The sequence below is a fragment of the Malus sylvestris genome, chromosome 3 (genome assembly GCF_916048215.2).
Source record: "Malus sylvestris chromosome 3, drMalSylv7.2, whole genome shotgun sequence".
NCBI classification, from domain to species: domain Eukaryota; kingdom Viridiplantae; phylum Streptophyta; class Magnoliopsida; order Rosales; family Rosaceae; genus Malus; species Malus sylvestris.
In genome coordinates this window covers 1,761,851-1,825,105 of record NC_062262.1, presented here as the reverse complement: position 1 = coordinate 1,825,105, position 63,255 = coordinate 1,761,851, and the positions used below count along the sequence as shown (strand labels likewise).

Below are 63,255 nucleotides of genomic sequence, written 5' to 3'. Positions count from 1 at the left end.
GGCATCAAAGCATGTTCAGAATCAACTCTTCAACAAAACCAGATTCCGAAAAAGTTCAAGCTGAAAGTCAGTCACTTTGTTACACTCCTGCCACTGCAACAGGCTTTACAAACCAATACTACTAATTACTTAGCAATTTCAGATATAACAAATGCAATGTACCTCGTATCGCAGGTGCTTCATCCGGTCACTGATCAGTCGACCTTCATCTCTTAAAGCTAAGCTAACTGCAGGGTGAAGCCACTGGGAATTGCTGAGCCATGCTTCAACTGTGGGGTGGCCTGCAGAGACATGGCACCACAAATGGGCCCTGCCGGAAACTCCCAATACGGAGCTGCTAAATCTGCAACAGTGAAGTCATCTTCACCATCCATCCCAAACTGCTGAGAGGCCCAACAAGTCCAATTTGGCCTAGAAAGGCTCCAATTTGTCCCAAACTCGCCGAAAACCCTATACATGTGTGGCCTCGAATTGTCACCTCCGGTGCTCCGCCGTCCCTACAGTTGTTTGGGCTTTGTTCTAGGCCTCAAGGGAAGTCTAATTGTGGTGAAGTTGGAGGTAGTTAGCTTTGGATTTGATAGTCTCGAACACACACCTGCCGCACCCCCACTGTGCGGATTCTCCCATTTTCAAGTCCCAATCCCTTGATTTTTTTTTTTTGGGTATAATAGGAAGAGGGAAGGCCATGGAGGGTTTTTCAAGTGCTATTTTGGTGTAATTCGCCGGAAAATGGGCTAAAACCCGTCGGACGTCGGAAATGGCAAGCAAAACCGACCGGGTCGGGTTGCTACTCGCGGATTAAGGATCCCCCGCACCCCCTTCTCTCATGTCCCCTCCTTTTTTTCTCTCCCATTGGCCACCCCCTTCTCTCCTTCTTCCTTTTCCTCATTTCTATTCTCTTCTTTCAATCTCAGTTGTCCATCATTTATTTTACATTCATCATAGCCACACATGTGGCACAACATATTGCTCTAGATTTCTGGAGTCTTCTAAATGAATTTAAAATTACCAAAATATCCTTGACTTTAAATGTTAATAACTTCTTCGTTATAACTCCGTTTCACGAACGGTTTGCGCCTACGCGTTCGTGAGATCGAACTCTAATAAAAAATATAAATTGCAACCTCGAAAGGTCTATGGATTTTAAATAATTACTTTCCAAACTTCAAACTTTGTAAGCAGTTTGTTGATGCACAAAATTAGTGAGGACTTTGGTACAACAGAAAGTGTCAAGTTTGTGACCTTGGCTAGATTGCTCCGATCAGTAGTATGGATGAGTATGTAAATGGATAGAGACAGGGAAGCAAACACAAGATGTACGTGGTTCACCTAGATTGGCTACATCCACGGAGTAGAGGAGTTCTCATTAATTGTGAAGGGTTTACACAAGTACATAGGTTCAAGCTCTCATTTAGTGAGTACTAGTGAATGATTTAGTACAAATGACATTAGGAAATATTGTGGGAGAATGATCTCCTTTTATAGAGTTTCTAGCTTTGTTCTGACATTGACACGTGTCATGTTGTGATTGGCTTCTGATGTTGACACGTGTCGCGCTATGATTGGCTTCTGATGTCAACATGTGTCGCACTGTGATTAGCCTCCTGGTTGGAGGGAAACTCTTCTCGGTCCTTGACGGTATAACGTTGACCGGTGCTCAGTAGTTTCGGGATTGGTCAAGTATGGTACAAACATAGTTTAATTTAAAACTAATTCAAATAACTTAATATAAATTCTCATAACTAAGATAAAATCTCAATCATGAAAATACTTAAATTTTAATAATTTCCGAAAACCAAAACTTAAAAGTTCTCAATTAATGTCTCCATAACCATAAATCGATTCATTTCCACTTTTCTCCACATTTCATAATTATGAATATAAAATTCATATATTTAAATTTTCAAGGTATTATAGGTCGACCCGTGGGATTAAAACTAAATTTTACCACCTATAAATGCCCTACTCCTGGCACCAATAGTTCGTATGGGCAACAATGGTTAACCTGTGTGATTAAAACTAAACCCCACCCCATAGAGATAACAGCTTATATGCTCTACCCCTGAGACCAATGCTTCTTGTGGGCACCAATAGTTGACCCATACGCCAAGCCCGCCTCATTTTGCCTATGCCGGTTCCGCCATACTTCCATGCACGAGCCTGCCTCTCGTTTTGCATGTCACATTTTCTGTGCGCCTAGCTGGTCTTAGTTTGCGCAACGTATCTTGCCTCGTTTTTCGTGCATTTGGGTTGGACTTGTTCTACTTGCATTAAGTCCATCATGTTTTGCTTGCCTCACTTTTCGTGCAAGGAGTCCGTCTTGTTTTGCGTGCCAGAAGCTTGCCATGATTTTGTATCCACGACCCCGCCCCGGTTTATACGACGAGTCTCGCCTCGTTTTGGGTGCACCAACCCGCTTGAAAACCCATGTTTTTTTAATAAACAAATGCAATTTTTTTTTTTTCACAAAATATTTTCCGTGAGGAAAATGTTACAAGGCATTTGGAAGAGGTTTTATGGTTTTTTTTTATTTATTTTTTTTGTTTTTTGAAAAACCGATGTCATTTACACTAAGGGTGAGGAGATGGACTTAGCCTCATAATGGGCTAGAAATAATGTGGTTCAAATTCACCTTTGACGAAAATCGAAACAATGAAGGGAAGCATCGAATTGTACCAACGTTCGTAGCCTTTCCACGTCCCTCTGTTTTTTCTTAGAGTTCAAGTTTTTCTCTCCTGCATAAATCAAACAAAGGCATTGCCTTGGTGGAGCTTAGGTTTTTCAACACTCTGCCTTCTTTCCTGGGTAAGCTCCTCCTCCTCTCATTTCATTTCCTCCTAATTAACAGTAATAGAAATATTCTGTTATTCGTACAAGAACCCATAATTTACCATTTAAATTCATCATTTTTCTCCCCCTCTAAATTTTCAGGAACAATTTTCTCTCTATCCCACTTGATTTTTATATGTTGGGTATTTTTTAATTGTTTTTCCTGGGTCATGTTCTTATTCGGTTGTTTATATGGGTAGAGTTTATTTGCTTGATTGCTACTTCTTTTGTTTTATTGTTTTGTTTGTTAACTTGGAGGTTGCAGTGTCTGTAAACTTTTTATACTCTCGGAGATGGAAGTTTGAATCTTTTCCCAATTTATGAGTGCAAACTGCAATCCATGGACTGAAATTCTAATTTAATTATAGTCAGGTTTTGATAATTTTTCTAAACATTGCAGTATTTAGCTGTGATCAAGATTGCAGCTTAATCCTGTCTCTGAGAATTGCAACTTCCATGGTTTAGCTGTGCATTGATGGAACACAACAACAGTAGAGTGGGGGAGAACAGTTCTTCCCATTGCAATAACACGAAGAACCCGGATAGCCATAGAATTTGTTCTAGTAGAGATCCCATGCCTGGGACTGGGAGCGACCTTTGGAAAAATGGGCTTATTTGTGCTTTTGAGTTTATCCGAAGCCGGAAGAAAATAATTAGTTCAAAAAACCTGACTAAACAACAAATAGATGGTGAGCAAGAGAGGGTGCGTGTTCCTTCTTACGGATTTTCTGATTCTCCATCCCAAATGGAAGATAGGAGCCAGCAATCAGGCCAAGTTCAGGATATGGAAAGGTTTGAGGGTGGTCATTGGGTCCCAATTGGGTGGGATAGGATTTCGGAAATTGTACAAACTGTGCAAGCTGTTTCTTGCTTCCATTTCGATGTGCAAGATCTGTACATTAGTATATCACTCAGTCACTCACACAGCCACACCCCAATGGCTCGTAGAAGCCATTTGTCTTACGAGATTTGGGATTCAACAGCTCATAGAAGCCATTGTCTTACTAAAAGTTCAGGTTGTTCATCTTTGGTTTATCCTTTCAACAAGAATAAACGTAGATAAGTTTTCTATTATTATTTCTATTATTATTTCGATATTGTCTGCAAAATCATTATGTTTTCATCATTTATTTAATATTTAATATTTTATTGTTATTATATTATGATATTTGTTACAAGTGTCGGCCACTTTCGTTTAAAATAAACATAACTTTAATCATTTCTGAATACTTTATTCATTATTTAAAATGTTGGAATGAACTTTAGTGACTCAGGGCACACTACACAATGCAAGTATACAGATGTATGTTTATTCAAAGATTTTATTATGATGATAATCTTTTGTCACATCATTACTACTATGCCAACACAGGCTGCTGATACCACATAACCTGTGCGTCTATGCTTGTCATCATAATACGATTTTATCATGATTGTTCCCAAAGTAGGAAGTGTGACCACATCACATATTGTCACTTTTCATTATTAGGGCACGGTCCACACTCCATAATACAAAGTTACATATATATACACATATACTTTATCCCTATAGTCATCATGTGTAAGACTATTATCCGGATTTTGTTTTCCATTATTTGTCGCTAGTGACATATATTTAACCCAAGTACCTGTGCAATGTTTATTCATTGCCTAGTGATATTGTGATTGCCCTTAAACTATGTTGGCCACCCCCTCGACTCTGATATTCCCCGAATACCAGTGACATATATTTAACCCAAGTACGTGTGCAATGTTTATTCATTGCCTAGTGATATTGTGATTGCCCTTAAACTATGTTGACCCCCCCCCCGACTCTGATATTCTCCGAATACCAGGATAGACACGTGCTGGCCGACACCCAAGGGTGACGAAAACCATTAATTGATACAAAAGCTAAGAATAAGAAGTAAATAAGGGTTATGAATTTAAAATTCAAAGAATTAACAATTTAGGAACGTGTTCAGAGCATACAACTAACTAGAGCTTTAAAAGAATTAATATAAAATTGAATAAATAAAAGGATGTGGGTCCTACACCGAGAGGACTCGAATATGCCAATGCGAAAGAGTTGACGTCGGGATCGTATGCCTCGATTCTAAATCCTGAAAAGGGGCGCAAAACAAGGGTGAGTGGACCAAGTTCATATATATACATAATATGAAAACAGTTGTGAACATACTAACCCCCAAGTTTTAATAATGAAAACTACTAGCATAATAAGTGATGGATTTAATCAAAATCTTAGCATGCCAAAAATATCTCAAAAGTCATATCGCAGAATAACATTGCGGAAATCAAAACAATAAACGTATCATAAATCGTCTCGTAAACGCGGTGTGCTGCTAGAAAGATCACTGAATAAATATAACTCACGGCCCAATGCCTGCTCCATGGTCTCTGCGCCCGTAGCCAGATATTACCAACTCCCGGCCCAATGCCTGCTCCATGTCCCTCAGCCCGTAACTAGGGATTATTTCTCCCGGCCTAAATGCCAACACCAGATCCTCGCCCCAGGCGGCATAGTGTCTACTAGGTATGCACAAATAGTTACGCCTCTAAAAAATAACCACTTCATAGTATAAAGTCATCCATTGTCTATACTATAAAGAGGGGTTTCTAAAACATGTTCTTACATCCTATCGTCATCCATCGGATAGTCTACCAGTTCATGATTTTTATAGAAAATACGATATATTAAAATATAGCTCAAAATAGGCTAATAATTAATTCCTCACCAAAAACACGAGACGAAATCAATAAATTTAGTAAACAGGCTTAACATAATTCGAATCATAAATTCGTAGGCATGCTAATCATTTATGCAATTAAATTATAAAATCATGTAATTTTAGAAAGGGTCCACTCACAGTACTTCGCCGTCGAAAAGTCACGCAGCTAGCGAAGATAGAAACGCCACTATAATTGCCCATAAGCACATAAAGAGTCCAATAAATAAAACTATATAATAGCAATTGAATTTGGGAAAATAGACATTGGAAACGGATTCAGAACGTCAAATTACCCTAAGAAGGATCCCAGACGAAAACCCGAAAAGTCAACCCTAAAGTCAACGTTGACTGGGGTCAACGGTCAAATTAGGTCTAACGGGTTTTAGGCTTGAAATCCGGATTAGGGTTTAGGTTAAATAAGATTAGGATCTATTGGGTTTTGTGTTTAGGGTCCTAAGATTTTTGGGTTAAAAGGGTATAGGGTGAAGAAATGTGGTTTGGGCTTAAGCCCAAACACACACACATCACCTAAGCACACACACATGCACGGCATGCACATGCATGCATGACATGCATATACACACACGCATGCACTACACTCACACACACACGGACGTACACCCACACACACACGTACACAACATAACACACACACACAGCCCATACACACCCTCAAGGCACGGCCTGCAGGCCTAATTACCAACAACCGGGCTTTAAGCCCTAAATAAAAAGAAAATGCCCTAAGGCCCAGTGGGTCAAAAAAATAAATAAAGGAAATAAAATTTATAATTGGGCTGGGTTTTGGTGTTTCTGGGCTGGTCCAAACACGGGTCTAAGGCCCGGGGTGCTTTGGGTGGCCTGAAGGGCCTGCGTGGTGATCGGAGGAGAAAGCCGGAGCTGCTACAGCTCTGGCCGGCGGTTTTCTAGCAAACTAGGGTTCAAACTATACATCAAAATGAAGAGGGAAGAGAGTAGAGTATTTCCATACCCTTTCTTCGCTGTGAAACGGCCGTGAGTGTTCGAAAAAATCCCTCGAAGGACACGGGTCCGCTGGGAAGTTGGGTGTGCTTCCCTGTGTTATTTCTGTTGCCAAACCTTGAACAAAAAGGGTGTAAGAAGGATCACATCATGACCATCATCATCCACAATGCTTAAAAAGGAAAGATTTAGGTCTCACCTAACCTGAAAAATAGAAGGGACTCGCCGGAGATCCTTCTTGGGTTCGTCGACCTCGCAAAGACGAGAGGGAGAGCACGAATTGATGATGATGATGATGATTACGCCGTTAACGTCGAAAATGGTGGTGTGGTGATGGGTATGTAAGTGCGTGAGTGTGGGTGTGCTCACGGGAGGACGAGAATGAGAGAGATGAGGGAGAGATAGCTCAAGTGAGAGGAAGAGAGTAACTGGGAAGTTTACAAAGAAAAACATGGTGGGCCCCACGGGCTCACCAATTAAGGCCTTAAAACAATTTTTAAGTAAAAGTGGGGTTGGGGTGTTTCATATGTCACTTATACAACATGTGATCGACCACACAACTAAATAAGTTATTTATTTATAGAAGGCACATAGTACAATATTTTGCCTTGACAAACTTTGTCAATTTGATTTATTCATTATACAGTCATACTTATACTGTCATTTATTGTCAGGAATTATTGAGCAACTAGATCCACTGATCAACATTGTTGCTGATTAAATAAGTCTACCAACTTATAGACTGATGAGCCACGTGCTCATGGTGACAAAGATTCAGTCCGAACGGTGATCTCTTGTCTGACTGGACACCCACTTGCTCGGACACTCGCTTATTTGGACACCTATGTGCCTGGACGCAACTCAAAGACCCTACAGATAGCCCCGACTCGATGACCCTACGTATGGCCCCAACTCAAAGACCCGACTTGCGGACCTGATCCACGGATCCGACACATAGACCCAATATGCGAACCCGACAAGCGGACCCGAATCATGTTGAGAATCAACTCATACTGAGTGCACATTGACATAAAGTAATGAGGAACACCACGAGCCGAGCTGCCTCACAGCGAGCATAACCTCTAGCCGAGCAGCCTCGCAAAGAGTATCGCCTCCAGCCGAGCAGTCTCGCAACGTGTGATACCTCTAACCGAGTATTGCTTTATGTTGAGCATTGCCTTGTGTTGAGTACTGGTTCAGGACAATATCTAGTCACTTCGGCCCACACATGGATTGGATTTGAAGTCTCCAGCCAAAAGACTCTCTTGACTGAAAACTTGGGGGACTCGAAATGTTGATGCACAAAATCTGGAGGATCTTGGACCAACGTAAATCCGACCGTGAATCACACAAACGCACAAGAACACAAAGATGTATCGTGGTTCACCCCAATGTTTGGGCTACGTCCACACTGATGTTGATTCCATTTCACTGTATGAATGTATGGATTACAATAGATTGGCAAGGGAGCTCTCTGTGGATGCAGCCCTTGCCATTTTGCTCTCTGTTTGGCTGAGAGGGTATTGCCCTCTATTGTTGTGAGGGATGTGTTTCTTCTCCTCTTAGTGAAGGTGATGCCCCCTTTTATAGAATAAGGGTTCCCTCCCCTTTTACATAAATCATGGGCTTAGGGATGAGGCCCAAAGACGAGGCCCAATATATGGTACCAACAATTATTATTATTAATATTTATAAACTTTGGTCCGCTCACACTTTTGTTGTAACATCCCACATCGGCCAAGGGAGTGAATCATGTAAGCATTATATATATATATATATATATATATATATATATATATATATATATATTCCCATCTCTACCTAGCACGAGGCATTTTGGAAGCTCACTAGCTTCGGGTTCCATCAGAACTCCGAAGTTAAGCAAGTTTGTGCGAGAGCAATCCCAGGATGGGTGACCCACTGGGAAGTTCTCGTGTGAGTTCCCAGAAACAAAACCGTGAGGGCGTGGTCGGGGCCCAAAGCGGACAATATCGTGCTACGGCGGAGTCGAGCCCAGGATGTGGTGGGGGCCCGGGCCGGGATGTGACATTTGTTTTACGCCCCTTCAGGATTAGAATCGAGGCGTACAATCCCGGCGTTGAGGCATCCCCGTATCGGTATCTTTGAATCCTGTCGGTGTAGGATCCCTTTCTTTGTAATCGTACATTTTTATAATATTCTTTTTGCAGTATTTCTGATTAGTTGTATGCTCTGAACATGTTTCCGCGTTTGCATATTTCTTTAGTGGCAAGTTACATACCAATCATGACGGGCTTAGCACAAATTTCCACCTTCAATGTCGTTGTATGCAAAATCTGACTGTATTTTTTAAGGATTTTTCTCACAAATAGTTCTTAAAATTAACACATCACATCAAAATGGTTTATAAAATTAAAAATCGATCAATATAGTCTTTGAAAATAGGTGTTGTAAATCAATGTCGTTATACTTTTGTAAAAAATTATGCTATGTGTTGATATGATACATAACTAGGTTCACAAATTTAATTAAATATTATCATGTGGATTAAAAAAAATTTAATAATGAAAAAAATTTATTTTCTATATAATGAAAAACTTAAAAAAAAAAAAAAAAAAAAAAAGACGATGAAGATGAACAGTTCATGTATGTTCTTCTTTCCCTCCCACCTAGTAGGCTAGTACAACCACGACTGCAGAAACGATGTGTCATGCAGATCGGCGAAGAATACACAGCAGACGTTAACGAAATCAGTGACTCAAATCTCGAGCTTACGAACCATCAGAGCCTCGAGTCTCTGGCTCTGCTTCTCCAGAAATCCCAAAGCTGAGTCCCATGCCGCCGCCGCCGGGGAAGCCGAAAATCCCAACCGTACCCACTTCCCGGAGAGCTTCGTTTTCCAAGTCAGCGTTCTGGAAGCCCATGTCGAGGTACTGTTTATTTTAATAAAAAAAGACATTTTTAATCTAAAATGTCACTTTTGGTATTATTCACTTACAACAATTTTTTGTTCTTTTAATTAAAATTCAAAATTTTTAAGTTGTTTTAATTAGTTTTCCTAATAAAATATCACCAGGATAAGCGGGTCCCTATTATATAAGCAACTAGAAAACATTGACAAGATGGAGGAGTTTGCTAATTAGATACTTCACCCAAATTGCAAGATAATCCAAACAGGCAAATTTGTCATCAAACCAAATTTATTTCTCAATAAATATACCAAAATTTCACAAGATCGTATCTATTTTAAGCGTATAAAATAATGTTTCCAGGCCTTCGGAAGGCTATGGATATTTAACTAAATACGATATGAAATTTTGGTGATTTTTTTGAAGTATATGAACTGTTATAAAATTTTGGTGCATTCAAGGGGATCCATCACAACGACCGACCACGAAGAATGTCATGCAGATGCTTGAAGGAACTGTTGAAGTCCCCGCCCCACCAAATCCTTCATAATTATATGCTCAACCAAAGTGATAGCATATATCATTTGTTTTCCTAGATATCGAAACATTTTTTGTCAGCCAGATAGTTCATAGCGTGTCGGCAAAAGACTTGTAAATTCTTCTCCGTTTTTTCTTTTTCTGTTTCCGTTCTATAAACAAGTCTTTGAAGCAAAACTGCCAAAAATTGATAGAATCTTTCATAGTGAGTGCTGGTGATGAATTTCCTAAGAACTGAGGGCTGATTTTATACGGATATGTAGTTAATAATATCATAGCCCTTACATAATTTGCACAAACTAAACTGAATTTGAAAAGTTTCAAATTCAAGATTGAACCTGGATTTTTTATGTTAATTGAAATTTTATGCTTCCCCATATTTTAAAATCATTTATATGCGGCATTGATTAAAACAAGCATAAACACCCGCGCTTTGCTGCAGGTTTTAAAAACACCATTTAAGAAAATACTATTTAACATAAAATAAGTTTTATATATCAATATTTACATATCTGTTGTTTGAGAAAGTAAATTAGTAACATATTACCACGATCAAAAGATTAACAGCATTAAACTGCTCATTATTCAAAATATTTAGATAGACTATGAACATGTTACTGAATCTAGATTTTCCTACTTCATTGTTTCCAGCTCATCTTCATCTTCATTATGTTAAGGTTTAAGGTTTCAGCTAGTTCCTACAAATTTTGGAAAAAAAAGGAGTTGTTAGTTTCGTACATATAAGAAAACAAAAGGGGGACATATAAGTAAAACTGAGATAGAGTTCATTTGTGATCCTGAAGGTGCAAATGAGATTTTTGTTTCCCTCTATTTTCATCTGCTCTATCAGATGCAAAAAGACTAAAATGAGTGCATTCAAACCAACACATTTTTCGCACTTCAGTCCTATATCAAATATATGTCAGTGATACTAATTAGACAGAGTAGGAGAGTTCAAATAAATCACTATAGCAAAAAAAAAAAACAATCAAAAAACAAATGTCTAAGTAGAAATTAAAATAGTAAAGAAGGTATCGTTATGACGAAGATGTAATAATCTGCTGTGATTAATTTCACAAAGAAACCATATATAAAGGAATCTTGTGCAAACAATGCAACATTAGAGTGTTAAAAAGCGAATGAGGATTATATGAAGTCTGAGAGCAACAACATACAAATGAGTAACATGTAAAGTTAACATAGAGAAGACATTGATGTACAATGTTGTACTCATACATATGTAGAGTAATATATAAAGTAAGCTGGAAATGGAATTTGCTATTCTAGAAAAAATGGATTTTTCAATTTTCTCTTATGGATTTTCTCTGTATGGAGCTCTTAGTGTGGATGGTATGTTAAATTTAACTCAAAACAGTAGAACATATAAGTAAACAAATGGGGGACACATAACCAAAAGCTAAGACAGTTCTCTTATGATAGTGAGGGAGCATATACAATCCGTTTTTCGCTCTTTTTTCATCTGCTCTATCAGATACAATGTGTAACAAATAGAGTCCATTTAAATTAGAAAGAGTTGCGTTCGGCATAATTGGACAAAGGAAAGCTCTGTATAGCAACAAAAACGTAAAACTGCTTTATAATTGGACAAAGAATGAGGAAGATAAGAAGAAACAAAGAAAAGGCCCTTAAAATTTTGGTAGAGACATTTTCAGCAAGTGAACAAAAAAAAAAAAAAAACAGAGGCATTTCCAAACAGAACTCAATATCAATATGCAGCAAAAAGAAAATAATGCATGAGCAAGGAAAGAAAAAAAAAATTATAAACCTGAGTAGCGACGTAGAATTCATAAGAATGCAATACTTTCCCTTCAAATGAAAACCTGTAGGAAAATAAAAAACCAAATGAAATGGCATGGCAGAAAAATTGAGGGGGAAAATAAATTAAAAATAAATAACCAAAGAGGACAAATGACGTTGTCCATGTACTTAATTTCTCTCGAGTATAATGACAGCTAATATATTTCTTGACCATATGAGATCAGTAGTTGATATAATTAGTCCAACCGCAAAGGAACCCAGTTCAACGCTTAAGCCTACCTTATCATTGCATTGAAATGAAAAAGAAAATTCATATTATATCCATCCCTTCAGTCATTCATTAGATAGATGTGTTTGAATGCCACTGACACCAATGATAAATTTCATTACTCTGCACATATAAATTGTTCAGCCAAAACTATTGTTCATAAAAAATTAAAGCATCCAAGTGCATTAAATGAAGATATATCTATATGAGGAAGGCTTGTATATTATACCCATGTCGATATGGATTTGGGAAAAATGAAATTTCAAAAGCTAATCATCAAAATTTTTTACTTCCTATGTTCTTGGGGATCATTACAATTTTTCTTGTCCTGAATTTGAACACCCTTGAAACTGAATTTCAAAACTACAAACTTAAATCAAAGCTCTTAGTTTTAATCCAAAAATACTTAACAACAAAATAAAATCACACCTCAAGCTGCAAGTTGAATCAAACCTGTGGAATGCCAAAAGCACCCACCTCAAACACAGAGGTCTTCGCAGGCTTCAAAGAAAAGTCACAAATTCGAAAAATCCGATCTCCTGAAACCGAAAACAAAACCAAATTAACCATCATTAGCCAGAATCCGAAGCTACAAACAAAATCCCCAAAATCACAACCAAAAAATTTGAACAAAAAACCCATTTATAAATCCAAATTTACACTCCCAAGCACATAACATTCAAACCAGAGAATTACTCATTTAGAAATCCTATCTCATATGTATTAAAACGATTAACAATTCTTAGTGAATCGTCACAAAATAGGTATAAAAAACTAACCATGTTTCTGAATTTTAAAAATGGGAAACTTAGAGAAAGAGTACTAAGTTTTCAGTTCTTGCAACAACGAAAACTACCATATCTTTTCATTTTGAACTGGGATTGATTTCTGTCATCAGCATTAACAAAACCTGTAATTTTAGCATGTACTAATAAAATGATACACATCAGAGCAAAAGTTTGAAATCATAACCAAAATTTAAAACTAAAAACCTAAAAACACAAAATTCTTACCATTTCGTCAATGAATATACATTGAAGACCGCCAAACGTATTATCCTTTCCTATAACCTTAGGTCTCCAAATTCTGCATACACAGACTCTGATCTTCTTATTAAACTGAAAAGGTAATAAACTTCGGATAGGATCTGTTTGTACCATACTTGACCAATCCCGAAACTACCGAGCACCGGCCAACGCTATACTGTCAAGGACCCAGAAGAGTTCCCCTCCGACCAGGAGGCCAATCACTACTCGACACGTGTCAAGATTAGAAGCCAATCAGAGCGCAGCACGTGTCAACATCAAGAACCAATCATAACATGACACATGTCAATGTGACAAAGCTACAAGTTTTTCTATAAATAGGGGTCATTCCCCCACAATATTGCCTAATGCCATTTGTGTTAAATCATTCACAAGAACTCACTAAATTGAGAGCTTGATCCCTTGTACTTGTGTAAGCCCTTCACTACTAATAAGAACTCCTCTACTCCGTGGACGTAGCCAATCTGGGTGAACCACGTACATCCTGTGTTTGCTTCTCTGTCTCTATTCATTTACGTACTTATCCTCACTAGTGACCGAAGCAACCAAGCGAAGGTCACAAAACCTGACACTTTCTGTTGTACCAAAGTCTTCGCTGATTTTGTGCATCAACATTTGGCGCCGTCTGTGGGAACGACACTTATTCCTACTCTCTTCAGCTGTGTCAAGCTGGTTTCTATCATTCGCACACTTTCTTTTGACCAGGCATCCCTCTCCAACATGGGAAGCGAAGGAAGCCACAGCACACAGAATGACACCCCCCTTGCACATAGTGCGAAGCAACGAAAGAAGGAAGGAAAACGAGTTCTTCTTCAAGCTAAAGTCGATGAGTTGGAAGCTCAGAACAACAAGATAGCAATGAGGAATGAGGTCCTCCAGGAGCAATATGAGAAGCTCTTCGAGACACTCCACGAAGCTAGGCAAGCTCAGACACGCGAGCTTGTTGCCCCCGTGGAAGTCAACCATCAACTGGGTGCCCTCCAACATGGAGGGTCACATGCATTCGACATAGATATCCCTGATAGGGAACAGATTACCCCTCGACTTGATAATCAACATGAGGCTTCTCTTAACCCAGTTGCTTCGACCCGAACCATGAGAAGTGGAGGGAGACACCTCTTTGCTGAAGGGGCAGAAGGATCGAAAGCCGTCTTTCGCGATTGTCGGGATTTCCTGAAGCAACGTCGAGAGAATTCCATCCATATAAGCTCAAAGATCAATGACCCAAGGATTTCTGAGAAACTCGGTCCCCTGCCACGGCCCAAGCCGGCCACCAATTTGGGGAAGGGGCAACAAGTCCTAGAGAGACATGAGGGTACAGGGGACTCAGAGGTGTTCCGACAGACATACCCTGGAAGCCAGTACAGCGAGTCCAGGGAAAAATCACATGCCCTTGATCAAACCTTCCTAATTCCAATAGGAGATGGAGATTTACGAAAGAAAGCTCCAGTGACACATAACTCCGCTCAGGACCCCCTTGTCCTACAACTTCTTGAGGAAGTAAACAAGTTGAAGGCTGAACGTCAGACTGAAATACCTGACTGGAACCAACCCAGGCCTGGCCCTCTTACAAGGAGGATCCTCAACACCCCCCTTCAAGCAAAGACAAAGCAAAAGCTTGGCTTGCAACTTTATACTGGAAAAGAGGACTCGATTGAGCACCTTAACCTCTTTGAGTCCACCATGGCATACCGGATGCACACCGACGAAGAGCGATGTCTTCTCTTCCCCTCCACCCTCTCTAGTGGAGCTCTAAATTGGTATTGTCGTCTTACACCTGAGACGGTAGACTCATTTGAGGAATTGAGGAAACTATTTGTTTCCCAACACATTTTCCAAACCGATCGCTTGCACTCTGCAGATGACTTGTACACTATCCGCCAGAAGCCAGACGAGTCATTACGTATGTATGCTGGCCGCTTCAGCCATGAATACTCCCGGTGTGCCGAGGCAGACGACAAGACTGCCCTCAAAGCCTTCACGGCAGGCCTACGTGATTGTTTCTTTAAATACATGATCAATGCCAATACTTGGAAGACTTACTCTGAGGTGATGGCACAGGCTTATAACCATGCCTCCGCCGAGGCAAAGACATATCAGGAGAAACCCCCTACAACCATCCTTTATCAACAAGTGGGAGGTGGAAGCCAGACTCACCTAAATGAGAAGACCTCGACTTTCCAAACAGCAGTGGCACCTCCCCATGCCTTGCATAATGCTTCACCGAATCAACAGACATATCAATTTCAAGGCAAGAGGAAGGATTTCCATCCTCACCACTCTCATTTCAATAAAAAGAGTAAGGGACACTATCCCGATAACCAAGGGTATCGCCACAATAACGCTCGCCCCCAGGCAGTCAATGCAGTGGGTCAAACCCGCGTCAAGATACCCCCTACCCCAAGGTATGAGACATACACGCCCTTGAATGCCACATGCGCGGCCATTTACCCCAGCATAGCTCACTTGATACCAAAGCCAAAGCCGAGGCACCCAGATTACACGCCCCCGAATAACGCGGGCATGTTTTGTTGCTACCATGAGCATAACGGCCATGATAGCGAGAAATGTATCATCCTCCGTGATCGTATTGAAGCTTTGGCACGAGAAGGAAAAATTGATCAATTCCTCCTTCACCCTCAAAGGGATAACCGTAACCAACGCCAGGTGAATGTCATATATTTCATAAGCGGCGGCACACCCATATCTGAATCTTCCATTAGGGCCATGAAAAACAGTGAACGAATTCTGAGGCCTGGTCACCAAGTGTTTCACGTGGAAGACATCAGGGGAGGGAAGTATCAAAAGCCTAACTGGGATCCGATATGTTTCTACCCTGAGGAAGAAAGAGGCATCATCTACCCTCATAACGACCCATTGATCGTGGAGGCTCACATAGCCAACTTTGATGTTCGACGAATCCTCGTAGACACAGGGGCTTCGGTCAATATCATGTTTGCCGAAGCTTTCAGGGCACTCAGTGTAGCTGAACACTTGCTCGATCGCTCGATTTCTCCTCTGATAAGCTTCTCCGGTGATATCGTGCAACCCTTAGGGAGCATACATTTACCCTTTACTATTGGTACAGGCCCTTACACGGCTACCATTACCACTAACTTCCTAGTGGTTGACTGCCCAACGGCATACAATGTCATCTTTGGGCGCACAGGCATCAATGATCTCAAGGCTATGGTATCCACGCATATGCTGTTGATGAAATTTCCAACCCCCCATGGCAACGGCTACATCAGAGGAGATCAGCTTAGTGCACGATCATGTTACAACACTTCAGTTAAGCAACAACACTTGCCCGGACCCAAGGAAACCCTGTCTGTACATGACCAAGTCACAAAGACCAGCCTAGATGAAGCGAACTTGGATCTTCCTGATAGCAACAATCAACCCGATGATCCTCGAGATGACTCTTTCACCCAGCAAGCCCAACCTGCTGAAGAGTTGGAGAAGGTACCTATCTCAAGAGATTATCCAGATCGCATGGTGAAGATTGGCACCACATTGTCACCACCCCTTCGGTTAGCATTGATATCTTTTTTGAAAGAGAACACTGAAGTCTTCGCCTGGTCATACGAGGACATGCCAGGCATCTCTCCCGATGTCATCTGTCATCGTTTGAGTATTGACCCCAAGATCAAGCCGGTGAGACAGAAGCGAAGATCTTATGACGCTGAACGATACGAGGCAATGAAAGCAGAAGTTGAAAAACTCAAAGGCATAGGCTTTGTCCGCGAAGTCAATTACCCGACATGGGTAGCAAATGTGGTCCTTGTTAAGAAAAATCCGACCAAAGAAAGTCTTTTGCTTCAAAAGGTCTTGTGGAGAATGTGTGTTGACTACACCGACCTAAACAAAGGGTGTCCGAAAGATAGCTTCCCTCTTCCTCTTATTGACAGACTTATAGACTCTACGGCCGGGTGTGAACTCCTGAGCTTCATGGATGCTTACTCAGGATACAACCAAATCCTCATGAACCCTTCGGATCAAGAACACACAGCCTTCACTACCGACAGAGGACTATACTGCTATAAAGTCATGCCTTTCGGCCTAAAGAATGCAGGAGCGACTTATCAGAGACTAGTCAACTCAATGTTCGCCGAGCAGATTGGGAAGAGCATGGAAGTTTACGTTGATGATATGTTAGTCAAGAGCAAACATGCTGACCAACACATCACCAACCTATCTGAAACTTTCACTATTTTGAAGAGGTATCGAATGAGGTTAAACCCCAACAAATGTGCCTTCGGCGTAGGCTCTGGCAAATTCTTAGGTTTCATGATTAGCCAACGAGGCATTGAAGCTAATCCCGAGAAGATCAAAGCAATCCTCGACATGAAGGAACCGGTAACTTCAAAGGACATCCAGAGCCTTACTGGCAAGGTGGCAGCCTTAACCAGGTTCATTTCTAAGGCCACAGACAAATGTGCTCCCTTTTTTAAAGCACTTAAGGGAAGTAGGAAGTACATTACATGGACTGATGAATGTGCCGAGGCATTCAAAAACCTCAAGGAGTACATGAGTAAAGCCCCTCTACTCTCCAAGCCCGAGGTAGGAGACATTCTCATTATCTACCTATCGGTATCAGCTTCAGCCGTAAGTTCCGTTCTCATTCGAAAGGATGGGAATATTGAGCGACCTGTCTACTACGCTAGCAAAGCCTTACAAGATGCGGAGACACGGTACTCTAACATTGAGAAATTGGCTCTGGCATTGGTCATGTCTGCTCGAAAACTCCGCCCTTACTTCCAAGCGCATTCCATCATCGTGCTTACCAATTATCCTCTTCGACAGATACTCCAAAGTCCTGACACTTCAGGGCGAATGATCAAATGGGCAATAGCGTTGGGTGAGTTTGACATCTCCTACCAACCAAAGCCAGCTGAGAAGGGCCAAGCAGTGGCAGACTTCATTGCCGACTTCACATATCCGGTTGACATTGCTTCTACACCTGAAGCAGTGGCTTCATTACCCCCGGAAGCTCAGAAGATAGAACCAACAACCCCAGCATGGAGTCTGTATGTTGATGGCTCATCCAACCAACAGGGCTGTGGAGCGGGACTAGTCTTGACTACACCCGACAAAGTAGCAATGGAGTATGCTCTTCGTTTCAAATTCAAGGCATCAAATAATGAGGCCGAGTATGAAGCCCTTCTAGCAGGATTACGTTTGGCCAAACACCTCGGGGTTAAACAAATTGATATTTTCAGTGACTCCCAATTGGTGGTCAACCAGGTTACCAACAACTTTGATGCTAAGGACAGCTCCATGGCAGCATATCTTGCGCAAACACAACTTTTGCTCAAGCACTTCCACTACCAGATCACCCAAGTTCCTCGAACGGCAAACAGTCATGCAGACGCCCTGGCTCGCCTCGCCTCGGCTGTGGAAGACAAGATTGGAAGAAAAATTCATGTCGAACTGTTGGCAACACCAAGCACCATGGCCGCAGAAGTATGCAACTTACAACAGGGGGATAGTTGGATCACCCCGATCTATAATTTCCTTGCTCATGGCACCCTCCCAAATGATAAAGTCCAGGCTAAGCAAATTCGATACAAGTCTACCCGCTACCTGATCATCAATGATCAACTCTATAAGCGAGGTTTTAGCCTGCCATACTTAAGGTGTCTTACGCCTGCCGAGGCGGAAATCGTCCTTCGGGAAATACATGAGGGAGTCTGTGGAGATCATGCTGGATCTCGGTCCCTAGCACACAAGACTTTTCGCCAAGGATATTACTGGCCAACACTCCACCAGGATGCCATCAAAGTATCCCGCTCATGTGACAAATGTCAACGATATGCGGCTATTCCTCATTCCCCTCCAGAGCTTCTTACTCCTATGATCAGCCCTTGGCCCTTCGCCCAGTGGAGACTTGATTTGATCGGCCCAATGCCGGCAGGGAAGGGCAAAGTCTGTTACGCAGTCGTTGCAGTGGACTACTTCACAAAGTGGGCCGAAGTAGAACCCTTGGCAACCATTACTGAGGCAAAGATAGAAGACTTCGTGTGGAAGAACATCCTTTGTAGATTCGGCATTCCCAATGCGATAGTCACTGACAATGGGCGACAGTTCGACAACAAGAAGTTCAGGTTGTTCTGCTCTAAGTTCAACATCAACTTATGCTTTGCCTCTCCAGCTCATCCCCAGTCTAATGGACAAGTTGAGGCCATCAACAAAATAATCAAGCGCACTTTGAAAACCAGCTTAGACAAAGCTAAAGGCTGTTGGCCAGAATTTGTACCCCAAGTTCTTTGGTCATATCGCACTTCATATCGGACTTCAACAGGAGAAACTCCATTCTCACTTGCCTTTGGCACAGAGGCGGTTGTCCCTGTTGAGCTCGAGCAAGCAACATTCCGAGTCCAGAACTACATTCAAAGTGAAAATGACAAACAACTCACCCTCAACTTGGATTTAGTCGAGGAACACAGAAACCAAGCTCACTTGAGGAATGTCGCCTACAAGCAGCGCATCTCCAACTATTATGACTCTAGGGTCAAGCCTCGTTCTTTCAAAATAGGAGACTGGGTCTTAAAGAAAAGATTACTCTGCGACAGAGTCCCGAGTGAATGCACACTTAGTCCAAACTGGGATGGACCGTATGAAGTCATTGGCATCAGTCGCCCTGGCTCTTACACACTTAGAAGCTCCGATGGTAAGACCCTTGGCCATCCATGGAACGCTGATCACTTGAAGTACTACTACAAATAGACTCACGATGTACAAGTGTTGAGCTATAGCCGTTTGGCATCCTATGTAATGAAGGCCATTTGGCAATGAATTCAATAAAGAGGTAATTTAGCCAACTCAGCCCTCACTCTTTTACATTCATAGCAAGCGATGCCGGAACCCTTCTCAATCAGAAAGCAATCCGTCTTCCACAGTCACTACAAAACAAGCAAATGAAGACCGTGTCAAGCGCCAAAAAAAAAAAAAAAAAAAAAAAGCTTCATCCAAAAAGCTTCACCCGAAAAGCTTCACCTCCAAAGCTTCACCCACAAAGCTTCACCTAAAAAGCTTCACCCAAAAAGCTTCACCCGAAAAGCTTCACCTCCAAAGCTTCACCCACAAAGCTTCACCTAAAAAGCTTCACCCACAAAGCTTCACCCAAAAAACTTCACCCGAAAAGCTTCACTTAAAAAAGCTTCACCTAAAAAAGCTTCACCTAGAAAGCTCCCTCTACATACTTTCACCATCAAAGCTTCACCTAGAAAGCTTCAACACAAAACCTTGCTCCAAATAAACAAATTTTGTTCACACAACCCAAGATGCCCTTGAACTTGTACAAAAACACTTGGGTAAACATAAACATTTTTTGTTTTACACCCACAAGGGCCCAAAATTTTCCTTCTTATTTGTTCACTTATATATGTTCCCAAACATATTATGATAGATCAAATAATAATTCAAAGTCCAAAATTTAGTTATGGACAAAAATACAAGCAATTCACCAGTACTGAAGTTGCTACAAAAACTGGAATCTTCCCCAGCCTAGAAATCCAACAAAGCTTCGCCTCCTTTTCTCTATCAAATTTTTGCAGCTGCTGCTTTTCTCCAATGGAGCTGAATTTTGGACACCCTCTAGTTCTTGAGCAGATGAACAACTTTCAAGAAGGAACCATTTCTGTTTGAGCCACGGAAATTAAAGTGTTGAAGCTCCAAGCATGACAGTCGGATTCTTGCAGATTTCGAAGCTGCTGTGATGTTTCGAAGATCTGGAAATATTTAACCATTAGTTCATTCTGAATTTTTGATATGTTATGAAAGAGACGATGAGGAACAACTTCAATGAAGAAAGCATGCTGATCTGAACAATCGAAAATGGAGTTTCGAAGCTCACAACAAATCTGACGGGTTGACAGAAAAAGAATAACCAGTCATTCATCATACCTGAATTTCTTGAGTTATACAGCTCCGAGGGATCTCAATTTTGGATATGTTGTAGTTCACAAGTTAAGGAACAACTTCTATGAAGAAAGTATGTTGATCTAAGCAAGAGAAAATGGAGTTTTTGAAGCTCACAACAGGTCTGACGTGTTGACAGACAAATGATGAACAATCACTCGTCGTACCTGAATTTCTAGAGTTGTACTGATCTGATGGCTCTCAAATTTGGATATGTTGTAGTTAAGGAATTAAAGAACAACTTTCATGAAGACAACTTTGTGATTCGAGCTACAGATGATGGTCTTATATTGAAAACCAATTCAGGGTGTTAGGGGAAATGAAAAACAATTCCACCAAAGAAACATCATTATGATGTTTCATCATTATGGTGTTTTCATCATTATGATGCTTTCATCATTGTGATGCTTCCATCATCGTGATGCTTCCATTATGATTGTAATGCACCAATGGTTACACCCTCTATCATAGCAGTATGTGTGTGTATCTCCCTATAGTCATCCTGTGCAAGACTATCGTAGTCAGATGGCTTTCCATAAAACAGCTACCAACCGTTACACCTTCTGCAATTCCACTTATTCGGGCCTAGCAACCTTCATAAACAAAATATATGAAGAAAAAGTCCGGGGCTACCACTTAGAAAACAAAAGAATGAAGTTTTGGTACTTACGACATGGACTATTAGCAAGACACCTCATTCGTCCACTCCCTCGACTAGAGACTTGGGGGACTCCCACCATATGCTACTACGCCTTGGTACTCAAAAGTTCGTGACTACTCAGTGACTTGGATTTTTCAAGTCTCCAACCGAGAAGTTTTCCTCACTCGGGAAATTAAGGGAACACTACCTCAAACTACATGCTTCACTCACAAAGCTTCAACAATACAGGTTTCAACAAAAGCAAAAATTCAAAGAACTTTATGAAGAAGGCTTTGGTGTATTTAACACAATATGTTAAAATGAAGCAAAGCTTATTTATTAATATTTTCGATAAGCCACAAATATGTACATATACATGAGTCAAAATAAACAAACAAAAGGGAGCCTTCACAAAGGTTGCTTAGGGGAAGTCTCAGCAGTCGGTAGAGCCCCAGAAAGAGAAAGCACCGGAGGGTGGTTATCCGGAGCCTCAGTACTTGACAAAACCCCAGAAGGAGGAGGCATTGGAGGTTCATCATTTGAAGCTTCATTACCAGGTACAGCCCCAGAGGACGAAGGCAATAAATGCCTTTGGAACAAACCCACAAACCGCTGATGATCAAGTAAAACCTTACCATCAGATTCCTTCATCTGGTCAAGCTTCCTCTTCATGTTTGTAGCATAGTCATGGGCGAGCCGGTGCAACTGCTTATTCTCATGCTTGAGCCCTCTAATCTCCTGTTTGAGACTCATCACTTCAGCAGCCAATGATTCAACTTGGCGGGTTCTAGCAAATAGGCGTTGGGCCATATTAGACACAGAACCTGCACACTGAACACTAAGAGCCAGAGAGTCCTTAACAGCCAACTCATCAGACCGTTTGGAAAGTAGTCTGTTATCTTTGGGAGTGAGAAGGTTCCTGGCCACCACTGCAGCGGTCATATCATTCTTTATCACAGAATCCCCAACGGTAAGAGGACCAGTAGGGGATATGAAGGATGGGCGCCATATGTTGTCTGGAGAAGGCGTGGCTGTCTCTTCTCCAAGGTTCAAGTCAAAACGACGGTCGGAGGGTCCAGACATTTTCAAATATGTTGAAGAAGGAAGAGGTCAGACAAATCAAGATCTTAGAAGTGCAAGAAATGAGCTTCTACTGGTAGAGATTCAAGTGTGCTGTGGAACTTAATGCCAGCCTCTATAAAAATCTGCACTCGACGGAGCTTCAGAAATCGAAGAGGCGTTTGCTTTCTCAAAAGCTGGGCTGCTCAGAGACCACGAGGGCCGATCTCAGAAATCGAAGAGGCGTTTGCTTTCTCAAAAGCTGGGCTGCTCAGAGACCACGAGGGCCGATCTCAGAAATCGAAGAAGCACCTGCTTTTTCAGCCTCGTCAGCACCTGTCACATGCACACTCAGCTTTGCGGAAATTACGGGCAATCTGTCGAAGATTTCTGGTGAAGTAGAAAGCACGTGAATCTTACTGTTCAATCACCGCTCTCCATATGCACCATCAACTCCTCGGGTACCACATATAACTTTGTCAAAGATCTCTGACAAAGTTTAGGCACGAGAATTTCGAAGTTCCAGCTACCCTACTATTACCCATAAGGGTAAAGGAACAGCACCACTGCTTGACAACTGGAAAGTCCCTATGTGTGTCGACCTCCGTGTTTTGCGGCAAGACAGGTTGGCAAGAACGTCCAACCTTTACTCACATTCGAGAAAAGACTCCCAACATAATTACTTTCTCAAAAACCGGAGTAGCACCGCTTTCCGAATCTCGAGAGTCAGATCCTCGACGGGATTGCTTGTTCGAAAACCGAAGAGGCACAACTCTCAGAACTTCGAGAGCCAGATTTCCTTAGATAAAGCTTGTCTGTAATCTTCACACGTAACATCAGCTTTCCAGATACCACATACCACTTTTTCAAAGTGCTCTGACAAAATTAAAACACGTGAAGCTGGCAGCTCCCACTACATTGCTGTGACCAAGAAGGGTAAAGGAATAGCATTACTACTTGTTATTGGGAAATCCCTATATACATTGACCTCCCTCCTCAACGGACAGAAAAACCTGCAAAAATGATCAACCCTTTCTCGCATTCGAAAAGGCACCCTCAACATAACCTCTCGAAATACTCAGCTTTATTTCCCCCCGATAATACCTCAGCAAATAAGCCACACCAAGAACAAGAGTATCTCATATCATCAGGGTCGAAAGCAAGAGTATCCCATATCATGCTTTCTCCCTGTCTTTGTCTTTGTCCTTGTCCACACCTGCAGGACAAGGAGAAAGAGAGCAGTCAGTCGGAACCTGAAATCAAACCTCCAATTTGGAACTGACTGCCTGGAGCCTTTGCCTGGTTGCTTACTTAGCATTGCTCTCGAGTACTCATCCTCAACTGCTGTCAAGGTCACGAATTCCACCGGCAAATACCTCATGACAGTTGATCAGATATTGGCTCTTTACACTGAAGCTGCCAAGCGTGGATGAGTCACTATGAAGGAATGTTCTGAAGGACCATTTAAATGCAAAGGTTGCACACCACTTCTGCCATGCAAAAGATTGAAGCAGAAGGTTCAACGGTGAGCTGAAACAGATCACTACAGCACGACACCTTTCCATACCACATTCATTATTCCGTCAACAGCAAAAGTATCCCATATCATCAAGGTCGAACGTACTCTAGATTTGATGGACTTGTTTTGACCCTCAAATTTTTGAGTCGGCCTTATACTCTGAAGGGCACCAGAAAACCCTCCAGCACAGTTCAAGAATAAGCCTGTGGAAAGTTACTTATTCAAAAGCAAAAGTATCTCATATCATCTCTTATCCATTTGCTTCTCCTTATCCTGGCAGTTGAATGAGAGACAAGGAGAATGAGAACAATCAACCGGAAGCCGAAGTCAAACCTCTGATCCTGGGTTGCTTACTTGGAAGTTTGACTGCTTACCTTGTCTGTCACCTCTTTCGGTAGATCTCCTAGCTCGGCGACTTGGGGGACTCCTACTATAGGGTTTGTATCACACTTGACTAAGCCCGAAACTACAACTAAGCTTCAAGTGAAATTGATACATTACCTTGTGCGTCAACATCAGCTAAATACACCATTCCCGGATGGAGGAAAGGTACTTCCAGAGAAGGGCAGATGAAGATCAGACCACACTTCGGTACTTAGAAGTTTCGTGATTACTCAAGGGATTGGATCTTGCAAGTCCCCAACCGAGGAGTTTCCCTCACTCGGGAACTTAGGGGAGCACTGTTTGTACCATACTTGACCAATCCCGAAACTACCGAGCACCGGCCAACGCTATACTGTCAAGGACCCAGAAGAGTTCCCCTCCGACCAGGAGGCCAATCACTACTCGACACGTGTCAAGATTAGAAGCCAATCAGAGCGCAGCACGTGTCAACATCAAGAACCAATCATAACATGACACATGTCAATGTGACAAAGCTACAAGTTTTTCTATAAATAGGGGTCATTCCCCCACAATATTGCCTAATGCCATTTGTGTTAAATCATTCACAAGAACTCACTAAATTGAGAGCTTGATCCCTTGTACTTGTGTAAGCCCTTCACTACTAATAAGAACTCCTCTACTCCGTGGACGTAGCCAATCTGGGTGAACCACGTACATCCTGTGTTTGCTTCTCTGTCTCTATTCATTTACGTACTTATCCTCACTAGTGACCGAAGCAACCAAGCGAAGGTCACAAAACCTGACACTTTCTGTTGTACCAAAGTCTTCGCTGATTTTGTGCATCAACAGGATCTATCTTCATTCCGTTAGAAAAGTGCAAGTAAATTTACATGGCATTAGATGTCAGTTGCCCGGGGCGCTTGTTTTATTTTCTTGATCCCCTTTAAAATAAGATTTATAAATGCAGACATCTAAAATGATAATAAGCAGAAAGAATGAAACAGAGAAATTGAGGATGAAATTGAGCATGAAATAAGCAGAAAGAATGAAACAGCTAAGTTCTAAAATGATAATAATTACACAATAAACGAAATAGCGGAACGAATCAGCAAGCTATAACTTCAAGGACTACTAAAAGCAAACAGTCACTGTCCTATAGGACTTGTGTCTTTATTGAATATAAAATACTATTCATAACATACTCAATTTGTTTGCTTAAAATTTTGCTCTATTCATTACATATATGATCTGGTTTTGGTGTGTGTAGTTTCACAATAATCAAGTTTTTGAGAATGTTTAAAGTATTTTTTTCGCATAAAACATCATGCATTCTTGACATCCAAAACTTATAGACTGAGGGCAGGATCAAACCAACTAATTGACAATAATTACTCTATCATCATTCAGGAGCACATACTCAAATTAACATATGAGCGCAGATCGATCCAGTTGGACTTGACTATCCGAGGACTTCAAATCCTGCTGATCAAATATAAAGAACTAATCCATTTGTTAAGAGTTGTATATATATCTATTATATGAAACCATAAATTATAAATTGAGGACTTTTACTCTGTAATTTGTAGTATAATTAATTAGCTTGGAAAGATGGAGAAGAAGGTGAATGCTACCTTGTTTTGTTTTCTGGTGAAAGCTAGCTAGCTGCTTCATCTGCAACTGACTGTAATCAGTGAGATTGATGCACCAACACAAACCATACATTTGATTCCCAAACAAAACCCAGAATCTAAAATAGTAAAAATGGTAAGGAATATTGCGGATTAACGTCGACTTGCTCAATCGCCTTCACCAAGCTCGCGTGATTGTACAGATCACCCTGTAAATTAAAAAAAAAAAAAAACACACACACACATGAAACCAAAAATAATTTCAGGGAAATTGATAGATAATCAAATTTATTTGAAGAGATGAAGAGGGTAACCTACTTTACTACAATTTACCTCTACCAAGTTAAATGGAATATACTCTGATGGAGCAATATTTCTTCAATTAATCTACCTTGGTTGGGCAACTATGACTGAGTTTTGGGTTGCGGATTTAAGATTTGTCTTTCGGGGAAAGGAGGAGGATTCTAGGTTGGGGAAAGCAAGGAGCATGGAGAAAAAGGAGGGTGCCCAAAAAAGCAAAATGATTTCTAGGGTTTGATAGAGCCTGCAGCCAGTTGAAGGATGATTGAAGCGGTGGAAAGAAAGCAACGAAACCATGAGAGAAGAAAATTAAAAGGGAATGAAACCGTGAGAGCAAGATTGAAGCAGTGGAAAGGATGAACACTGAGTCGAAGAGAGAGAGGGAAGAAGCAGCGAAAACCCACGCGTCCCATTTTGTTCTCCGTTTGACAGCAAAGAAATAGGGGCAAAGTTGGAATCAAAGAAACTAACTGAGGGCATTTCCGCCCTTTCACTGTTGGTGAACAGTGCTCCTACTCACATGATGAACAGTGATTTTTTGCTGAGCTTTAGTATATATAAATGTGTGCAGAAAGTTCCAAAAAGTTCAGTGTATATATTACCCCCCAAACACTTTATTTTTTAAGACAGTTGAAGTAAAAATATACCAAACACATGTATTTGTACAATAGAACCTCGATAACTTTATACCCATTACATTGATAATTTCAATTAAATTATATTTTGGCTGGTCCCAACTTAGGGGTAACGTGTTAAATTCATAATTAGCCTAATTTACAAAGAATACATTATAAAAAATTCATTAGGTTTTAGTAACATATAAATTAGGGTAAACAGCCAATTTAGTCCCTGAATTATCACCTTAGTAAAAATTAGGTCTCTAAACTATTTTTTCAGAAAAATTAGTCCCTGAATTATAAAAATCTGCCAATTACATCCCTTATGTTATATTCGAAGTTACTATATTCAATTTTTCGTCAATTTAAGTCACGTTACTTGCATGTGATACACATTAGAGGGTAAATTGATAGTTTTTCATAAAGAAATAATGTATGGAGTTAACTTTGGAGGATAAATTGATAGTTTTTCATAAAGAAATAGTGTAAGTTAACTTTTGAGGGTAAATTAGACATTAAATTCACAACCTATATGAAATGTTAAGGGCTTATAGACAAGAAAATGATGGTATTACACTTTAAAGTGTGTCAAGTGACTTAAGTTGACGAAAAATTGGATAAAATAGCTTTGAATATAATAGTAGGGATGAAATTAGCAATTTGTAATGAATTTAGGGACTTATTTTACCGAAAAAAATAATTCAGGGACCTAATTTTCACCGAGGTGATAGTTCAGAGACTAAATCGGCACTTCACCCTATAAATTAATAATTTTATGATACATAATGGCCTTCCTAAAATATGACTTAATCATTGTTTGTTTAGACATCTTCTGGAGGCAAGGACTAAAAGCACCTCTAAGAAGAAGCATCAGAAAGAAAAATATTGTTAAGCTGCAAGTTTCTTGCCCACCACCACACATCCACATGTTTCCTATGGTGTATAAGTTATGCTTTTGTCTGCAATAACTTCAAAGTCGTCTTTATTTTTTTAATGTTTTAGTCTTTTGCATTTAGAAATGGCACTGAGAATAAAATAAGAAACAAGAGACCTTAATTATGAGGTACGTAGGACTAAAGTCATGGAACTTTGGAATTAATTGATCTGCCTTTACACTGTTTTACCTGGTTAAAGGGTTTATTCTGATTTCTTACAATGTCGTCAAACCTGAAGAAGAGAATTTTTCCAGGGGCAACGGAGACGTTAACGGCATGTTTACTTATGAGAAATGGGTATGTAAAGTGTGTTTACATTAACGACATTATTATTATTATTCTAACCTTTCATTTTTACCAACGCACAAGGAATGAAAAAGTAAAGTAGTCATCTTGAAAACTAGTTCATATACCTGAAAAGGTACGTACACACATTCCCTAAATTGATCTGGCAAAACTTCCTGGTTCTTGTGTAAGTCTTCATACAAGAATGCTAGCTAGTGTAGGAAGTTTATACGGACTGCAACTGAACTTACAAGTGATTATGCTCAAAAGTCTGAGTAGTCGATCCTGACAAAACCCTAAGTCATTGAATGGTAGAATTTTACGTATGACGTTAATTACATTGAAAACTCGTCTAATATGGTTTCTAATCCAAACTTTAGGAAAGTTAGATTGTTGGTATGCAGCAGCTATATGTGGATAATTAATATATCTTTTATTTCTCAAAGAAAAATACACTTGATTAGCACACAAAGTGATCTTTAACATTGGAGAGAAACTGAAAATATGCATATCGCCATGACCGGCTCAAAGCTAAAGGGCCACAAACTCTTAAAAATCCTACAATGAAACCAAGAGCCACAGAAATACGAAACCATGGAATTTCATTCCCATTTCCTTTTACATCTTCCATGTTCTCAGTTGTATTATTACTTGTATTCATCTGTCCGCACTCGTTTGGAAGCGGGGAGCCACAAAATCCAGGGTTACTCTCAAAGGCGGTGGCACCGAAGCCTTGGAGCTGCGTGCCGGTTGGTATCGATCCTTCTAGATTATTGTACGCAACACTAAATGAAGCCAAGAAATTAAGACTTGACAGTGATGCTGGGATTCCGCCAGATAGATGATTTCTTGAGAGGTCTAATGTCTCCAAGTTTTTGAGGTTTGATATTTGGTTTGGAATATTGCCGGAGAAGTTGTTGACGCTAAGATCCAATTTTTGAAGATATTGCAATTGGCCAATCTCAAAGGGTATATTGCCACTTAGACTGTTGTTCTTGAGGGAGATTGCTCTTGGCATGTTGGATGGATACTTGTACTGTGAAGAATGTAAAGATGAATTATCATCGCGTAGGAAGTAGATGGGAAACTCAAAATGATAACCCTGGGCTGTTTGATTTGGAGCATATTGCGATACCAATGCTTGTAGTCTGCAAAGCTCCTTCGGAAATTCACCTGAAATCAAGTTATTATTCAACCGTACAAAGAAAAGACTTGGAAGATTCCCCAACCAACCAGGTATTGAACCAGTGAGTCTGTTAAAAGACAAATCCAGGACTTCCAGTTTCTTGAGCTTCGAGATCCATGCAGGTACTTGACCTGTCAAGTGACAGCTATATAAACTGAAAACACAGAGATTATGTAACCCAGAATCAACAATGATATTCCTGTCCGGCATTTCTTCACCTTGAAAAGTTTTAGAAAGGAGGAGTACCCTTAGACTTTTGAAATGCTTCAGTATTTTCATTGCCCCCGTAACGTTGGTGAATCTGTTTTCAGAAAGCGAGAGGAAGGACAAGGATTTCAATGAAAGAATCTCAGGTTGTATTTGCCCTTCAAGATCATTTGTAGCCAGTCGAAGTGCTTTGAGGGATTTGCATGAGTAAAGGCTTATCGGAAAGATACCAGTGAACGTATTATATACAAAATCGAGTTTACTAAGTTCAGTAAGTTTCGAGAAATCAAGTGCAGAGATATTCCCACTAAAACGGTTGAAGCCCAGATTTAGTTCAATAAGGTTTGTGCAATTCAACAATGATAGGGGCAGCGGACCTTCTAGATTGTTGTAGTGAAGCAGCATGAGCTCTAATTTGGAGAGCTTCCCAATATGGAGGGGAAGTATGCCCCTCACCTGATTAAAGGAGAGGTCCATGATTCTGAGATTGGTAAGGTTTAGAATGTTTTCACCAATGGGGCCGGAAATCTTATTGTAAGGTAATGAAATTTCTTGAAGTGTTTGAGCATTGTAGATATCACTAGGAAGGAACCCGGAGAGAGTATTAAAGCCTGCACGAAAGACTTCCAATTTGGAACAATTTCCTAGTCCGAGAGGAATCGAACCCTTGAAATCATTGTCGGAGAAATCCAAGACTCGAACCAAAGAAGAATTAAAACAGATTGAGGAAGATATTTGGCCTGAGAGAAGGTTAAAACTCAAATCAAGGATCTCAAGATGAGTCAAGGCCAAAAAGAGCCCAGCATCCACAGGACCGGAAAGCAGATTGTGGGAGAGGTTGAGGTGCGAAAGATGCGTCAGGTTTTTTAGCGATGAGAGAAACATACCTCCTTTGAGGCCTTTGGATGGCAACTGCAATCGGATGATCCGACCTCCCTGATCACAAGTGATGCCTTCCCATTGGCAACAATCAACTGAAGCAGTCCAGTTTAATGGAGGGGAAGACTGAGTGATTGACAAGGAAGAGAGAGCGTTACGTTCGGCTAGATCGCATGCATGCTTTGTAAATATAATGGAAGAAAATAAGAGGATGAGAAGGAAGCCATGAGAAATTGGATGACCCATCTTAGATTTAGATTACTCACAGCTTTTTTCATCCAAGCGTATGTATGTAGACATATACAGCATACGCGTATTAAGAAGCTGCAAGCTTATTTACTCCACAACATGTTCCTATGGCGTACATATGTGTGTATACACATATTATGATTTTGTGTACAATATATTAATGGCTTCAAAGTCGTCTAAAGATTCTTTAATGTTTTAGTCTTGGATTTGACTTTAGGAGTAGATAACAAACAAAATAATACAACAGACATGGACTTCTAGGAATTAGAGGTTGCGTTTGTTAGCACTCGTTAGTCTTCACTGGACTAGACCGGGTTAAAAATCAGTATAGTTTCGTGTTTGTTATTCGCACGGGTTAGCTTTAATGAGATTAGCTAGGATTCACGTCGACCAAGGGCCTGGCTAGAAGGTCTTAGGCCATCTCCAATGGAGAGGGCTAAAAGTCCAAAAGTCAATGTTCAAAGGCTGGCATCGAAGATTGAGGTTCGAAGGTAAAAACGAATTGCAAAGTTCTATAGGAGAATTGGATTGATTTGGGTTTTTCGAAGCACAACTCTCTCTTTTGATCTTTGGAATCCAAGCAGTGAACTTTTCATCTGGGGATTTTCTAGTTTTCTAATTTCAACGATATGTTGTTGTGGTTGCAAAAAGTCCGAAAACTAGTAGAGTTTCTTTCACTCTGTGTCTTTGAGAGCTCAAAAGCCCCTATTTCTTTCCGACATTTATAGCTATTTCTTTATTTTGCTTCTTAGTTCGACACTGCACCAAATGTTTCACTAACTTAATACAACTTATTTTATTCTAAGGCAGTCCATCCTAGTCATTGAAATTAATCCAGTCTAAGATAGTGTAACGACCCGTCCTCAAATATTTCTTTTATTTATTTATTTTAATGTGTGAATTTACCAAAATGCCATCTGAGGCAAAAATGTTAACTTTTGTTGACCGCCTCGTGTCACGTAAGATTCGTTTCTTTGGCGTATCATTGTAGTACTCGTCGCTACAAACGCGTGGGCGCAAGCGGAACGTAATTCGAAATTATAACGAAGATTTTATGAAGCTTGAAATGACGAGGGTATTTTGGTCAATTTTCATTTGAAACACATGTTGTATTGGGGTTGTGTGCCACGTGGGACCCACAGATTGGTCCCTAATCTTCTGGAACTTTCTCCCTCTCATTTCTCTCCTGTGACTTTTCTCTCTCTACTCTCAAAGTTTTCTCTCTCTCTTATACATTTTCTTAGCTTTTTCATTCCTTTCTTTGCACCGCAGGCGAGCCACATCACCATCACCCCCAGTTTGTCCCATCTCTTTCCCCAAAACAAGAAATTTAAACTAAACCCTCATGCCCACACTTAAACCGGAGAAACAGATGATGGAGAACTCCAGCGAGTTCTCAAATCTTTCTGGCAGGGTAAGACTCGAAAATACCTTCGATCTTTTCCTCTTTGACATTTTGATTCGATTTTTGAGTTGTATACATGTTTTGGTGACAATCTAACGCATAAATCAACTCGGGAAGACCTCCCTCGGTTTTACGGCCACTGCCGTGATTTTTGCAATCGGTTATCAGCCCTTTTCGACCACCTATTTTACTTGGGTAAGGTAGATTCGACTCCCTCGTCTTTTCATCTTTATTTGGTTTAATTTTGGAGTGAAATGGTCAAAGATCGAGCTCTATCGAAGCTCGGGAATTTACCCCAGCCAAACCAGCTAGAAATCGACAACCAGACCTGCGATGGGGACCGGGTCAACCCGAACAGCAACCCAAAACCGACCCAACCCAGCTGATGGGCCCAATCCAATAACCTGGCCCAAACATTTGGGCCATGTAACCCAACCCATTAACCCAGTAACTTAAGCCCAACCCAGCAACCCAAAACCCGGATCCGACCCAACCCAACCCAGCAACGTGTGGAGCACACACGTCTCCACTGAAGGTCTTATGCTCCACCGCCATCCACGGCGCCGCCGGCGAATTTTCAAGCGACCTATCTCGGCCCTTGCAGTGGCGCGTGGTCGTCTGGGCCGCCGCCCCGTGGAGATGCGTGGGGGAACCCAAGGTCCCTCTTTAGGTTTTTCGATGTGCCGAGTCCAAATCCACTGTCCATTTTCCTAAATTCTATCGTTTTAGTAGAGTTTTATTAAATGGCCTCTATTTGTGTTTAGGTACGTCGGTGGGAAGTGACACTGTCCTCGCTAGTTCGAGTGGCTCCTCGACAATGGAATACTATGAGTGGAGCCCTTCTAAACTTGCATGTTTTTATAAAATATTAGGCTTGCATGCATTTCATATTTTATGACTTGATTACATTTTATGATATATTTTACAGATTTCTGGATTTATGCTTTATGAAGAATTCATGATTTATTAATATTGCTTTTATGCATTATTTATGATTTATCGAAATTAAGTTTTACCAAATATTATGAATTATTGGATTTTCGTCTCTGAAATTCATGGATTTACGAATATGATTTATTTATGCAGTTATGAGATGAGACTTTGAGCTTTTGAGCTCCAAATTTGATATGAGATTTTTTAGGTATGTTTTCGGTGCTTATCTAGTGGGTTATCATACAGCACATCCACACAACACGGGTATGTAGACGTTTATGGCCATAGAACACATTTGATGATATTTATGCTATACCCCCAGCTTCACTGGTGAAACCAGTGTCGAACAGCTACACTAGCCACGGCTAGTGTCGGTGTGTGATGTTATATGTATATGTTTCTTCTCTGGCATAACCCAGAGTCGTACAGCTTCACCTACTGGTGATAGGGCCTACCATGTTTCGTCACTGGCGTAACCCAGTGTCGTACAACTTCACCTTCGGATGATGGACATGTTATGCATTCGGGTGACTATGATACTCCTAGTGAGTACATCATTGATGAGATTTATGGATTTACCTTTGGGCGGCGATATCACCATTTTTTAGCATTGTTTTACACGTATATGTTTTATAAATGTTTTCATGGCATGTTATAGTTTTCAAAAAACCTACTATGTAGTACTATATATGTGTTTTCAAAACAAGGGGTTAGTATGTTAAAAAAGAAAATGATTTTCTTATTATTAATATTATTATTATAAATTTTGGTCCACTCACCCTTTTGTTTTGCGCCCCGCCCCCTTAGGAGTTAGAATCGAGGCACACGATCCCAGCGTCAGGGCACTTCTGCATAGGACACTTCTGTATAGGTATCTTCGAGTCTTCTCTGTGTAGGACCCATTCCTTGGTTTGTACCTTTTCATAATAAATTTTTCACATTATTCTTGATTAGTTGTATGTTCTGAACACGGTTCTGCATTAGTATATTTCTTTTTTGGGCAAAAGACTGTTTACTACCCTCATGTTTCGTGGTTTTCAACATTTAGTACATCAATTTTTTTTTGTCCCAGAGTCATACCTAAAATGTAAATTTTGGGACAGTCTTATACATCCGTTAGTCAAACTGTTAACTCTGCCGTTAAATGATGATGTGGCACCCACGCGGACAATGACTGGGCGCCACGTGTCATTAAAAAAAATAAACTATTAAAATAATTAATTAAATAAAAGTTATATATAAATTTTAAAAAAAATTCCCCAGATTCTCTCTTCTCCGCCCCGATCCCCCTCCCTTCTCCCTCTGCACCTCTGCACATCCTTCCCCCTGTGGACCTCCGCTCATCCATCCTTCCCCAGGTCCCTCTATACATTCATCTTTCCCAAAACCCCTTCGTCTTCCGCGACACACACACCCACAACCCTTCATCTTCCTCCACGGCTCCACCCCCTCCACAACCCCAGTGTGGGCTCGCCCTCCAGCCGCAGTGAGTAGACCATAGCAGAGAAATTGAATTAAAAACCCACTTTTACCAAAAATTGGATAATCCAAACAGTGGGGAAACAAATATGAGAATCATGATCTATCCATATATTTAAATTCCACACATTTAACCTCAAATCTAACAGATCTTATCCTCAACGATCAAAACGCACTCGAAGGATGATAAATCAATTCAATCTCTGAAAAATACTCAATCAATCACAAATTTTCACCAAAAAAAGATTAAGGTTTGATGCAATAACATCTTTAGATCCAAATATCATAGATTAATTAGGCATAATAAGAACAAAAGGGAAAGAGAGAAAGAGGGATCTGAGAACGAGACCATCGCCGTCCTTGTCGAATAGGCTGAACGCCTCCTAGAACACGGAGATCTGGTCGTCGATGAGCTGATCGGCCATCGTTGAGAACGTTTGGCTTCCGAGAAAATCACAGAGAAAGTGTCCAAATGAAAAGGAAAATATGTCTGTTGCGCCCTAATAAGACCTGAAGCAAAAAGAAAAAGGAGGGAAGGAAGTGACTGACCCAACGGCGCCTTGGGAGCTAGCGTCATCGCCGTGAACGTCGGGATGGTTCAATCGAAGAAAACTGTTGTCGCTGGCAGGCGTAGGCATGGTCTACTCACTGCGGCTGGAGGGCGAGCCCACGCTGGGGTTGTGGAAGGGGTAGAGCCATGGAGGAAGACGAGGAGAAGGTGGAGGGGTGGAGCCGTGGAGGAAAACGAAGGGTTGTGGGTGTGTGTGTCGCGGAAGACGAAGGGGTTCTGGGAAGGATAGAGGTGCAGAGGGACTTGGGGAATGATGGATGAGCAGAGGTCCATAGGGGGAAGGATGTGCAAAGGTGCAGAGGGAGAAGGGAGGGGGATCGGGTGGGGAAGAGAGAATCTAGGGAATTTTTTTTTAAATTTATTTATAACTTTTATTTAATTAATTATTTTAATAGTTTAATTATTTTTAATTTTTTTTAATGACACGTGGCGCCCAGTCATTGTCCACGTGGGCGCCACGTCATCATTTAATGGCAGAGTTAACAATTTGACTAACGGATGAATGAGACTGTCCCAAAATTTACACTTTAGGTATGACTCTGAAACGAAAAAAAATTGATGTACTAAATGTTGAAAACCACAAAACATAAGGGTAGTAAAAAGTATTTTGCCCTTCTTTTTTTATCACATATTTTAATTTGCATGCATGTTAAAATGGTTTCGTCACCCTCGGGTGTCAGTCAGCACTTGCATATCCTGATATTTGGAGATATCGAGATCGGGGCGTGTCAGATAGTCCGGTACAATAAACGCACCCATATAATTTTGCGCTTTGATTATGTACCGTGAGTATTGTTTTACATATGTTATTAGGTACCTAAAATTCAATTCAACAATCACCATCATCACACTAGGCGATACTCATGTAAAACAAATATTCATTGTCATTCAAACAATTAAGCAAAAAACAAACATAAAATTCAAATAATAGTCAAGACAATCCAGTTCTTGCAATTGTTCGTGGTTCGAGGAACCACCAGACATTATCAATGATATTCTATTTTCTGAATGTAATGCCTAAGCTCATGTTTGCTCCGGCTTCCCCTTTTGTACTGATCTTTTATCAATGAATCAATATCGTTGCTTTCATAAAAAAATAAAAAAATAAAATAAAAAGTCAAGACAATCCACGTCAAATTAATATCCAAGGTTTAAACCTAAAGCAATAATGATCTTGAGACTTGAAATTTTGAAGTAAAGAAAGGTGGGAGAAGACTGGAGAGGTTGACGACGTCACTGCTGTATGTGCTTTCATGCCTTCACGAAGTGAGACTATGAGATGAGAGCGACGAGTTTGACCTTTATAAAAACCTTGCCCAAAACAACATCATTTTAGGCCAAAGCCCAGACGACTCCTCGACAACTCCTCAAACGCACCTCAGGCTCATAGGTGCGCCTCACAAAGGCCTATGAGCATATAGCCCACTTCTGTTGTCAATTTAAAAAACGCAAAGTTCATGCTCTATGTTGCCAATTTAAAAAGGCGTGATAGAAATGGCACCGAATACACACTGGATTAAGGCTGCTTTAGATTCACACCATGATAAAGATGCTGCCTCATGGTCTTTGAATTTTATGTTTGGATGGCAAGTTGTATAGCAATTTATATATCAACTGAATTAACGTCTATTTATTTAAAAAAAAAATCTATTTATTAATTGGATAGCTAGCAGTATTTTATAAAGCTAATGAAAAAGGGCTTGAAAACTTTGAATTTTAATGATAAGGATAAAATAAAGAGTAAAGTGAATAGTACCAGAATTGACTTTTTAGTGTAAAAATGTGGTTTTTCGTTAAAGTGAACAGTACCAGGTGCTTTTAGTTAAAGTTCCCAAAAAAATATTAAATGATATCATGCTTGGAAATTCCCTGTTTTGTAGGTTTAAAGACCCATTGACGAGTGGTGACTATCCGAAAAGAATGCGTTCACTTGGTGGAGAACCATTACCAAAATTATGCCCTAATTGCTGGACCAAAACTAATTAGATAAAACAAGACTGCAGCCCTACATCAAGGAAGAGAAGTTGTTGACTACAACTTGAGTAAAGTAAGGTGGTGACCACAACTAATCTCACAACTAGAGATAAAGTGATGACTATGACCTAACCTATACTTATATTCCAACAGCGACCTATTCAACATGAATCAGTCAATAAATCCTTCAAGATTGTGAATTGCGTACGCACTACGTAGTATAAATTTGTAACAAGAAGGTCAAATGTGGAATTGGATCCCCTCCTGAGCAAATAGTGGGGATCCTCATGACCCACTAACATGGACCGTTGGATTTTGATTCAACGGCTACAAACAAGGGGTTCCTCTAAAGTTATAATAATTGTAGCCGTTAGATCAAAATTCAACGGTCCTTGTTAGTGGGTCATGAGGATCCCCACCATTTGCTCAGGAGGGGATCCAATTCCGTCAAATATGTATATATCTTAGGAATATAAATTATTGTAAAAAACATGCTCATCAAATTAAATATTTGTTAATTTGGTTTAACTCAAATTTTATATCATACGCACCTTACTTATCGCATGTGCACTTTGACATTTGGTTGAGTAAATTTGATAGTTAATATTATAATTTTATTCTTGACAAAATAGAGTAATATGATTTGTCACTCTGCACAGTACATCAAATAACCAAATTTGGTCATCTGCACTTTGCAAAATAGACTAATATGATTTGATAGTTCATATATTTTTACCTCTCTCGATAGGAACATTACGTTGAGAATGAATCTCATCTGAATGCAAGAAGGGACCTTGTATAGACTAATAATTAAGTTGGTTCTCACATTGCCAATTAGTTTTATAGTGGAACCTCAATTTTCTTCATGGTATCATAACAGGTTGTCTAACGTGTGAAGCGCAACGACCTCACGCGCTCCACGTCTTCATGTTTGTGTTGTCTACGTGATTGGCTTTAAAATTTGCCACACGTGAGAGAGTGTATTGAGAATGAATCCACATTCTTGATGAGAAAAGAGACATTACATGAACTTATATGCAAGTTGAGTTACTCCTCCAATTGATAATTGGTTGTTTTATATGTAAGTTTGGCTTATAAGTAAGTTGATTTCTTCAAATCCGTAACAATTTTCATTTGAAAAGTTTTATTAGTGTCTTGAACTTTCATCAATGCATCACGGAATACTCAGAAAACTAAATTATCTTACACGCTATGCAGAAATTGAACGAAGTACATAAAGTTTGAAAGAGTCAAAAGACAGTTTCCAAGTAATGCCCGTGAAGAATCCAAAAAAAGACTTGGAATCAGAGTCAATTGAACCATTGACGAAAATGAGCTCATTGTTGACTTTGTTGCGGTTTGACCCTCTAATTTAAGCACAAGAAATCACATCATCGTCCATCATCCAAGTTTTTTATTTCATACTTGAAGAAGATGAAACAAAAAATTGCAAGTGATTGACGCAGAAAATATAGTTTATTTGAAAAAAAAATTCGTCACCTTTGTAATTTCCCCATGGCTTGTCTACTGATAAATCTTCCCTTCTTCTTCCTTTTCATGTTTCTACCATTTTCCACCCTAGCTCAAACCTCCAAAAACATTTCTTTAGGTTCATCTCTCACTGCACTAAATGATGATAACTCATCATCATGGAAATCGCCATCTGGCGACTTTGCTTTCGGTTTTCAAAGAATCGGAAAAGATGGGTTCCTACTAGCCATTTGGTTCGATAAGATAAAAGATAAAACTATTGTCTGGTCAGCCAATGGGGACAATCTAGTGCCAGAGGGATCCAAAGTTGAGCTTTCGATCGGTGGCGAGCTTATGCTCACTGATGCTACCGGCAAGCGCATATGGTCTGCTCAATCTGTTAGTCCTGGAGTTGCCTATGGATCCATGCTAGACACTGGAAATTTTGTACTGGCAGATCGAAGTTCATCCAATGTGTGGGAGAGTTTTGATAAACCAACGGATACAATACTACCTACACAGATTCTAAATCAGAACGACATACTCTTTGCGCGCTACACGGCAACAAACTACTCACGGGGAAGATTCATGTTTATTCTACAATCTGACGGAAATCTCTTGCTTTACACAACGAGATTCCCACTGCCGACAAACAATTTTGCTTACTATGCAACCATGACTATGTCTACCGGCTTTCAGGTCATCTTCAATCAGTCCGGCTATCTTTACCTTACTGCAAAGAACGGAAGCATACTGAATATGGTATCATCCAACACAGTTTCCATGCAAAATTTCTACCATAAAGTAACTCTGGAGCATGACGGAGTTTTGAGGCACTCTGTTCATCCTAAAACTGCTGCCTCAAGTGCCGGAAGCCCCATGGCTTGGTCCCCTTTGACCTCCGAACCTTCGGATATTTGCTTAAGAATTGGAGGAGACACAGGCAGCGGTGCATGTGGATACAACAGCCTATGCAGTTATGATGATAAAGGACCAACTTGCCAATGTCCTTATGGCTACACATTTATTGATCCCAATGATATCTTGAAAGGATGCAAGCAAAACTTTGTTTCACAAAGTTGTGATGAGGCCTTGCCGGAGACAGAGAGTTTTGATTTTCACGAGATGCAAAACACAGAGTGGGCTGGCGGTGGTTATGAGCAATTTACATCAGTACCGGAGGAATGGTGCAGACAGAATTGCTTAGACGATTGTTTTTGTGTCGTTGCCATTTTCAAGGATGGAGAGTGCGAAAAGAAGAGAATTCCTCTTTCGAATGGAAGAATGAAGCCGAGTATTGGTGGAAAAGCTCTCGTCAAAGTAAGGAAAGACAACTCTACATTTATACCTGAAGTTCCAAATACAAAAAAGAAAGATTACTCGACCTTGATCCTCATCGGATCAGTGCTCCTGAGTAGCTCGGGGTTTCTGAACTTGATTTTGCTATTAACAACCTATTTGGCTGTTTCTCGTATTTCTTATAGAAAAGTGAATCTGAGTGAACCTAATTATCCAGTCATCTCTGATATGAATTTGAAGCATTTCACTTACGAGGAGCTAAGAAACGCTACGAACGAATTCGAGGATGAACTAGGACGCGGTGCTTCTGCAATAGTTTTCAAAGGAGTTTTAGCTACTGATAATGAGAAGAGCGTTGCAGTCAAAAGCTTAGTCGCTAGGGTCGGAGAAAATGATTTGGAATTCAAAGCGGAAATGAGTTCTATTGGCAGAACAAACCACAGAAATTTAGTACAGCTACTTGGATTTTGTTACGAGGGAGAGCACCGAATGCTTGTCTATGAGTTCATGAGCAACAGATCTTTAGCAAGCTTCCTTTTTGGAGAGTTGAGGCTAAGCTGGTACCAGAGAAGGAAAATTGCACTGGGAATTGCAAGAGGGTTGTTGTATTTGCATGAGGAGTGCTGCAGCCAAATTGTACACTGTGACATCAAGCCTCAAAACATTCTTCTCGATGACTCTTTCGTGGCAAGAATTTCTGACTTTGGAATGGCCAAGCTTTTGAGAATGGATCAGACTCGAACCACGACTGGCATCAGGGGAACGAAAGGTTATGTGGCCCCTGAATGGTTTAATAGGTTACCTATCACGGCCAAGGTTGATGTTTACAGCTTCGGAATTTTGTTGTTAGAGATTATTTTCTGCAGGAAGCATTTTGAGCCAACGGCAGAGGATGAAGATCAAATGATACTAGCTGATTGGGCGTACGATTGCTATAAGCAGAATAATCTGCACCAGCTATTCAAGAATGACGATGAGGCAATGCATGACATCAAGAAGATGGAGAAGTATGTGATGATTGCAATATGGTGCATTCAGGAGGATCCGTCGCTTAGGCCTACCATGAAGAAAGTTGCATTGATGCTCGAAGGAACTGTCGAAGTCTCAGCTCCACCCGATCCATGTTCTTTCATAAGTTCAATAATTTAACTGCTTCCAATTGTAATCCATTTCTTTTGTATATCAAAAGTTTGTGTATTATTTATTTTCAAATACTCTTTAGTTCTTAATGTACTGTGTAGTATCGAATGTACAATAATTCTCTTAAAATGTCCGAATAAATAGAGGAATTATCAATGGCATAAAACCCATACTCATTTTTTTGGCTTACGCGTTCTTCCAGTCTTTCTCAATAGCAACTTCAAAAACTCCAAGCTTTCTCACCTACTGCAGAACCTCTCAAACCATGTAAAGTTAGCCGGAAAACTATCCTGGTGTTTCACGTTCGAGATGAAGCTGATTTAAGGACTTAGATATGCAAAACGAAAAGCTGGTAGCATATAATGTTAAAAGAGTCCAACCCCAGCCCATTCTACACAAATCCAGAAAAGTCAAGCACCAAAGTCGGTGCATTATGCAAGCATAACAATATGCTAGATAATTCTAGCATTATCAAGTTGGTGGGTGTGTGTGTATAATCATGAAAGTTCTAGCAGCTTGTACAATATGTGGCTATTATGAAAAGCCATATGTTGGTGTGCTAGTGAAGTCGGCAAACATGCCCATAAATAGGTGTGTGTGTGTGTGTGTGTAAGCAAGCAACCAAGAAATCGAGAAGTGAATAAGAAAATAAAACTACAAGTCTTATAGTGCGTTGAGTGTTTGTGAGAGTTGAGAGCTTTCTTTGTAATATTTTCAGTTTAATAAAGTCCTTTGTTGTGTCTCAAATTTTCGAGTGAATTTCTTCTTTGACATATAAAATTTAGAGTTGTTTATTCTAAATTTTTCTCAACAATTGGCATCAGAGCCAGGTTCGGTCAGGGATCGTTCTTGGTGGAGCTATCTTGAGTCGTGAGGAGTTTGGTACTCTGCAAGTTTGTTAGTCAAGCTTGATCGGTATAGTCGAAGTCTTGCCGGCACGATGGGTGACCTTCAAGTAGTTGGAGGAATCAAGAAGCTCAACAACAAAAACTACAATACGTGGGCAACATGTATGGAGTCTTACTTACAAGGTCAGGACCTTTGGGAGGTTGTCGGTGGTGGTGAGGTTACACAACCGGCGGCAGAAGATGTCAATGGCATCTTGCGAAAGTGGAAAATTAAAGCAAGCAAAGCAATGTTTGCTTTAAAGACCACAATTGAAGAAGAAATCTTGGAGCACATCCGGGATGCCAAAACGCCAAAGTAAGCATTGGACACTTTTGTTACACTCTTTTCAAAGAAGAATGATACAAGATTACAACTTTTCGAGAACGAGTTGCTATTGATGGCGCAACGCGACACGACGATTGCCCAGTACTTTCACAAGGTGAAGTCGATATGCCGCGAAATTTCAGAGTTAGATCCAACAGCTCTTATTGGGGAAACCAGGATGAAGAGAATAATTATCGATGGTTTGAGACCCAAATATCGAGGGTTCATTGCCGCTATACAGGGATGGCCGACACAACCATCGTTTGTTGACTTTGAAAACTTGCTTGCAGGTCAAGAAGTTATGGCCAAGCAAATGGGAGAAGTCTTGCTGAAGGGTGAAGAGGAAACGCTCTACACCAGCAAAAGCAAAGGCACTTTCAAGCAGTACACTGGTGGTGGATCTAAAAAGGATGAAGACAAGGTGAAAAGTCACCAAGGAAGGGAGGCTCTCATCCAGGGGGAGCTTCAAAGAATCGCGGTAATAGTAAAAAGTTTGATGGCGAGTGTTACAACTGTGGGAAGATGGGCCACATGGCGAAAGATTGTTGGACCAAGAAAAAGCATGTTGAAAGTAATACTGCTACTTCTAGTTCAAAGGAGAATAGTGAAGATGGTTGGGATACTGAAGCATTATTCGCTATGGAGGAAGAAGAATTAGCCCTCACGGTAACAACACAAGAACGGATTGACTACAAAAATGATTGGATCGTAGATTCGGGCTGCTCAAATCATATGACGGGTGATAAACAGAAGTTGCAAAACCTATCTGAATACAAGGGAGGTCGTGTGGTGGTGACAGCCGACAACTCAAAGTTACCGATAGCTTACATCGGTAAGACGATAGTTACGCCTGGATATAATTCTAACCATGTGCCACTTCAAGATGTTTATCATGTCCCAGGAATGAAAAAAATTTGCTATCTGTGGCCCAATTGACATCATCAGGCCACTATGTCTTGTTCGGTCCACGATATGTGAAGGTGTATCGTGACCTCAAAATCTCAGAAATACCAACAATGGAGGGGCGACGATTGGAGTCAGTCTACGTAATGTCAGCAGAATCTGCATATGTAGATAGGACAAGGAAAAATGAGACATCAGATCTATGGCACATGCGGTTAGGTCACGTTAGCTATTCCAAGCTAAGTGTGATGGTGAAAAAGTCGATGCTTAAGGGGCTTCCTCAACTTGACGTGCGAATAGACACAGTATGTGCGGGATGCCAGTATGGTAAAGCACACCAATTGCCATATGAGGAATCGAAGTTTAAAGCAAAAGAACCATTAAAGTTAGTTCACTCTGATGTGTTCAGACCAGTTAAGCAACCATCAATTGGTGGTATGCGGTACATGGTAACATTCATTGATGACTTCTCAAGGTATGTGTGGGGTCTTCTTTATGAAAGATAAATCTGACACATTCTCAAAGTTTAAAGAGTTCAGAGAGTAAACCGAATGAGAAGTGGGAAAAAAGATCTGTTGCATACGCATATATAACAGAGAAGAATATAGCTCAAGCGAGTTCTCTCAATACCTAAGGGAATGCCGAATACGTCATCAATACACTTGTGCCAACACACCGCAACAAAATAGTGTAGCTGAGAGAAAGAACCGGCATTTTGCAGAAATTTTTCGAAGTATGCTATATGCAAAGAACGTACCAGGAAGGTTTTGGGCTGAAGCAATAAGGACTGCAGCCTTTGTGATCAATAGACTTCCTCAACCGAGGTTAGGATTTGTTTTGCCCTTTGAGAAACTGTGGAACATGAAACCTACAGTTAGCTACTTTCGAGTATTTGGCTATGTATGTTATGTATTTGTTCCTAATCATTTATGGAGCAAGTTTGACAAGAAAGCTGTTAGATGTATCTTTGTGGGATACGACAGCCAAAGAAAGGGGTGAAAATGTTGCGATCCAACAAGTGGAAGATGTTACACTTCACGAAATGTGGTGTTTGATGAAGCGTTTTCTTGGTGGTCCTCAGAGAAGGAGGTGCTACCAGACTTCAGAGAATTTGGAGAAAAGCTGCAACAGAAGATGGAGGAGCATACTATCCAACTCCATCCAAGTTCAGATGAAGCAGGAGATCCAAATGGCGATGATGTTGAACAAATAGTGGCTCAAAATCCTTGGCAAACTGGCGTGTATCAACAACCAAACGAAGGAAGGTGGGCCTAGTGAAACGGAAAAGTCAACTCCACAATCTCAACTTCGAAGGTCAACAAGAACACAAAGGCCAAATCCTAAATACGCCAATGCAGCCATAATTGAAGAAGCAACAGAGCCTGAGACGTTCGAAGAAGCATCGCAGAGTTCTGAGTGGACGACAGCTATGAAATAAGAGATTGATGCACTAAAATCAGACTTGGGATATCGTGCCAAAGCCAAGAGATGTGAAACCCATATCTTGCAAGTGGGTTTACAAGATAAAGCGACGTCCAGATGGGTCAATCGAGAGGTACAAGGCACAATTGGTAGCTCGTGGTTTCTCTCAACAGTACGAACTAGACTATGATGAAACGTTTAGTCCAGTGGCGAAACTTACAACAGTACGAGTCCTACTTGCACTTGCAGCTAACAAAGACTGGAATCTGTGGCAGATGAATGTGAATAATGCATTTCTTCATAGAGAGCTGGATCGGGAGATCTACATGATCCAACCAATGGGATTTCGGAGCCAAGATCATCCTGAATATGTGTGTAAGCTGCGGAAAGCACTCTACGGATTGAAACAAGCACCCAGGGCGTGGTATGGTAAGATTGCTGAATTTCTAACATAAAGTGGTTATTCACTAACACCTGCAGATTCCAGCCTGTTTGTCAAAGCCAATGAAGGAAAGCTAGCTATCGTGCTAGTGTATGTGGATGACTTAATCATAACCGGAGATGATGAGGCAGAAATTCTTCAGACGAAGGAGAATTTATCAGTTCGTTTCCAGATGAAGGAACTTGGTCAACTCAAGCACTTCCTTGGTCTAGAGGTTGATCGCACACAAGAAGGAATATTTCTCTGTCAACAGAAGTATGCCAAAGATTTGTTGAAAAAGTTTGGAATGCTCGAATGCAAGTTGATTTCAACGCCGATGGAGCCAAATGCCAAAATGTGTGCACATGAAGGAAAAGATTTGGAAGATGCGACGATGTATCGACAATTGGTAGGTAGTCTGATCTACTTAACCTTGACTCGACCTGACATTTCTTATGCAGTTGGTGTGATGGGTCGGTACATGCAAAATCCAAAGAAGCCTCACTTGGAAGCAGTTCGACGAATACTGAGATATGTGAAGAGTACAATTGACTATGGTTTTTTGTACAAGAAAGGTGAAGACTGCAAGTTAGTTGGTTACTGTGATGCTGACTATGCAGGAGATCATAACACCAGGAGATCAACAATTGGGTATGTGTTTAAGCTTGGTTCCAGAACAATTTTTTAGTGTAGCAAGAGACAACCAACGGTGTCTTTATCAACCACAGAAGCAGAGTATAGAGCAGCAGTAATGGCAGCTCAAGAGAATGCATGGCTGGTACAGTTGATGAGTGATCTACATCAACCAGTAGATTATTTAGTACCATTGTACTGTGATAATCAATCGGCAATTCACTTGGCGAAAAATCCAGTCTTTCATGCGAGAACTAAGCATATGGAGGTACACTACCATTTCATTAAAGAGAAGGTCTTGCAAGAAGAGATTGAGATGAGACAAATCAATACAGATGAACAAGTTGCGGACTTGTTCACTAAAGGTTTGAGTACCGGCAAGTTTGAAAAGTTTCGTCGTCAACTTAGCATGGAGAAAAGAATGAGCTGGTGTTGAGGGGGAGTGTTAAAAGAGTCCAACCCTAGCCCATTCTACACAAATCCAGAAAAGTCAAGCACCAAAGTCGGTGCATCATGCAAGCATAACAATATGCTAGATAATTCTAGCATTATCAAGTTGATGGGTGTGTGTGTATAATCATGAAAGTTCTAGCAGCTTGTACAATATGTGGCTATTATGAAAAGCCATATGTTGGTGTGCTAGTGAAGTCGGCAAACATGCCTATAAATAGGTGTGTGTGTGTGTGTGTGTGTGTGTGTGTGTGTGTGTGTGTGTGTGGTAAGCAAGCAACCAAGAAATCGAGAAGTGAAGAAGAAAATAAGACAAGAAGTCTTATAGTGTGTTGAGTGTTTGTGAGAGTTGAGAGCTTTCTTTGTAATATTTTCAGTTTAATAAAGTCTTTTGTTGTGTCTCAAATTTTCGAGTGAATTTCTTCTTTGACATATAAAATTTAGAGTTGTTTATTCTAAATTTTTCTCAACATATAAAAACCTCTGCTTTGGTTAATTTAGTTGGAAAGCATAATTATGTAATAGAAAAAATTTGTATTAAACACATGGACACATAATATATTAATATGTACAAAGAAAGATGGTTTCTTTCTTTCCTTCTTTGGTTGTCTCACGGTTGGCATGCGGATGTGTCGTTCTGAGTGTTGTGGCTCCCTTCGCTCCCCATGTTGGAGAATGATGCTTGATCAAAGGAGAGTACTGTACGAATGATGGAACTCAATTTGCCCAAAAAAAAAACCTTAACGAAGTTGGTAAGACAGAGTAGGATTCGAAGTGTTGATTCCCAAGAAGGTGCCAAAGTTGATGCACGAAACCGGGTGGACCTCGAGTCAACGTAAAGTGTGGTGTAAAGACCTTCGCAAGGGTGCTCCGATCAAGGGTGGACTAGTGTAACAACCTGCAAGGAAGGTAAAATAGGTATCGAAGGGCACCGGTGTGCTACCGGCTTAAGTGCCTCCGAAGCACAGACACTTTGGTCAATTTACGGTGCTTCGCAGTTGACCCATACCTGGTAGTTTCAAGGTCGATATAATATGGTACAAATAATTTATCATAGCATATGGTTTATGCAATCTTTAATGCATTATCGTTGAAATCAATCATGTGTATTATTAAGCATTATCCAAAAATGCTACTATTACTACCAATTTGTACTATCTCTCTAATAGAGATTCATGCATTGACGAGTCTTGCCTTTATTAGAGAAATAGTATAAATAGGCGGTAAGTGTAACATTATTCATCAATATCATGATAGGTTTTATTTACGATATGCATCTGGATTGTGTTTTCTGTGTGATCCAATTTTTTGTTTCTTTTTCATTGAAGTGCTGGGCTAGAAGAGACGTGACTAGAAGCTTCTAAATTCTACAAAAAAGAGTAGCTGTATAGAGTTTCCAAGTCTAGATTGGACTAGTTAGGGCTTCAACCCAAAAAAAGGGGTAGAAAAGAATGCTTGTTGTAGGCCATGGACAATAGGAAAGACTCGAGTTTAAAACTAGACTCAGAACAGCATTGATGTTCAATCTCTTTGAAGCATTCAAAGAAGGCGGCTTCCAAGTGATTGGCCTGCATGCATATTAAGACTTAAAAAGACTTTGCATCCATTACCCAATTACCAAATATCCAACTGCAAATCTACCATGATTGAACGTTTATTTAGTTGTTAGTGAAGACGACGGAACTCGTTACAGTTGACTTGAAAATTAAGTAGTAGAATGCATGATCCCGATTGCAAACCTTACAGCGCTGCATCTAGACTCGAGGCTCAAGCGCTGTAATTTGTGCCAAAAACATATGCAGACCTTATACGTACGGACATTGCCACGATATACTAGGTATAAATCGTCATAAGCACCTTATTACTTAATTGCTAGTTATTTATTTCTTAATTTTTATCCTTGACTAAAAGAGTAAAATGATTTGTTATTGTCTCGAACTTTTACGATGGGTATGACAGAGAGTAATTAATAGCGGCACTTGATCTAAAAACTACTCATGTAAACTTTTATCACTTGAAGACTCAAAGCATATTGTGGCATGCACAAGTAAACAAAAGAATCAAAGACATAACGCTTAGACTATCTCCAACCCTTAGGCTAAAAGCCAAATTTTTTAGCTCAGAAAATTTGGTTTTTAGTCCAGAAACAGTTTTTCTGCTCCAACCATTTTGACCTAAAATTTTAGCCCGGGATTATTAAAGAATGAACTTAGACTAATTTTTTTTCTTAATTTAACTTTTTTAAGAAAAAAATTATGTAAACTATCGTAAATTAATTTTATGAACATTTTAATCTAAAAATATTTAAATTCTGATAAATATTGAAAAATCACTAAATATTTCCACAAAGCAAGCCTTCAACTTTCACCAATCTTTCAACTTTCAGCAAATTTTTAACTTTCACCAACCGTTCAACTTTCACCAAACTTTCAACTTTCACCAACCGTTCAACTTTCATCCTCTATATAAACACAGGTCCAATATCAGTTGATCACCCAATCTTTCAACCTTCAATCATCCTCTATATTCACCAATCTCTCAACTTTCAAAGTGTTTTTGTTTCCTAAAAGTCCTCAATATCTCATCAATGGGTGATAGAAGAAAGCGTAGCAGGGCAATGCAGATGGCACAATACCAAGCAAGGTTTGACATTGAGGATGCTGAAATGATCAACGCCGAAGCTGAACTTGCAAACTCGCTTATGCAATATTAGCACCATGCCGAATCTAGCCATCGTGGTTCTATCATGGGTGTTCGTTTGTGCAACGTGATAGAGAAAAGTGTCATGACCGAATGATGAAAGATTATTTCATCGAGCGTCCAAGATTTCTTTCTCATGATTTTCGGAGGCGGTTTCGGATGAGAAGAGAGCTTTTTGATAACATATTGAACACAATTGTCGAAGATGAGTACATCGAAATTGAAGAAAATTCAAACGAAGATGTGGATGATGACCAACAAACACATGCGAAAGCTATTGCAAGAGATGTTGAATATCTTGCTAAAACCACATATGAGACCCAATAGGATAGGGTCACATTGAGTGAGTATATGAGACGTTTAAATAAAATTCAAGCTCCTCAAGGTCATAACACATTCCGCAAGGATTTGGTTGAGCATGTATGGCGTCGAGAAGGTGAACGTTGATGATGTTGTTGAGCATTTATGTAATAATTTTAAGTGTACTATGTTCGTATTTTCTAGTAATACATTTAAGTGGCTTCTTGTGCAAAATATTTTGTGTAGTATGTTGGATAAATTATTGAATGGAAGTTGAATTATTGAAGGCATCTACTCTACATCAAAGTGTCAAATAATAAGTACAATAATTATTGAAGGCATCTAGATTAATAGAAACAATAATTAATACACACAACAATTAATAAAGTACATAAACTTAATACAAACGACAATTCATGAACCACATAAAATTAATACAATCGAAAATTCATAAACTTAATAATGATATCCACCATCTTGATTTTGTGATGGTGGACTTGGGATATAGCCTTCAGATGAATTATCATCTTAAAATATACTCCTTCTGACATCCCTTTGCAAAATTTCCCTTTGCTTACCATGTAAGTACTTCTTCCTCTCTGAAGTGTATATGTTGAGGTCCTCCATCATCAAATTTATTTCGAACCTCTCTTGCTCCCTATCCCCTTCTTCCTTCATTTACAAACGCATTCAGGCCGCTTCTTCGTGGTGAGCGCTATGAGTGTTACATCCCACATCTCCTAAGGGAGTGGATTATGTAAGCCTTATATGTATGTTCCCATCTCTACCAAGCATGAGGCCTTTTGAGAACTCACTGGTTTCGGGTTCCATCGGAACTCTGAAGTTAAGCGAGTTCGCGCGAGAGCAACCCAGGATAGGTGACCCACTGGGAAGTTCTCGTGTGAGTTCCCAAAAACCAAACCGTGAGAGCATGGTCGGGGCCCAAAGTGGACAATATCATGCTACAATGGAGTCAAGTACGGGATGTGGTGGGGGCCCATGCCTTGTTACATCTCACATCACCCAGGGGAGTGGATCATGTAAGCCTTATATGTATATTCTCATCTCTACCTAGTATGAAGCTTTTTGAGAACTCATTAGCTTCAGGTTCCATCGGAACTCCGAAGTTAAGCGAGTTCGTGCGAGAGCAATCCCAAGATTGGTGACCCACTGGGAAGTTCTCATGTGAGTTCCCAGAAACAAAACTGTGAGGGCGTAGTTGGGGCCCAAATCGGACAATATTGTGCTACGGCGGTGAGGGCCCAGGCCGGGATGTGACAATGGGTTTCACTCAATTTTGTAATTCCTGTAGCAATGTGTCCACTCGAAAGATCTTGGGACTTCCCTTTTCTCTTTGCTTCCTTTTGCTTATCTCTTTCTGGGGGCCTTGCAAAAGAAGGAGTTGGGGTTATTTCGGCAACATCTTCATTGACACCTTTATCTCCAGCATTTGTCGGTGCAACTTCACGTTGAAATAATCTTCCCCATTGTTGGTCTGCATCTGTTCCCCACCTCGAACAATCCTTGAAGACGTCCCAAGCCTGTTGCAACTTAAAAACTTGATTATTTGGTTTTGCTCTCGTCTTATAAATTTCCATTGCTTTTGTCACCCTATGCAAAAAATACATAAAAACAATTAGTTGCAAAATAATATTATGTACATGACAAATAAAATATCAAGAAAAAAGCCTCACAACTTCTGCGGCGCTCCTTCCACTAGCCATGCCAACCACGGCTCCCTCCAAACTTCCCTTCCATAAAGTGCATGTTTTGTTGATAGTCTTCCATCGATCGTAAACACCACTACCGTCCCTCTCACCGCCGTTGCAGTTTTCTTGAAACTTTGCAAAGATTTTATCCCACAAAACCTTTTTTTTTTTTTATTTGTGTCAACTGCATCATCTTCGCTAATAGAAACCCATGACAAGCATAACGCAACATCTTCCTCATAGATCCAATTATGACCTCTAATATGCTCTCTTGCCATGTTGAACAATTTGGAAATGGAAAGAAATGGTAGAAAGATAAATTGGAAGAATTGTAGGAGAAAATTGAGTTTTGTATAGATGTTTGAACAAATACATAGGTATTTATAGAGTTTTTTGGTGAATTTTCAATTAAATAATTTTTTTTAATTATTTTAGTATTTGGATTTAAATTTGGGTTGTTAGATCTTTTTTTTATCGTTAGATTTGATTATATTTGATCTCAGCTGTTGGATTCAATGTATTTTAAAATAACATTTAAAAAAAAATGATTCTGGACTGTTGGATCAACCAACGGTCCTTAAATTCTTGTCGTTGGATGTGAAAAAGAGCCATTGGGCACGGGGATGTGGCCCACAGCGGCCCTGACAGTGGGCCCCCCGTTGTCGGGCGATGAAGGCACGTGGGCTGCGTGAGGCAGGTCGGCGAGTGAGCGGGCCGAGACTGGACCTATTTTAGGCAAGTCCATGCGTGTGTGGGGGGAACCTGGGGGGTATTTAACCCAGTTTTAGCATTTGACTTTTAGCCCAATGTTTTGGCTTGGGTTGGGTGGTGTTTGGGGTGGGGGGATAAATGGGGTATTTTGGCATTCAGCAATTCCCTATATATAAGATTGAAAGACTTGCAAGCAACCTCCACCAGCGGATCGATAAATCCAAAAGCAAGAGTTGAAACCAAATTTGGTATATATATTAAAGTTAAGGGTAAATTACATTTTACCCCTTCAGGTTTGGGGTCAATTTCAATTCCTTACAACATTTTTAAAACATTTCAATTTCATACATTTACTTATCATTTTATTTCAATTTTATACATCCGTTAGAAAATCTGTTAAATAAACCGTTAAGTGATGACGTGGCAAGGTTTATCCTTTCACTAATGTGAGATTTTTTTTACCTTCACATCCTCATAGGTTAAAAAACATGCCTATCCCAGTGAAGGTAGATGTTTATAGCGATGGCATTTTGTTACTAAAAATTATTTGTTGGAGGAATAATTTTGATGAACATGTGGATAATGTAGATCAGCTGATACTAGCTTGTTGGGCATATGATTTCTGTATGCAAAAGAAGCTGAATTTGCAATTGGACAAGGACGGTGAGGCAATGGAAGACGTCAAGATGATGGAGAATTACGTGATAATTGCAATGTGGTACATTCAGAGGACCCGTCACTGAGACCGACGATGAAGAAAGTCACGCAGATGCCAGAAGGAACTGTTGAAGTTTCAGTTCCACCGAATCCATCGTCATTATGAGTTCAATAATTTAAGTGTTTGTTTCTTTGCTATCATGATCAAAGAAAACTCAAAATCTTGAACCTTGTAGTTCAGAATTCAGAGAGTCCATATTGTTTTTGTTGAAAGAGTAATTGTGCATGTTGAAATTTGAGGTCCCATCGTGTATGCGCATCCAATATTAGTGTTTGATTTTAAAATTCGTCACACATGATAAATTGTGTTGTGAATGTCAGATTACTTCTTATGTTACCAATTGATTGTTTTATTAGTAAGTTTGGCTTATAAGTAAGTTGATTTCTTCAAATCCGTAACAATTTTCATTTAAAATGTTTTATCACTGTCTTGAACTTTCATCCATGCATCTTAGAATACTCAGAAAACTAAATTATCTTACACGCCATGCAGAATTGAACAAAGTACATCTTGAAGAGTCAAAGTAAACAGTTTCCAAGTAATGCCCGTGAAGAATCCAAAAAAAGACTTGGAATCAAAGTCAATTGAACCATTGACGAAAATGAGCTCATTGTTGACTTTGTTGCGGTTTGATCCTCTAATTTAAGCACAAGAAATCACATCATCGTCCAGCATCCAAGTTTGTTATTTCATACTTGAAGAAGATGAAATAAAAAATTGCAAGTGATTGACACAGAAAATATAATTTATTTGAAATTTTTCGTCACCTTTGTAATTTTCCCATGGCTTGTCCACTGATAAATCTTCTCTTCTTCGTCCTTTTCATGTTTCTACCATTTTCCACCCTAGCTCAAACCGCCAAAAACATTTCTTTAGGCTCATCTCTCACTGCACTAAATGAAAACTCATCATCATGGACATCGCCATCTGGTGACTTTGCTATCGGTTTTCAAAGAATCGGAAAAGAAGGGTTCTTACTAGCCATTTGGTTCGATAAGATAAAAGATAAAACTATAGTCTGGTCAGCCAATGGGGAAAATCTAGTTCCAGAGGGATCCAAAGTTGAGCTTTCGAACGGTGGCGAGTTTATGCTCAATGATGCAACCGGCAAGCGCATATGGTCTGCTCAATCTGTTGGTCCCGGAGTTGCCTATGCATCTATGCTAGACACTGGAAATTTTGTGCTGGCGGATCGAAGTTCATCCAATGTGTGGGAGAGTTTTGATGAACCAACGGATACAATACTACCTACACAGATTCTAAATCAGAATGACGTACTCTTTGCACGCTACACGGCAACAAATTACTCACGGGGAAGATTCATGTTTGTTCTACAATCTGACGGAAATCTCTTGCTTTACACAACGCGATTCCCACTGCCGACAAACAATTTTGCTTACTATGCAACCATGACTATGTATACCGGCTTTCAGGTCATCTTCAATCAGTCCGGCTATCTTTACCTTATTGCAAAGAACGGAAGCATACTGAATATGGTATCATCCAACACAGTTTCCATGCAAAATTTCTACCATAAAGTAACTCTGGAGCATGACGGAGTTTTGAGGCACTCTGTTCATCCTAAAACCGCTGCCGCTGCCTCAAGTGCCGGAAGCCCCATGGCTTGGTCCCCTTTGACCTCCAAACCTTCGAATATTTGCTTAACAATTGAAGGAGACGTAGGCAGTGGTGCATGTGGATACAACAGCCTCTGCAGCTATAATGATGAAGGACCAACTTGCCAATGTCCTTATGGCTACACATTAATTGATCCCAATGATGTCTTGAAAGGATGCAAGCAAAACTTTGTTTCACAAAGTTGTGATGAGGCCTCGCCTGAGACAGAGAGTTTTGAATTTCGTGAGATGCAAAACACAGAGTGGTCTGGCGGTGGTTATGAGCAATTTACATCGGTAGATGAGGATTGGTGCATACAGAATTGCTTCAATGATTGTTTTTGTGCCGTCGCCATTTTCAAGAATGGAGAGTGTGAAAAGAAGAGAATTCCTCTTTCGAACGGAAGGATGGACCCGAATGTTGGTGGAAAAGCTCTCATCAAAGTAAGGAAAGACAACTACACTTTGATACCTGAAGTTCCAAATACAAAAAAGAAAGATCGCTCAACTTTGATCCTCATCGGATCAGTGCTCCTGAGTAGCTCGGGGTTTCTGAACTTGATTTTTCTATTAACAACCTATTTGGTTGTTTCTCGTATTTCTTATAGAAAAACGAAGTTGATTCAACCTTATCGAGTCATCTCTGACATGAATTTGAGGCATTTCACTTATGAGGAGCTAAAAAAGGCTACGAACGAATTCGAGGAAGAACTAGGACGCGGTACTTCTGCAATAGTTTTCAAAGGAGTTTTAGCCCCTGATAATGGGAAGAGCGTTGCTGTCAAAAGCTTAGTCGCTAAGGTCGGAGAAAATGATTTGGAATTCAAAGCGGAAGTGAGTGCTATTGGCAGAACAAACCACAGAAATTTAGTCCAGCTGCTTGGATTTTGTTACGAGGGAGAGCACCAAATGCTTGTGTATGAGTTCATGAGCAATGGATCTTTAGCGAGCTTCCTTTTTGGAGAGTTGAGGCCAAGCTGGTGCCAGAGAAGGCAAATTGCACTGGGAATTGCAAGAGGGTTGTTGTATTTGCATGAGGAGTGCAGCAGAAAAATCGTACATTGTGACATCAAGCCTCAAAACATTCTTCTCGATGACTCTTTCACGGCGAGAATTTCTGACTTCGGACTAGCCAAGCTTTTGAAAATCGACCAGACTCTAACCACAACCGGAATCAGGGGAACGAAAGGTTATGTGGCCCCTGAATGGTTGAATAGGTTGCCTATCACGGCCAAGGTTGATATTTACAGCTACGGAATTTTGTTGTTAGAGATTATTTTCTGCAGGAAGCATTTCGAGGTAGCGGCAGAGGATGAAGATAAAGTGATACTAGCTGATTGGGCATACGATTGCTATAAGCAGAATAATCTGCACCAGCTATTCAAGAATGACGATGAGGCAATGCATGACATCAAGAAGATGGAGAAGTATGTGATGATTGCAATATGGTGCATTCAGGAGGATCCGTCGCTCAGACCTACCATGAAGAAAGTCGCATTGATGCTTGAAGGAACTGTCGAAGTCTCAGCTCCACCCGATCCATGTTCTTTCATAAGTTCAATACTTTAACTGCTTCCAATTATAATCCAGTTCTTTTGTATATCAAAAGTTTGTGTATTATTTATTTTCAAATACTCTTTAGTTCTTAATGTACCATGTAGTATCGAATGTACAATAATTCTCTTATAATGTCCGAATAAATAGAGGAATTATCAATGGTATAAACCCTTGCTCATTCTTTTATGGCTTAACGCGTTCTTCCACTCTTCTCAATAGCAACTTCAAAAACTCCAAGCTTTCTCACTTACTGCAGAACCTCTCAAACCTTGTAAAGTAAGCCGGAAAACTACCCTGGTGTTTCATGTTCGAGATGAGTAGGATTCGAAGTGTTGATTCCCACAGAAGGTCCCAAGGTTGATGCACAAAACCGGGTGGACCTCAAGTCGACATAAAGTGTGGTGTAAAGACCTTCGCAATTGTGCTCTGGTCGTGGGTGGACTAGCGAAGCAACCTGCAAGGAAGGTAAAATAGGTATCGAAGGGCACCGATGTGTTACAAGCCTAAGCGCCTCTGAAGCACGAACCCTTTGGTGGGTTTAAAGTGCTTCTTAGTTGACCAATACTTGGTAGTTTCAGGGTCGATATAATATGGTACATATAATTTATCATGGCCAATGATTTATGCAATCTTTAATGCATTATCGGTTGAATTCAATCATGTGTATTATTAATTATTATCATGATGAGTTTTATTTACGATATGCATCTGGATTGTGGTTTCTTTTTCATTGAAGTGATGGGTGGGGAAGAGACGTGACTAGAAGCTTCTAAATTCTACAAAAAGAGTAGCTGTAGAGTTTCCAAGTCTAGATTGGACTAGTTAGGTTTCGACCCAAAAAAAGGGGTAGAAAAGAATGCTTGTTGTAGGCCATGGACAAGAGGAAAGACTTGAGTTTAAAACTAGACTCAGAACAGCATTGATGTTTCATCTCTTTGAAGCATTCAAAGAAGGCAGCTTCCAAGTAATTGGCCTGCATGCACATTAAGATTGACAAAGACTTTTTGCATCCATTGCCCGAATGGCAAATCTCCAACCGCAAGTCTGGCATGATGGAACGTTTATTTAGTCGTTTGTGAAGATGAAGGACTCATTACATATGTTGGAACCCCCGGTCCCACATCGGACAGAGGGAGAAGAGAAGAGTGCTTTAAATAGAAATACCCCTCTCTAACTAACATCGAGACCTTTTGTGATAAAACCCCACACCTGAGGATTGTGCAGGTGGTTAAGTGGGGACAGTATCGGTGTTGTTAGAGTGGGCCCTCGGCCCGTCGACCTGAAAATTTCCAAATGGTATCAGAGCCAGGAGGCGGGCCCGTACTGCCACGTGATTGGGTGGATCCCCGTTGGCCTCGCGTGATTGTCCACGTAGGCCAAAGATGCCACGTGTTTGGGTGGGTCCCCATTGGCCCCGCGTGATTGGGTGAGTCCCGACATGGCTCCACGTGGTTGCCGATGTGTGGAAATTCACGTGTGACCCATAAGTGGGGTCTCACATGCGGGGGAGTGTAGGAACCCCCAGTCCCACATCGGACAGAGGGAGAAGAGAAGAGTGCTTTAAATAGAAATACCCCTCTCTAACTAACATCGAGGCATTTTGTGATAAAATCCCACACCTGAGGATTGTGCAGGTGGTTAAGTGGGGACAATATCGGTGTTGTTAGAGTGGGCCCTCGGCCCGTCGACCTGAAAATTTCCACAACATAGGTGCATCTAGACTCAAGCCCTGTAATTTGTGCCCAAAACATACGCAAACCTTATATGTAAGGACATTGCCGCCATATACTAGGTATAAATCGTCATAAGTACCTTACTTAATTGCTGGTTAATTATTTTGTAATTTTATATTAGGTTTGTCATTCTCTAAGGACAAAGTTGTTAATAATAATTTTACTTTTAAAAGGGTAAGAAAATAAGACAATTGGATGGGTTGAACACTCCTTATTACTTATCGGATAATGTTAGAGAAATTAAATTTCTAAATTAAATTTTGTAAACCAGATGATGTAGATGTTGTTGATTGAATTACTCAAGTGTTGATTAACATGCTTATTTCTTATTAGTGACACATCATTTGGTTTACAAATTTAGTTTTAACTACAAATTAAAAACAAAATGGCTATCGTTGGGAAATACAAAATGGAATGAGTTGATTGGATGTTATGCTAAGTACGGTATGGTTGATTCCTCTATAGAACTTTTTGAAAGAATGAAAGGAGGAGTGCAGGCAAGTGAAGTGACATTGACAAAATGATGAGATCTTGCCAAAATGATGGCTGAAGCTATTCGGCCAAAATGAAGTTAAAGAGACCCGGAGGTTTTGTTACACTATCAAATATCTATGCTGCTGATGGAGAATGGGAAGAGGTTGTGGACGTAAGGATGGTGATGAAGCAGAGGAAGATTCTTAAGCAACCTGGATTTAGTTTGCTCGATAAAGAGATGGCTTTGTCGGAGTTGAAGTAGAAAAGATGAAAGCAAATTATGTATCCAAGGTGAGCCTCTAATAGGATCAAGGAAGAAAATATCGGTGATATCGGAAATATCGGTAGTCCGAAAACACGGAAATATCGATGGAAATATCGGTAAAATATCGATATCGATAAAAATTACATGGAAACCACGGAAATTGTAAGAAAAACTTGGAAATTTTAATTGAAACTTTGCAAGATGTTTATTTAGTCAATTATCTATTAGTTTATCACAAAAAATTAGAATGAAATGCATTGCATGATAGATTTAACTGATTTAAATTGATTATATAGCGAGCTGGCAAACATTGTGAGTGTAAAAAATATGTAGTAATTAATGAAAAAAAGTTTAAAGACACCACAATCATTATATATAATGAATTAGTACAATATTTTACACTTTATATATTTTATTTTTTTTTCTCTCAAATAACACACACAGACTAACACATAGCCTGGATATTTTGAAAGCAGGTTTGGATTTTTTTTTCTTCTCTCGGATAACACACACACACACCCCACTTCTACACACACACACGCACAGACACATTGTAACAACCCAATCCCAAATTTTTATATATTTTCGTGGTTCCCCAAATAATTATGAAATTATCGTTTTAGTCCCCTATCTTAACCAAATCTGGACCATTCATCTTGATTTCCAAATTCTCTCAAGCTACCACGTGGTAGCACCCTAGCACCCTCACGTATCTCTCTCTCTCCCCACCCCGTGACCTCTTTCTCCTTCTTTCTTCTCTGCACTCACTCTCCCTCTCTCGAAGACCCTCACTCTTTCACCCTTTGACCCACACCCGAGAGCACCCACGCACACCCTTCGTGGTACTCCGTCGACGGCATCGTCACCACCTTCTACACGCCGTCGTCTCTCTCTCTCTCTTTCTCTCTCTCCCGTCGCTGCGCAACTCGACGAAACCCCAAGAATCTCCGGCGAGTTCTTCATGGGTTATGGTTAGGTAAGCCTCGAACCTCTCTTTCCGTGTTGGTTTGTTGCTTGGATGTGATTATTGAGGTTATTCTGTCCTTTTTACCAAGGATTTAGCACGGAATCAGCCCGGGAATAGGCGCACCCATCTCCGGCGAGACCGTGGGTGTCGAGAGGTTTTCCGACCACCACGGGTTGTTTCACGACAAATGGAAGGTATAAACGCACTCCTCTCGTCTCGTGCTTTTGTTTGATACCTAGATCGGGGTCTAGAACCCTTGTTTGTGGTCGGCCGGAGCTGTAGCAGCTCCGGCGTTCTTCTCCGAGTAGCACGGTTAACAAAATATCTCGATATTTCCAAAATATCGCGATATTTTCGATATTATCGATAATATCGCGATATTTTGACGAAAACCACACGGATACCTATTTAAATATCCATTACCCGAAAAATCGATATTATCGGCGATATTTCGCCGATAATATCGATATTTAAATCCATGAATAGGATATTATCAGTTAAGAAGATTTTCAGTTTTTCGTTTTTGTTTTCACAAAAAGAGATCTTTTGTACAACTGAATCTATGTTTCGAAATTTTGTATCGACACAATTGGTCCATTCATCTTTCAAAGGCATGATGTTTAAGAATTTGACCACACTGGTAACAAACTTCAAGAAATACTCTTATGTGCTATGATTTCAGGAATGGATTCTTTTCGCAATCAATTTAGATTCATAATCCAAATGCTTACTTTGAATTGCTCGATACCCTTCTTTTTCATGCTACTCATCCTCCCACGTGAATTTTATATATGCGGACAAGACCAAAATGGAGAAGATGATGGTGAATCTAAAGATGAACTGATGGACTTGGCGGCTGAACGAGTACAGTTTCTACTCAACCTCGAGTTCCAGGTTTACAATTCACATTCTGGCTTACATTCTTTCTATCGTTCCATAATTCCTTAAAACAGTTTTCCCAAAAGAAATTATACATTTATAACCCTTTAAGCCACTAATGTTTGAAAACAAGTTTGACACCATATGACTTAATTATAGTTAAGACTGATTACATAATCCAAATAAATATTCTCGACACATGGCATAAGTAATTAGTAGAACTTGTTCTTAAGTAGATGAACTGTTAATTTTGCTACGCCGAAGATTGTCTTTGGACATATCATTGTACTTCATACGTGCTCATGAAACTAAAACTGCATGCTGGTTTGGTATTGCTATACTTTGAAAAAAAATTGTTTCTGCTATGCTGTGAGAATAAACTCATTTTTGCAGCTTCACGTTTTCAGTTTTTTTCACCCAAAACTGTGAAAATAAGTTGTTTTTAAGTGTTTACCAAACATTTTTTTGAGCTCAGCTTTTTTTTATACCCACTTTTTATAAAATCACCTCAGTACCGAACCAATACTTAACAATGTTGCTTTGAAGTCAATGCATGTTTTGCTTCCTGGCTTGGGGATCACATATCTTTCTGAAGTGTTTAGTACTTGAAAGAAAATGTTGGAAAATAGGGTCTAATTGCTATACTAAATCACATATAAAATCAAAAAATAATTCATGCAATTATATATCAAAGTAATGCATGCACATAAGTAACCCATGTAAAATGAACATGATATAATGGATTAGAAAAACCTAGAAAATACAGTCGAGGCAAGTGTTGGACACTTTGTCCTTAAGACAAGTTTACGCCCCACTATGGTGCTCATGGTTGATCGGCGCATGTCTCCCAAGATACAACGACTACATCCTTGTAATAGTAGCACTCCAAATCACAAGGCTCTATGAACCACGATTGTGTTGAAAACTCTCTTATGTGGACTCAATGAGACTCTAATATTTAATGCACTATATATATGTATAATGAAAAGTTCTATTGTGATTATAGGAGGCTTCCCTATTTATAGAATGTGAGATACCTCTTTGGAAAGCTTGTGACTATTCATGAAGAGTCAAAAATTGCAACACTTCATTTAAGTAGACATATCTTTCTACCAAAAGACTCCACTTCTAATTTCCATTCAATTAATAAATTTAATATAATAATATTATTATTAAATTTTCCAAAAGAAAATAAGTGAAAATTTGGATGGAGAAAGTGCAATTAGGAACTGACTTTGTTCAATAGGGACAAAAAATTGCATATGAATTCTCTAAACCTCCCGAATTAATGAAAATGTTTTGTAGATAGCTCAAGAGGGGTCCCAAAAATGGTCCTAAAATCACCCACTCTTCCAATTATTGCATGGATTTGGATCCTCTCCTGAGCTTAAGGAAATGATCCTCCTGACCAACACACTTGGGCCGTTGGATGAAAATATAACGGCTATAATTATTATAACTTTAAAGGGATCCCCTGTTTGTAGCCGTTGGATTTTCATCCAACGGTCCACATGTGTTGGTCAGGAGGATCCTCTCCATAAGCTCAGGAGATGATCCAAATCCTTATTGCATGGCTAGAAAAAGTTCCTATAAGAGGGTTGAAATAGAAGAAGCCATGCCCTGCATTGTGTGGTGGTTGTCCAATGCACTGGAGGAGTGTAGGCCTCTCTTGGACCACTTTATCTGCTCACGCTTTTTATTTTGTTATAGTTTCAAAGACTCAAATGTACCAAAAGGTTGAAGTAATTTGTAAAAAATATGTACAAATAGAACTGGTTATAAAATTTTAAATAAAAAAAATATATATAACTGAAAGTACACTAACCTGCTTTGGATAGCTTCCAAAATGGTTGCAAGTGTTTTTTGACAATAAAAAATGATTTTGACTATGTTTAGTATAAAAACTTAAAAACATATTTTTATTTATAAACGCTTTAGCGAGAACACCTAATGTGTGCTTCTTCAGAATAATATGTTTTTAATAAAATATTTCACATGTTTATAATAAAAGAATTTTTTGCGTAAGTGCTTACTAGAAGAACTGTTTCCTACCGTAATAATCCAAAACGAGGCACTTAATCATGTTACATATAGAGCTTATTGTTAGTTTGATATCCCCACAATTATATTGAAATTTTATTTTTGCAATTTTGTCTTTTAACTTTTTGAGTAACAATGAACACTTCTACGAACTAATCTCTCATTTGTTGTAACATCTTAAAATAAACTCTAGATATGTGTTAAGGGGTTTGCTATTCACACACCTTATTTTGCTTCTCATACATTCCTTAATAATTTATGTTCATTGATCTTCTTTAATCATCTGATCCAATGATCGAAAATTAAAAAGATGTATGAGAAGTAAAATAAAACGTGTGAATATCATATTCCTATGTGTATTCACTTACAAATCGTGTTCAGAATATTTTGGCCTGTTGAGAATGAAGGACCCCCCAATTTCATTGAAAGTGGTAGTTGTGTAGTTTCGAGTAATGTGTGTGTTTCAAGGCATAGGCTTTGAACATATTAATCAATTAGTCTTCCTTTTCCGTACGATGCAGAAAAAAGTGGGCTAGCAAGAAAGTCAAAATAAAGATATAAACTTCCAAGTTTTCAAACCACCGTTGGAAAATGTTAAGGAGAAAACTTATGGATTGTTTACATGCATATGTTGTGTGGTTCTTATCCATGCTAGACAAAATTGAAGGATTGTGACACACAGGCAGCTGGGGTGTCATCCATTAATATATCCAATCAATTTAGTTCGTTTTCTTGGTTGGCTTTTTGTAACTCAATTCATTTAGGTTAAAAATAAAAGAAAACTAATGAAAATTGTTTAAAAATTTTGAATTTTAACGATAAGGACAAAATAAAGAGTAAAGTGAATAGTATCAAGTTTGATTTTTTAGTGTAAAAATGTGGTTTTTCATTAAAGTGAGAGACTTTCAAAATTAAAACTCCCTAAAAATAAACTTAAAATTAAGTTTCTTTTTTAAAAAAAAAAGTATGATCTTGGATAGATGATTCATATAGAGATAAAACCACATAAATTTGTTGTTTTTATTTATGAGAAACTAGCAGAGAGCACATACTTTATATGTGTGAACAATTTGTCTTAATAAGTGCATATTTTTTTTTAATATTACATAATTACTGTTTTGTTCTTCTTATGTAAAAGTAAGGTTAAAATTAGAAAAATAAGTATAAAAAAAAGGGTAAAATAGGAAAAATAGGGATATGGTTGTCATTTTATCAAAAGGTACACAATTACTATTTTGCCATCCTCATGGGCAAAATTGGAAAAAGTGGGGAAAAAAAGTTGACAAAGGCTCTTCTCTTAATAATAGTATAGATATGAATTTTGGCAAACATATTATAGCTTTGATCCAGTTATGTCGGCCAATTGCAAGTGTCATCATCTTAGTTCATATAGAAGTTTCACAAAAGGAAGCATATGGGGTACTAGGAAGCTTATATGGGGAACGTCC

The 63,255-nt window shown here is 39.8% G+C and overlaps 4 protein-coding genes, 2 long non-coding RNA genes and 1 pseudogene across 8 annotated transcripts; 3 read left to right on the top strand and 4 right to left on the bottom strand.

Moving 5' to 3' along the window:
- Nucleotides 1–458, bottom strand: part of LOC126615392 (uncharacterized) — a 1,174-nt pseudogene extending 716 nt beyond the window's left edge.
- A 2,204-nt stretch (nt 459–2,662) lies between these two features.
- Nucleotides 2,663–3,906, top strand: LOC126616254 (uncharacterized). 2 transcript variants are annotated; one of them, XM_050284273.1, is made up of 2 exons: nt 2,663–2,805; nt 3,295–3,906. In XM_050284273.1, exon 2 carries the CDS (start codon nt 3,305–3,307, stop codon nt 3,890–3,892), a length of 588 nt encoding a protein of 195 aa, XP_050140230.1. In that variant the 5' UTR covers nt 2,663–2,805; nt 3,295–3,304; the 3' UTR covers nt 3,893–3,906. The 2 variants fall into 2 exon arrangements, with proteins under 2 accessions (XP_050140230.1, XP_050140229.1); XM_050284272.1 differs by having other exon boundaries at nt 3,230–3,906.
- A 6,512-nt stretch (nt 3,907–10,418) lies between these two features.
- On the bottom strand, nt 10,419–26,035 carry LOC126616242 (uncharacterized). Of its 2 annotated transcripts, XR_007621067.1 has the most exons (5): nt 25,958–26,035; nt 13,022–13,094; nt 12,438–12,547; nt 11,748–11,802; nt 10,419–10,659 (listed from the first exon to the last, which is right to left on the bottom strand). It is a non-coding gene; the product is annotated as an uncharacterized LOC126616242 (long non-coding RNA). The 2 variants fall into 2 exon arrangements; XR_007621066.1 differs by lacking the exon at nt 25,958–26,035 and having other exon boundaries at nt 13,022–13,157.
- Nucleotides 20,443–21,356, bottom strand: LOC126616244 (uncharacterized). Its single transcript, XR_007621068.1, has 2 exons — nt 20,963–21,356; nt 20,443–20,787 (listed from the first exon to the last, which is right to left on the bottom strand). It is a non-coding gene; the product is annotated as an uncharacterized LOC126616244 (long non-coding RNA).
- Nucleotides 26,036–28,765: 2,730 nt separating the features above from the next.
- Nucleotides 28,766–30,823, bottom strand: LOC126615391 (receptor-like protein 3). The gene has a single exon (XM_050283211.1). The coding sequence runs from the start codon at nt 30,821–30,823 to the stop codon at nt 28,766–28,768; it is 2,058 nt and encodes a 685-aa protein (XP_050139168.1).
- A 7,781-nt stretch (nt 30,824–38,604) lies between these two features.
- Nucleotides 38,605–41,263, top strand: LOC126617492 (G-type lectin S-receptor-like serine/threonine-protein kinase LECRK3). Its single transcript, XM_050285586.1, has one exon. The coding sequence runs from the start codon at nt 38,704–38,706 to the stop codon at nt 41,104–41,106; it is 2,403 nt and encodes an 800-aa protein (XP_050141543.1). The 5' UTR covers nt 38,605–38,703; the 3' UTR covers nt 41,107–41,263.
- An 11,705-nt stretch (nt 41,264–52,968) lies between these two features.
- LOC126617491 (G-type lectin S-receptor-like serine/threonine-protein kinase LECRK3) lies at nt 52,969–55,617 on the top strand. Its single transcript, XM_050285585.1, has one exon. The coding sequence runs from the start codon at nt 53,059–53,061 to the stop codon at nt 55,459–55,461; it is 2,403 nt and encodes an 800-aa protein (XP_050141542.1). The 5' UTR covers nt 52,969–53,058; the 3' UTR covers nt 55,462–55,617.
- Nucleotides 55,618–63,255: the final 7,638 nt, after the last annotated feature.

Coding starts and splice junctions, on each gene's coding strand:
- LOC126617492 (XM_050285586.1), top strand. CDS start 38,704: ATGGCTTGTCTACTGATAAATCTTCCCTTCTTCTTCCTTTTCATGTTT.
- LOC126616254 (XM_050284273.1), top strand. CDS start 3,305: ATGGAACACAACAACAGTAGAGTGGGGGAGAACAGTTCTTCCCATTGC.
- LOC126615391 (XM_050283211.1), bottom strand. CDS start 30,823: ATGGGTCATCCAATTTCTCATGGCTTCCTTCTCATCCTCTTATTTTCT.
- LOC126617491 (XM_050285585.1), top strand. CDS start 53,059: ATGGCTTGTCCACTGATAAATCTTCTCTTCTTCGTCCTTTTCATGTTT.